A 72,089-nucleotide genomic window follows, 5' to 3' on the forward strand; every position below is an offset into this window, starting at 1 on the left:
ATGATAATGTTTTCTTCCCAAATTGACTAAATCAATTCTATACATTGTGAAAAGGACATTGATTTTATTCCTACAGTGATTCTTTGTATTGAGCAATTATGGAACTACAAAGAGGAAAAAACATAAAGCTCTGAAAATGCTTGTCCTTTCTTGTATTTTGCCCACAATAAGTGCATTGTTCACCATTAAAGATGATGTTGGAACCACTCTTCAAACAATCATCTAATATAAATAGTTCACATCCACTTATTATTACATCTGAATATTTTAGATCAAAGGCAGAGTATTAGGTTGAGTCCCAGGTATTTAATTCAAGGAATCTACAAGATGAGGTATGAAGAAGATCATCCCCCCCCCCCCCTCCGATGAGGAGCACTGTCAGCAGTCTCAGATTTCAGCACACTAATGTGTTGTGTCTTATATGAGACCCCAAATAATTGTTATTCTTCATTGACTGTTTCTTTTACAAAATACACTGGTTCCTGTTGACCTAGAGCGTACATTAAATAATAAATGTGATTCAAAATCCTATATTTGCCCCATATTAACGTGTCCTCCTTTCTTTAGCTTTGTTACCCCGCTTATTTAAGTTAGTATTGTTTCTAATGCAAGAGAATCTCCCTCTGGAGACCTTTAAATTAAAACTTAATGTTGCAAAGCATATCCACACCGGAAGATTTGAGCCAGAATTATACTATAAATTACATTGTTTATATGAAAAGTACTTTGTTGATTCTGATTTTAGACATTTATTAAAATTTAGTATATTTTTATATGATATGAACATTTTCATATGTGTGCACCAACTTCACTTTCTGTTCATCTGTATGTTTGGTAGGTCTTTTTTGTACATCTCATAATATTATAATAAGGCCTGTAACCACACAAACATGGTTTTCAATTAAATATCTGTAGTTTCTTTTACCTCTTCTAATATTCACCTTTTTTATTCAACTTTCATTTAGCTTGAATTTAGGCTCGGTATTTTTTAAACCCCTTTACAATACTTTGAATATATACTTCTGTCAATGAAATGTGCTTCATGAATTAAACTGCCTTGCTTTTCTTTTTCTTTGTCCAAAATGGTTTTATGTTCCAATTCGGTAGCTTATATAGATTATGTCTTTATATTGTGTTTATTCATGTGTCTATTTCTTTGTTTATTGCTTCTTTTGTTCAGGTTTAGTCATTTCATTCGCTTTGTGAAGAGATTAGTGGCTGGAAGCTTATCACAAAGTGAAAGCATTGTAACGTTGTGTCTGTAATGTGCATGTGTTTGGTTGAGTATCAAATAAATATTTACCCAAAATAATTAAATATAAATTTTAACTGAACTGAAGGGAATATTCCCGAGCAATTCGAGACCTACTTTGAACCAAATTCACAGCCCCACTTTAATTTAACTTGTCAATCTTCAGATCAATTTTCAATAAGATTTAGAGGAGCCAGATTATGGATCATTATTTTTCTGATAGGATTTGAACTATTGATTTATATTGCTCAGGATGTGTATTGTGGCTTTGGGTCACATCGTTGTGGCTCCTTTTAGGACTATTTGATCCACGCCCTGGAGGACAGTCTCCAATGCTTCCTTTTGAGAAGGTTAAGTTCCTTTCAGACATGCACCGAACTCCAGATAATCTCCGGACATTCTCCGGAGGGGCTGTATGTGAGAACGCTAATGTCCAAGTGAGAGTTTCCGGAGTTTCTCCAGCCAGCCAGAGTAAGAACTGGGAAGACTGAATGAGGTGATGTAAAATTGATGAAGTTGTTGCCTTAATTTGTACGTGTTTTTTGTTTATTTGCGTGTGTTGAGCTCTTATGTCCACAGCAGTTTCTTATCTCTACAGAAATTCGAATCTAGGTATACGTTAATTGATAGCACAACGCGCATGCGCAGTGCGACCTGCTCACCGTGTTTCCATGTCTACCTGTAGTTCCTGTATTTGAGCAGCAGGTGAAGATGAGCGCTGCGCCAGGGAGCTCGGTTAATGAGGATCGGTTGTAGTGAGCTTCACCTGAAGTTTTATAGCAGCGACGCAGACAGCGCTTTATTTACTACGTTTCCACAGCCACAGTTTTAATTGTCAGCATGTTCCCGACCTCCAGCAGAGTGAAACTCAACCGAGTCGCGTTAACAGACGTCGCCGGCCTCCAGCCGCACTTTCCGCGGCGGAGACGAGTCTCAAGGTCGCCGAGTAAAGTTTCTGCCGAGTCCGAAAAACCAGAAGCTTCTGAGGGAACTTGTGCGAAAGACACCGGCGAGGAACCCGCCGAGAGCTGCTCAACACGGCGAGGGGACCCGGGCAATGCGCGTGGAGGAACCGCGAAAGAGACGAGACGAAGGAAACTGATGGAGTCATGCAGAGAGAGTGATGGAGCAGAGTTCAAACCAGAGGGACGCGACACTAGAGGCGAGTATCACCGCAGCTTGTCACACACTGGGAGACCCAGGTGCTAACGGGAACATGGTGGACTCCCACACTGTCAACCACGACGCCGATTAGCGTTGTTGTTGCTAAAGGTTTGTTTAGTAACTGCTGGTGAGTTAGCAGGTGAATTTACGTGGGCTCTGCTCTAGTTTAACAAAAAACGGTAAAACGCTAAGCTAACTTTCGGCTAACTTTTGTTGCCACCACTTTTGGAACGTGACAGAATGCTAAGCTAACTGCGCGGCTAAATCTTGTGTTTACTGACCTAACCCCTTGAGGAGCCGCACTTTGGTGGCTAACGCGCGGCGGAATGTAGCGCAGAGAGCCACGTTGAGAAGCAGCTACCGTCCTCTGATACAATTTGATGTCAGGCTTAAACAAGATGAGAACTGGCTCTAATACCAGTGAAGGAAACACCCACAAGTCAGCTCACATGAACTGCCATGTTGAGCCCTGACCCTTTTCACTTAATTTCCCTTGGGAAGTCACGAGGCTTCACACCAGTTTTGTCGTGGCTCTGTCAGAGGAAGCTAGATCTGCCAATTGGATGAATTTGGTTGCATGATAATACTAATGAGAATGTATTGCCAGAAAAAAAATAGAAACCCTAACATTTATATTCCTTCAAATATTTGCTTTTTATCAGGATGAAAAGTAAAAATGAAGCATACAAGTTGGGTGTCAAGAGATTGGTGCTGGGCAACCTCTGAAAACTGCTTTGGTTAAACAACTGGTCTTAACTGGAAGTGGGAGAATTGAGCCAGATTTACTTTTGTCCAATCAAATGATCAGTCCCCATCATTGAAACTTTCCCTCTTGTAAAACATTCTTTGGAAACACTGTCTATTATGTAGAAATGGCACCTTTATTTTGCTGTTTTGATTTCAAGTGGAAATGGATCCATTGTGGTTAATGATGGGGGGAAGAAATCATTCTCTACACCTGCAGTTCTTTCAAAAAATTGTTAAAGTGGGTATTTTCTGCCGTATAACATCCAGTAATGGACAGTAATGGGCCATTTTAGCTTTTTGCAACAAAGCGAGGTGAAGAAGGTTTCACTTTTGAAAACTAGTTTGGAGCAAGACAAATTAAAGTGAAATTAATGCTTTATTGGAAGTGTTTTCAAACTATATCTTTGGGGATCCATTGTGCTTAATGAAACAAGTTAACATCTGGTTGAAAATTTGTGAAAATTTTTTAATTTTCCAAATGGAAAGTATTTCATTTTTATTTTTCCACTGTTTGACTCCTTTTTGTTTCCACTTACAGACAATAACAGGAATACACATCCAAGCCCCACTGGTTCACAGGGGTGTTCGAAAATAACTGTCTCAGCCTCCCGCTGTGGTCTAAATGGGGACTGTAAATACATGTACCCTCACAAGAAGACACTGGTTAAGAAGGAGCAGAAAAGCTGTAGCCCAGGACCAGAGCAGTCTGCAGATGAGTTTAAGATTAATAAAGGAAACCCAGTCACTGATGCCTCTAAGGAGACTGTCATATTGGTAGACCAGTACGCAAAGGTAATACTTTGTGACATAGCCCAAAAATGTGATCCATGCAGTCACAATTGTGGCTATGTGTTACCGGATGTTCTCAAGAGCAAGGTTGTGCATTGCTTCAAACATGACGTGACCGATGTTCAGGAAGACCCGGGACCACGTTATGACCTCGTTGGAGCAGAGATTTCCAGAAAGAAAAGAAAAAAGCTTGGGTATAGCTTTACAAAAGGAAGCATGCCTTCCACCCCTGACTCAGAAAACATTAGTTGCAATAACACATCAAGAACTCTCTTTATAGACGAAGAGAAAACATGTTCTGGGATGTCTGGTAACAGTCATTCAGGTCCTGAACTCATATTTGGGAGCTGCAACACTTACACTTCAACTATGAAAGAAAACTGCGTCCATGAAAAACATTGGGTTCAGATAGACAAACCCAGAGAAACTGACACAGCACAAATGTCATCAGAACTGTTCTGTCCGATTAACGAGGTGGATGCAGATGAACCAGACTCATCCACCTGCCAGAGAGTGAGGGTCTATAGCAGAAAAAAACAATTTTCTTGTGCACGGACATACATGTCTTGGCCCTTCTCTAACACAAGCCGTTCCCTTACTGCAAATACTGGCACTGCAGCCTGTCAAGCAGAGCCCATCCATCTATCAGCTAGAAACAACAGTGACTCTCCAATCAATCAAAATCAGTCAGGTTTGCTGAGCAGCCAAACTAATGATGTGCTCCCGAATGCAGCCACAGGGACCTCTTCAGACACAACCCACAAGGTTTCCCATCAGAATGAAGAAAGAGAGGATGTAAGGTGCATTACAGCCAAGAGAAATGGGAAAAGACACAGTCATATGTCTTCATACTCTTCAGACAGCAATAACATGGAGTTTGAACCTCAATTTACGGATGCTGAAGAATCTTTTGCCAGTCTGCTCTTAGATTCGGCCCCACCTTCCACCTCAAGTCAGCGTGAGAGAGCGCCTGGCACTCTCACAGCTTTAGGCTTAAGCATGCCAGCTAATGGACCAGAAACCACCAGCTCCACGTCTACCCCACCCCCCTCAATGTTGGGCCTGAGTGACTGGGAAACAACCACTACTGCATCTCCCACATCATTTCAGTTCACATACGTTGGTCTGAGCAGCCCCTTGGCCACGCGGTCCTCTGGCCCACCTTCATTATTCTCACTGGAGAAAGTCAAAGGTGTTGAGTTGGCAGAAGCACGTTCTGCACAAACATCACCGTTGTCCCCAGCCAAACCAGTGAACAGCGCTGTAAAAAAAACATTGTTCCACTGCGAAGAAACTCAAATGACTTCATGTTGTTCTTCACCTACATCTTTTTCTTTGCACATCTGTGACTCATGTCTGTCATGTGAATCCTTCCTCCTCCTACCTCAAGATAGGCAAGAGGGTGATAAAGAGAAAGACATTCTCACAGACAGGAGCCCACCAAAACTGGAGCAATATTACAACCAAAGCCCTGTGAACCAGAACCACCATGTTGATTTTGGAAGAGGCAGCTCATCATCACAAATCCTTGCCATGGAACAGTATGAAGAAACTTACTCAAACGAATTCCTGCTTCCACCACTTCTCTCTCCTATCACTTCACCTCGAGGATACTTGTATACAAGCGCTCTCCCCCAGGGGCAATGTTGTTCAGATGAAGAGGAAGAGATGAACAATGACACCAGTAAACACATAAAACTACCCGGACATCACTTGCCACAGATTGGTGAAGGTGATCATCAAAACGGCAGGGACCAACATGAAGGAGACGTAAATGAAGAAATGGAGGGAGTCTCATCAAAATGTCTTACTCTGAATGGCGATTTCAGAGATGGAAGCCAGGATAACACTGATTACGAAGATGATGTGGAACAGGGTGACAGATCTTCGTCAGAACCCTGCTCTTCTCCCAGCAGCGACGATGAATCCCCTCTGTCTGAAAGAGAAGAAAGATTAAGTCCATCTGAAATGGTGGGCAGTGAGAGTCATAAAACGGAAGCGGAAGCAGCTGGTGGTACTGACAGCAGCCTTCTTGATGAGTTAACCGCTTATGAACGTGATATCTTGCTTGTCAATGTGATCCCCGACCCAGAGCTGTTTGAAAATCTCCCTGAGGAAAGACTGCAAAAGCTGGGCCCTCCAAGAGGCAGTGACGCCCCTAAAACCAGACCTACTGGAGCAGTGAAAACTCTATCACAGAGGTAAGAATTGTATTGATGTAATAGTCAAAGATAACATGCATTGTCTATTATCAGTGAAGTTACTATTACTATTCTGTGTTTCAGATGGACCCCAGTTATTGTAGATTTTCACAGTTACAGTCCCGAAATCCCAGGTACGACCAGTGCACCAGTCAAAATCTATTATTTACATATCAGTTTTTTTGTGGCATAATTTGTGGCTAATTGCTAAAAGGTACTAGCAGCAAAGGGGAAATACCCATCAACCGATGGCTTGTCAAACACTAATGTAGAGCAGGCAGGGATATAATGAGTCATGTGAAGCCATAACAAAACAAGCAGTAGTTCAAAATAAATTAACATTTTGTGTAAATTTATTAAATTCAGACATGCACTGAACTCTAGATAATCTCCTGAAATTATCCAGAGGGGCTGTATGTGAGATCGCAAATGTCTGATCTGGAGGCCCAGGACTATATCTGGACTTTCTCCCACCAGCCCCCATAGTAATAATATCTGATTGACCCCATTCAAGAGCACAGGAGGATATTATCAGTAGGATTCACTGCAAGCGAGTGGTCATGTTTATGACATTTCTAGTACACAACGGACGCAAAAATAAAAGAAAGCAAATATCTCATTATGAATGCTCCAGAGATTGCTATTATGAACGTGTTTTATCAGATTATCTCCTACGGTTTTCAGTGGGGTCTGGATATTGTGTTTACATCTGAAAACGGCTAAATGAAGTGCACCGACCATTGAATGTGCTTGAATTACATTCAAGCACCCTAACCCTAACCCTATTTTAAGTAATGATCGTACTAAGGTTTAATTTGTGTGTAATTTACAGTGGAAAGTAACAGCAGACCCTGGAGACCTCAATGTAACGGCAACCTTTCCAGAACCATGGTAACGTAGTGGGTCTCCAACGTGCTTAGTCAGCGCTAGACAATGGTTTGGTTGCACCAAACATCAGTCTGCTATTGAGGGGGGAAATTGCGTACATGTTTGTATTTCTTTGACCAATCACATTCATCTTTGTGGTACGAAAACCCAAAATAACATTTTCACATGATGAGACGATCACTGTCATTATAATCCAATTCGATACTCGCAGAGGGAATGCAGCAAAAAAACAAACAGTAAAAGACATATGTTGTGATAACTGATAAAAAACCTAACTTGATCATTCATGCCCTAGAGGTGAAACCTGCCTCTGGAGGAGCTCACTGAGCTCATCAAAAACAGATGTTGCTTTAAATGCATTATACCAGTATTGCAGAAGCTCCTGTGAAGCGGAACAGACCAGTACATTTGTCATGTCACTGGCACTTGCACTTGCTGCTGCTGCCTTAGTAAAGAGATGAGACAAACTGTAGGTGTGTACAATTTGAAACCAGTGCCAGGTTTATACCCACTGAACTGCATCCGCTGGGTCAGACTAGGTCTGTTTTAAAAGAGTGGAATAGATTGCTTGTCCTGGACACTGGCGCAATGTTACATCATTTTAATTTTAAAGAATCAAGCTATGGACATGTTTGTCTTGCATGCTTTCCCTGCTATTCAAAACAAAAATGTATAACGACAAACAACAGGTGAAGCAAAAGTTTGCTGTTTATAATTTAGTGCAACAACACAGATACTACAGTGACATTGGTCTACTAATAAATCTTTTTGTGTTCTCGGACAGGGTCGGTTTGATGCCAACAATAATGTAAACCCGAGCCTGGAAAGGTACAGGTTTGCACGCATCACATGAAATGTTTCTTGCACCCTGTATCTTTCATTATTTTGAAAAAAAGTTTGTCCTGTAATAGGAGCCAGCCCTTGCAGACAGTGAACCCCCCACATAACATCCCCGCACATATGTCCCTAAGAAATGGCGAGGGGAAAATACAAATGGCGAACAGTTTTTGTCAAGGTAACGCTTCTCGCCACCATAAATGTTCCATACAGTTTTACAGGGGTAGAGTTAAAAATTGAACTGTTGTGCACGGCGGTTCTTACACTCTGCTCTCTGCAGGGCCATTGATCCCAAACCCGGCAAACACGACAGATTCTAGGCTCAAGAGATCTGCTGCTGTAAGTATTAAAATAAAATAAAAAAATAGACTTATTTATGTATTTTGCAGTTAATCTGAAATTCTTGACATGCTTTCATGTTTAAGAAAGAAAAAGCAATTGTTTCTTTGTAATCAGCAGTCTTTTAAATAGTTTTACTTTTTCAAAGATGAAAGCAGGACATGCAATTTTATATCATAAATAAGAGCACAGTATGATTTATTAAAATGGATATATGTAGTCTGTGTTTGGAATTTTTTTTTGATTGTGAGAGTTATTACTGATTGTTGGTCTGGAGGATGAATTATGGAAGTATTTAGGTTTAAAAGCATGTTTGACTTATTTACATATTCATATCTTGGAATCTTTAGAGTAAGGTTTCCATTACATACTTCATCCATTTTTCTGAAATCCTAATAGTGACGTGTGCACAGTTAGAGGTAGGTTAGTGTGTTAATGTGTTCTAAAGATGTGAAGTATACACTGCAATGTCTCCTCTAAACCCTCAGTACTGCAGACATTACTTCAGTGAGTCTCTGTCTTGTGGATTCAAGATGTGTCGATTCCAGCATGTGCCTGTGGACGGGGATGAGAAGGTACACTGAGAGCATTATTCATATTTTCATCGCTTGATGGCAGCACATCAAACTGAATACACTGAAGCACTGTATAAAAGTAGACGATGAACCTTTGAATTGTAAGCAGGTGATTAAGCAGTTGCATTAAGTTTGCAAACTTGTGCTAAAGCTTTCTGATTTGTGTTGAATCAACATCACTCTGTGGAGCCTTAGCTGGAGTAAATCCAGAATTTGGGTAATTTATTTCCTCTCTTCCAGTTCTGTGTTGAAACTGTGATGCGGTTCATCAACAATCCAATGTGTCTCCAGAAAGCAGGCAAGTTTATATTTTCTCCAGTTATTTGAACTCCAAATGGGCACTGCTAACACGGTGTTTATGGGTTGGGTTTGTTCCTCACAAGGCAAGTACTTAGTGAATCACAATGCAGATTTTGGCAGCTCATCTCGGTGTTTAAGCCATGTACTGAAAAAGTTGCCATGCTTACAGGCAGACTAGACATCTCCATACACTTAACTCTGGTGGCAACATACTCTCTACATGTCTCTGACAGCACATAACATCAGCCATAACATCAACTGGTGACAGCCGGCAGTGTGGTCGTCCCTGTCCATGGAGAGACAATTGACATGTTTTTAGCGGGAGTATTTTGCGCTATCAAGCTAACTGTTGTTTAGTATTAATTTATTGTTATCTCAGGATTTATTTTTATATGTGATTTTGTTATGTAAATCTGGTAAGTGTTATATTTTCATATTAAAGTTAAATACACATTTAAAAAGGATAGTTAATGTGTTAAATTTCACCTTCTTCAAGTCAGCATAAAAAAGCTGTTCTTAGTGTTGACTGTTTTCTCGGGAAAAAGTATTAGGTTCTGGCACCGTTATGCTATCGGCTTTGATTTATTACCGGGATCAGAAAAGAAAAAAAACGATACCCAACCCTGTTTATTGGTTGCTGTACAGTTATGTACACATATAATTGTGTTCTATGTAAATGTCCTCACCTCTCTTACCTTCAACTCCATTCCTTCATTTACCCTTTTAAAACTTTCTGACCATTCCTGTCTGCAGGAGCAGTATTTACAGGCTACTACCAGAACAACCCACCAGGAGCGTTCTTCTCCATGCCAGTGTTTCTGTCTCTCCTCTGGTGTATGCTCAAAGCTTGCATGGTGTCTGATATCCTCTCAGTCCTTAGTGTCAGCTTGGCTCATAAGATAGCGGTCAGTCTGGTTTTCATCCATCTCCCCACAATAATGTCACACTGCAGTACACTCTTTTGTCCAGTAGAGGGCAGAACATCCTAAACATAGACGTCCTCTTCTCTTGCTAGCCTGGCCATGAGTTCCTTCTGGCCCTGTTTGACTTGGTGAGAGGGAAGGGTCTCAAGGGCTATCTACCTCAACTCATGCAGCTCACATTCAAGGTATCTCAGTTTCAAAACACTCTGCTTACTGCATGGCGGTAGGATCTGTACTTTTAATTGGTATGATTGAGAATTATTTTTGTACATGTGTTGATAGATGGCCAGTAGAGGTCTCGTGCTAAGTTTGGATTGGCTTGAAAGTGTAAAAAATACTCCTGAGTTCCAGCAAGCGATCCGTTCGAACGCTCCTGTTTCAGTGACAGCCAACCTCAAGTAAGTGGAACTTCCTCCGCTCCCACATACAAATGTCATGACTTTCACTCTTATAAAAATCTGTACCAATCAGTATGATGATTCTTAATTCTGAAATTAAAAAGGAAAGTCCTATCAGCAGCTCACTGACCCTTGATGTTTGTATTTTAATATATATATATATATATATATATATAAATGGTTATCCCCTAGTGTTCCCTTTCCAGAGTACCTGAATCTGGCCCAGTGCATTGTGGAAATAGAGGTTAGTTCTTAACACAGTAGTAGTGGTGCAACGGATCACAAAACACACGGTTTAAGCAATTAGTTTAGAAGGTGACAGCGAAAATAGAACTGTATTTTATGCTAAAGTTTTCAATTATTTTCTGCGATTTCACTTGCGTTTCAAACAACTGTGGTCCGTTACACCACTACTCGTTAGATACATTTAGTCCATTTTTCCACACGGATGAAATGGTTGTTTGTTCAATCTGTCCTTGTACCATTGCATTTTGTGGCTGTCAGCTTTGTACGAAGCAGCAGGACTGGAGGCGGATGGGAAAGGTGTTCAGGTCCATCTGCCAATCCAGCCACCATCCAAACCAAGTGGAGCAAATCAGTCGCCGCGTCGCCAAAGCTCTCCTGTCAGAGAGCAAAGACAAGATGTCACTGCCCTTCGCTGCCTTTGCAGAGACAGGTAAAAGAAACTCCTTGCTGTCCATCTTTTTTATTTATTTGTGATTACTGAAGAATCAGCCATTTTAATTCTTATTTTTCAGTGTGTCTGAGTGAAGGTGCCCTGATCCGCAATTTTTTAGGCAGAATTGGAGTCTCGCTCGTGTTAAGATATCACAAAACACATCAATGGGCCAAGGTAAATAACCAATCTGAAAATAATGAATGAAATGACCTGTAAACCTACATTTGAACAAAGTGGTTTCTATATTATAAAAAACAATGAATGGACTTATGGAACCTTTTTGGTAACGTTTGCACAGATTATTGCAAATATCCAAAGATGTGATTGTGTTTGTACAGATGTAAAGTTGAAAATGTAGTTATGTTTGCACGATGGTATTGCCTTGTAGTGTGATTTGTGTTTATGTGTCTACGACCGTAGGGTCGGCGGGTGGTGGAGGTGCTGTCCATGTCAAAGGTCAGCTACTCAATGCTGAAGGGTTTGTTTGGGAATGAAGACGTAGCTTCACGCTGCTGCTTGGTCACTGTGGCAACCGAGCTTTTCCTCCTGAGTGGCAGTGTGGAGGGAGCTCTGAACACGCTCCGAGGTAATGGGGACACTCTCGGGTAAATGGAAAGTTATGTATTGGTTTCTGATTTCATAATGCATTAGAAATGTGTATAATCTTATTAAATATGTTATTTAATATTGATGTGGTTGTAAGAGACAAACCCCTGATAGGTTCTACATTAGTTACGTGACTGGGATTACTACAAATGAAGCACATTATGAATTACCATTTGAATCTGTTAGTGCGATCTATCATTTGATTATGCTGATTCCAAAATTACATGTAAAGTAACCGGAAAGCATTGGTAATTAATATATATATTATATCTTTTATATTATATATCTTGCATATATTTAGCTGCAGACTGAAAATCCAGTGCTAGAAAAGTGTGTCCAAACATAGTGCAAAGTGTATTTGTCTTTGTTCATGTATCTGACAATGCAGAAAACAAATGGTTCCTGAGTTCGCAGTCATGGCCATGTGAGCCTGCAGATCTGGACAGTAGGAGGCATGTGTTGACACGGCTGGCTGAGAAAACTTCTCATCGAGACACACTGGAGGTTCTCTGTAATCTCCCTGGAATTAAAATGCCAAATGGTGAGAGAACACAACCGTTGGATAATGCATTTTAAACCTGAGGCAGAGGAGTTACTTGCTATTATTGTCACATCAACTTAGGCAACATCCATACTAATATTTTTTCAATTGAAAAAGAAACCTATTTAGTTTTAACAGTGTATAAGAGATAATCTACCTATTAACCTGAAACGCATTTCATATGTGGAAAGCACGTGCACTGATCATCTGTTTGCCGGTGTAAAAAGGAAGCAGATTGTCTCCTCTGCAGTTGGATGCCGTTTTGCCCAAAATACTATAAATGAGGAAGAGCAGTGGAAAGTAAGGGCAGGCATTCTTTTCTTTCTTTTTTTCAGGAAAAGGGTCACATTATAAAACCCTCTGGTTTCTGTCATCGTTTCCAAAAGTCAGTGTCCGCCTTGACTAAGACCCAGAGTTTTCAAACTAAAACAGGCCTGACAGCCTTGGCAGGCCTCGGGTAGTGTGTAGTTTAAAACCTAAAACATGTGTGGATGTTGCCTTAACCCATCATGCCACAACATATTTTGAGATTCAAATAAATGTGTAAAAAAACACAGCTCTTGACCCCAACATGTCTTTTCCTCTATTCTAAATTTTGTCCGGTTTTCTCTCCATTGAAGGTGGGTACACGAAGGTTGGATTGGGTTTTCTTCTTTTTTTTTAAAATGTAAGACTTTTGGGCTACAGACTGCAAAATGATTGTAAGTATTTGTGATTATGTTTTTCCCCAGACTTGGTTGATATCTCCAGAAATGGTCCTCTGTTTGACTCTCATCTACAAGTGTGCATGGACAGACAAGTCCTTCCTGTAGCCTCAGATACAGTGGACTTCATGCTCTCTCACAACCTGCCAGTTGACCAAGCGATGCTGCAGATTCTTTTTCACAAACTCGGCAAACAAAACCTGTGGCTCCGTGCACGGGAAGTCTTCAGGCGTGAGTATGGCTGTTCCACTCGGATCGATGTTGATCCTGAAAAATTTGCTGGTCTTAAGTTTCATTTAGTTTATGATCAGATCAGACAATTAATTGATGTTGACAGTTGTCATGGATCTTATTTCAATTGCACCAACGTGTGTGTTCATCAGACTCTCTGAGTGTGGGGTACTACCCTGGTGTATCTGCTCCCCCTGGTTTCATGGCATTGATCGTCTCCTGTGGTCTGGGGGAAGTGGAGCTGGCTCTCACTCTTGAGATGTTCATCGCTGTCAATGCAACGGCCGTCCTCCAACCTTCTGAAACCACCACATCCTGCCTCAGCATCACCCTCAAACGGTAACGTGGGTTAGAGTAATTCATCTTTAATTTATGTGAGCTGTGTCCCAATTCAGGAGGCACATGCTTAAGATGCTGCATTTGAAAACCGATTGCCTCAGTGGCGCGACTAGGTTGTTGGTTGTCCTAATTGGAATGCTCCTTCAAATGTGCCTGACTAACTCATGGTTCCATTTCCAAACAAACACAGGATCCAACGGCTTGATTCTTCTTGAGTCAACCTATCCCAGGATTCATTGCCGCGTATGACAAAGCTACGGTGGCCCTGAGAGCTCAACGAACAGCAAGTTAAGAAAACACATGCAAGTTGACAAAACACAAGCAAAGTAAGAAAACATCTTCATCAAGTTCACAACACATTAGAGAAACGCGCAGCAAATAGACAAACGCGCTGCAAATAGAGAAACGCGTTGCAAATGGAGAAGAAACGACAACGGAAGTGTTTCCAGAGGACAGCTAAAAGTGATGGACACTGCTGCCACAGCAGACACAAAAACGTCCAATACAACATACCAATTCGGTTCCACACAGGGGTCGGCCACCCGGGGCTCTGGAGCCGAAGGCGGCTCTTCAGCCCCTCTGCAGTGGCTGTACAATACAGTGTTGTGCATATTAATCAGTTTTCATTTTATTAACGTGAACGTAACGATGAACGTGAGTGAACGTCATGTTCATTTTTTAAATCATCATCGTATCGTATTTATTGTCCATAGTGTGCAGGGGTAGGAAACCTTTACTATCAAAAGAGACACTCTTCTAAGCGAGTGGGCGGGGTCGGAGCCCAGGTGCCGGTGCGCTCGCACACACACACACACACACACACACACAGAGGGGCTGAAGAGCCGCATTCGGCTCCAGAGCCGCCGGTGGCAGACCCCTGTGTGGAACCGAATTTGTATGGTGTATTGGACGTTTTTGTGTCTGCTGTGGTAGCAGTGTCCATCACTTTTAGCTGTCCTCTGGAAACACTTCCGTTGTCGTTTCTTCTCTATTTGCAACGCGTTTCACTATTTGAAGCGCGTGTGTCTATTTGCTGCGCGTTTCTGTAATGTGTTGTGTTGTGAACTTGAAGATGTTTTCTTACTTTGCTTGTGTTTTGTAAACTTGCATGTGTTTTCTTAACTTGCATGTGTTTTCTTAAGTTGCTGTTCGTTGAGCTCTCGGGGCCACCGTACAAAGCTAATAAGCTAGCGCTGCAAAAGTAAAGTATTTAGTCTGACATAATGTTAATAACTGTTAATTTGCATACAAAGCAGGGAAATGAGAACTGATCTGGATCTCCTAAGTGTTGACAGTGCACACATTCAGAATGCATTACTTAGTCAGGTGTGAACAAACCAACTTGAAGCTTATCACTTGGGATCCGATCTCTCAGGTGTGGACAGGGCCACGGATGCAGTCCTCGAATTGGGACACGTCTGTTTGAATGGTATCATTCTGATTCTTCTTCCTCTTCCAGGACTCAAAGCAGTGAGAGCATGTACCTCTCAGCTGGCAGCCGCCTCCTCTCTGCAGCTTTTATCCCTCAGCCCAAGCTGATTGTTGACTACACAGGAGTGAACCCTTCACAGGAGCAAGTTTTCAAACTTGACATCTCCTCTGCTCGACGCTGGCTCCGCCAAAATCATTTGTGGGCCAATGATGTGTGGACACATTGACCCGAACACGTTGTTTTCCTGCACTCCCTGGAAGCACTTGATTGATATTCTTTGTATGAAGTTTTAATAAGAAGTTGTTCTAGTCCAAAAAGTTTGCTTCTGTGGTTTTTCTTAACACAATTACGTCACAGACTGAAACAGCTGTGTTGTTCAACTCCCTGAATGAAACTGTCTGTTTGTATGGAGGATATGCTTGTGATGTCACTCTTTTTTGCAGTTGCCATAGTTACACTCACCAGGAGTCATCAGCGTTGCTGTCCCTGGTGTCAAGGGCCATGCATCTACGTGTCAGCAAACTTGATTTCTGGCCACATTAGAGTCGACCCATATCATCAGTCACCTCCTGCGGCCTTTTCCTGTTTTGTTAAAGACATTGATTTCCCTCTTCATGCTCTTGCACCTGCTTGTTGGTGTGTTGGGTGGGGGGTTTGGAGAAGCTTGATTACTGCCATATTAATGCGAGTTGAAGGGGTTAGGCTTTTCTTAAGAGCGTCCTGCGTTGTCACTGATTGGCCTAATGGCCTGATAACGCATGACTTTGAAACCCAAGTCTAACTTGACGCAGCACATTGACTTGCACATATCTGATGATCTTTGTATTTAGTTGCTTGAATTAATAATGGTAGAAAAATAAATGATGATGGCTGAATATTCAGGGAGACATTTTTTTTCTACTCCACAGAAGAATAAAAAAAATGCAGCAAGTATTTTACTAATTTTCACAGCTATTAGATATTTTCTGTTACTCACACAAACCGTGTTCAGGGCACAGCTAATAGCTGAGCTACATGGCTGCCAGTGACCCACATTGTCATTAATCACTTGTAATTTCCTGGTATTTAACCAGCACATTATTGTGTTTAAGTTCTATAGTATTCGGGCTAATGACCCCTCAGTGTCTTAGGTTCAATGGGAAAATGTTCTACGCAGCAGCATGAAAATCCATTTTAATAAACACGTTTTCACACTGAAAATTAAATCTGCCTTTTATTGTCTTAAATGCTTAATTTCATTTAGTCACAGACTGCAATGAATGAAAATGAATTCTTCTTTTACAGCTCGACTTTCAATCAATGAATATTTTATTTATACAGTGATTTCTAACCTAAAAGTGCACAGAGCTTCTCAACCACCAGGGGGAAGTGCTGGACTGATGACAGTCCAGTGAAGCATTCTTGGATGCTGTTATACAGATGTAAGGCATATTAATTAAATGTCTAAATAAAAGGTTTTCTCGTAATTGGGCTGGAGAATACCTGTTTACTCTTTCTCCTTGTGAAATGTCAAGAACGACCAAGAGAGGCATAATACTGCCCTACTGTGGTGTCAAACCCATGTCTACCTGCAACCTGCTCTCTCACCTGATGGTGAACGAAATCAATTTATAGTTATAGTTAGAGATTGATTTCTAAAATGGAAAGTGAAATAAGAGTCCTGCAGGACATAGGGGTTGATGATGTTGATCTGCAGGTCTTGAAACGCTTAAGGTTTACTTATAAAGCACATTTCATGTGAGAGACATGTTTAAAGAAATCAAATTAAAATAAATAAAAAAACAATGATTGTATGACCTTGTATAATAGTTAATTTAAAGGCATTGGTGAATTAAACGTAAAAACTGCAATGGATGGAATGTACCATTACAATTTTAAGGAAGTCTACACCATTACTAATTTACATTGCCTGTAAGTACATGCATTTAATGATATTAATATTATGTGATTTTGAAGGCGATAAAAATGCAGACAAATAGAAATTTAATAGAGAAGGGGAATAAAGGAGAGGTTTGTATCGATGTATTTAAAATGTCTTAATTGTAATTTTTGTAGCATATCGAATTTTCACAACGGTACGATGATACGTCCCATGAAGTGATTAAAAGTTGGAGGAATTCTTTGATTAAATTGTCTAATCTACACCAATCTGCTGCTTATCTTTGTTCTGGTCACTTTAACTGGCTACATTAGGAATTATTGTTCTAAACAACTGGGACATACAGACAATAATGTGACACCGATGTAAATGAACTAATGCCTAATACTTGAGAGCCTTTTTTCTCAGGGAACGTTCTGAGACGAGAGCTCATTGGCAAGTCTAAGTAAAAATTGTCCTGGAAGACCCTCACATGGTCTGGACACAGATACCTCTAGTGAGATGTTATTTCATGTTAACGTTGTCAAGAGGCCAACATCAGATGATATATGCTGTAAATAATGGAAAATTACCCTAGTGTGTGTGTGTGTGTGTCATTCAAAGAAGTACACAGAAGTGATTGTGCGTCTTCTGTGTAAGTCCCTCAGTAACCTCACGTGGCCCTCAGACCTCAGCTTGTCATCCTGGAGAGATGTTGCATTAGTGACATGAAAGAATAAACTCTATTATTCGATTTACCAAAATCTCAATTCTTTAGGTTTCTCCAATTTAGACATTTTGTCCAGAAAAGCATTATTGCCTATCTAGACTTTCCAGCCAACAACACAGTGGATCATATCCTCACATTATCCACAAATCGCAAAGGTCTAATTTCAGTTCTCTAGAAAAAGATATATGCAAAGCCATCTCTCACTCCCTGCAAGACGTTAGAAGACTATGGAAAAACGACCTTGGTGAGGTAATGCCAGATGATCAATGGAAAGCAGTGCTCGACTTAATACTCACCTCCTCCCTTTGTGCTAGGCACAGCTTGATACAACTCTAAATTATTATGAGAATACAATGGACCAATGCAAGATTGCTAAAAATGTTCCCTAACGTAGACCCTTCGTGCCCTCGCTGCCAAGGTCAGCCAGTGCATCATATACACATGTTCTGGTTTTGTCCCTCACTTAGCACATTTTGGACAAACACTTTCAGTGCCTATACTAAAATCTAATCTAAAATTTAAAAATCCAAAAACTTCTAAAACATATCCTACTTGAATGATGCAGCTGATGCTTGTATACATTTGTATATAAATTTCATCTCTAGTAGATGCTGCAAAAATATGGTGGGTTTAGTGTAAAAAATCTATAAAAGTGTGAAAACAAAGAATAATTATGATGTAAACATCCACTACAGTTGTTGAGCTGTAATGATTCTGTAGTAGGCATCATGGGGATTCCCCAAATGTATGTGAGACCTGTGTGAACTATATCATGCTTGATGGATGATTCTGTCTGGGGGAGAAATGTTTTCTTTCTTTGATGTGTCATCATAACCTCTGGCATGCTTTCCAGCCATCCATCCTTTTTTAAAATGTTTTTACTGCCCGTGCTTTCTCTAATCACCTCGTGAGGTTGCTGTAAATCAACTCACCATCTCTTTAGTCTGAGTTGCTGTTGTTCTTTCATTTCACCCCAGGATAAATGGCATAACATTTATGACCTGTGTCAAGTGATGTGTCCTCATATGATGTAGCCCTTCAGTTAGTTCTGACCTTTCTGTAGGAAAAGAAAATCTGCTCCACTAATTGCCTGCATATATGCCTACGCTTGTGTAGGATGGGTTTCTGTTACTGACCTAGACATTTAGCATCATTAATATAACATTTATTTCTGTTATTATTTACCTGTGAAAACTTGATTTTAATGTTCAATGTTCTTTTTCCCCTTTTCATCTATTAAAGGTGGTTATTTAAATTGTATCTCTAAGATGACCAACTATTTTGATAAAGGACTAACCTTTGCTGCCTAGCTTCAAATTACACTTAAATGTCAGCGTCAAATTCTGACATTATATTGGCCATTGTTTCGCAAGTGAGGGTCTCTGGGGACTGTGAGCACTGCCTGGGGGCTCTCTAAAAGGTTTCAAGATTTATCCATAAAAATTATCATGATATAATAGGTATTCTGTGTTGATTTATTTTATTCTACATATTGCATCTTTCTGACATTTGTCTCTTGTTCCCTTGCATAACTAAATAGAAGCGTAAAAAAAGGGCTAATTAATTATAACACATGTAGTATTTACGTTCGATTTCTCCCTAACCCTCTAACCCCCAGTTTGAATGTTTTTTCACCATAGCCAACACTATAGTCAAGGATTAAAGGCAGAGCATGTCACATTTAATTAAACCATACGAGGTAAAGTGGGATTTTTGAATGTGAGTTATACAAATAATGCCAGATTGATTGATTGACATACATGAGGGTGGTTCCTAGAATATGTTCTATGTTGTAGGTGGTCCTTGGCTGAGATTTGAGAACCTTTGATTTAGACTTTATAGATTCAGTAAAATATAAATGGTAAAATCTGTAAAACTCCAATTCTCCATAGTTTCCCCAGACAGGCAAACTCCTCTAATGGCAAATAAAGAGGGGTCATTTGCCTTTTTCAACCGATTTCTACCAAGGTTTATAAAACATGCATAGACTTACTAATTTGTGCAAATATATTATCACGATTTATTTAAAAAATGGAATTCCAAGCTTTTTAAAATGTGCTTGAACAAGGAAACATTTTCAAAGCATATTCAATGATATCTGGCTTCGAGCTAACGGATAACGAGGAACAACTTAAATGTGCACCGGACTGAATAAGGGGAAGGTTTATTGGCGGGATATAGTGGATGGCAGCGGTGTTGAAGATGGAGTTTGGGGAATCGACCTAGCATTAGAGTACCTCCAGAAACGGTGCACAAACACAGTAGATGGTGTTAATGCACCTTGACGTTGGTTGCCCCTGAACAGTAAGCCAAACAAAGAAGATAGGATTGGACAAATGGACAAAAAGAAGAAGTTAATCCAGTAGAGGGCGGTAATGCGCCTTCAGGTAGGTTGCCACCTGCCAATCAATCGAATAAAGAAGAAGAAGAGAGGTTCAGCGTGGAGGTTGGACATGTAATGGGGCCCTTCTGTGAAACTTGTGGCCCCTGTTTTAGAAAAACCATAGATCCACCCCTGCTTTTCCTGTCACCTTGACTATCGGAGCTGACTGATGCTCGTGAGCGTTGCGCGCACAAGACCACGCCCCCTACCCCCTCCCTCGCTCTCGTTCACGAGCGCCCGGCGCACACACCTCCCGCGGCCTTTGGGCGGAAGTGTGTCCATTTTTCCTCTCAGTCGGATAAGAGCGGCTCGAGGAGCTGCAGCCCGCGCAGCGTACACCGCACGTTCATGTTGACGATTCACCCGAGAGTAAACAACGGCCCCAACCACCAGTAAGGGACGCGGCTGGGCTCCGTACGGTCGCCGGACCGAGTTTTCCGCGCTAGTAGGGCACATTTTTCCTCTCCCTACGCCGCCGGAGGAGAAAAAAAAATCCCTGCGCATTCCTCCACGCAAAGAGCCCGAGAGGGAGAGCAGCCAACGGTGCGGACGGGCGAGAAGGAACGCTGGAAGCGGCCTCTTCACAGGTTGGAACCGCCGGGGCTGGTGGCGGATGTTTGGGCTCCATCCATGTTTGTCTCTGGCGCCTTAACGAGCCGAGGCGCGCGGTCCCACCGTCGCTTGGATGAATAATTCACGGTCCCTCGGTCCGAGGCTCGCGCTGCGAACACCTACCGACAGCCGGCTGCGCCCGACGCCGCCGGAGCTCCCGGCCCCGATGGTGGACTAGAACCGAAAACAACACGAGAACACCGAGTCAACACGGGCCTGAGGTGGAGGGTAGAACAACCTATATTTGAAAATACTTTGGTGGTGGTGTGGGAGCTGTTCTGTGGCGCAGAGCCCCGTCAGTCATGACGCCGATCCAGTGTCACGCCACTTTCGGGTTTATTTTATGATCCTACCCACGAAGCACAATTGGACACTTTTGTCTCCGCAGCATCGCCAACATCGTCCATTGTTGGTGTTCTTTGACGGGATGATGCTTCAGCCTTACACACGCGCATCCAGCTCAGCAGCCTGACTTACTGTTTCTCTATTTGTTACCTCAATAACTCTCTGTGGAGAAGTGGCTGCCTCCCTGCTTTGCATCAGGTCAGAGTTATATAATACAGACGGGGATCTGTATGTCGTTTAGCACCGTTTTCACTTTCTGACTTTAATACCTCATGAACCTACCTCAATCTGCACAGTGTTTACTACACGACGGGCCGCTGTGTCCTCACATGAATACCTCATTCTCTTCGCTGCGCATGTTTTAAACTGAGCCCGTGTTTCGGTAACGCTGCTGCAGATGGCTTCGTTTCCAGAATCGGACCTGCAGACGTGCCCGCTCTGCAAGGAGCTGTGCGGCTCCTCTGCTCCCATCTCCTCCAGCTCTTCTACCTCCTCCTCCTCCTCGCACACCTCGTCCTCCTCCAGCCAGACCACCAGGAGACTCCACGTCCTGCCCTGCCTCCACGCCTTCTGCAGGCAGTGCCTCGAGGGCCAGCGCAGTCCCGGGGACCCGCTGAAGCTGCGGTGCCCCACCTGCGACCAGAAGGTGTCCATCTCCGAGGCCGGCGTGGACTCCCTGCCTTCCTCCAACTTCCTCTTCAGCAACCTGCTGGACGTGGTGGTGAACTCCGAGGAGCAGATCCAGAACAAGAATGGCCACCACCACCACAACAATCACCACCACCGAGGAGGCCTAGGTGTGGGCTCCTCTGGCTTCCATCTTCCCCAACGAGGCCTGCTGCCTTCACACCTCCTGGGTGAGCCTCAGTGTAGCTCCTGTGATGAGGAGAACCCAGCCACCTCCCACTGCCTTGACTGCCAGGAATATCTGTGTGACAACTGTGTGCGGGCACACCAGCGGGTGAGGCTGACCAAGGACCACTTCATTGAGCGCCTGGGAGAGAGCCTCCTTCTGGGCCGGGTCAACGCCAACAGCAACCCGGGCCAGCCAGGGGTGTCCCTCGCCCAGTCCCTGCAGAACAACTTTGCCCTGCTGTCCCTTTTCCAGGACCGCATGAGCTTCTGTCAACACCACGACAATGAGGTGAGTAGAGCAAATCAAATAAAATCTCTCCCTGTAGAAAGTCAGAAGCAGGACTGTGTGGTTTCACTCAGTTAAAAGCAAAGTGTGTGTAAATGCACATTTACATCCGATATGTTTCACAAATGTTGGTGTTTGGCATCTAAGCCCGCTCTCCTGGTTGAGTAGCTAAATCACATTTTATTTAATGTGCACCCTCACACACACATTCACACACACTCCTATAGTGTAATAGCATTATGTGTGTAGTATAGAACCATACTGGGGGCCATATGGCCTTAGGTTCAAAGGGAGCTGAGTGGCTCTTCACCTAGTTCCCCAGAGACAAATAGGCACGTGTGCTGAGCTGGATTTACACATACACTGACCCTGCATGCATGCGCGCACACACACACACACACTTATAGGCATGCAGTCTGGTTAATCTGTACCACACCATCCATTCAGGGCAGGGAGAGGCCCATGTAGTAACTGCACACATGTTTCTATGACCGTTAGAAGTTCTATCCAAGGACACATTATGGAGATCTAGCTTTTCTCGGATAATGGGAGAGACGAGTTGGAAGTTGGGCCCAACGCTTGCTCCAAGTGAAACTACAAAGCCCTATAAAACAGGAAACCAACCTATTCTTGGTTTAGTAATATGGCCATGAGCCGGAGGGGGTTCGTGAAACGTTACTTTTGTACCACTTCTGGTTTCGGTTGAGGAGCTATAGGAAGTTCTTCCTGAGGCAGGAGAATCCACTTTTTGTTCCCTGATCCTGAAAAAGATTGTGTCTAAAAAGAGATCTGCCAGTGTCAGTGATTTAAGCAAGAGCTGAATCCAGAAAACTTTATGTATATTCCCCGACTGTAAATACATGTGAGTTGAGTTCCTATTTGAAAATTAAGAGCTTTGTTACTTTTTTCACATAACAGATGAACAGATCTGGGTGTGTGTGTGTGTGCGTACTTAATCACCTGTTGTCACATACACAGTCAAACACATGTGACACTGCAGGATGCCATTAATTGTTAACTGAACCTTAAAAAGCATGCTGGTGCGCGGCGTCATGGGGAAGCAGGCCAGTTGCCATTGTTTTGATTCCCCTTGTAAAACAGAAGCAAGCATTTCTACTCCCCTTGTGGATCATCTGGGCTCTGGCTTGCCAGTTCTGTAACTTGAAGCGAAAGAAGTTGCCCAGTAAGAGCAAGTAGTGCAAGGAAACGCAAACAAGCTACTTCGGGCTGTAAACATGATCACGTGATCTACGCAGCGGAGTCATTAAGTCACTTCCTGCCTTTGCCTGCTGCACCCGGCTGCTCCGTTTCTCACCTGAATAACGCAGCAGCCTTGTTGCTATTGTAAACGCGTCTGTGCAGAAACCCTCCCGCTACATTGTGCCTGTGCGAAACGCACAGGCACAATGTAGCTCCGCAGCCAATCCCCCAGAAAATGTACCCAGAGGTTATGTCTGAAAAGGGCTTATGTTAACAATGACGTGTGGAGTTCACCTGTTAACTGACAAAAGTTCTGTTTATATAACATGTTACCAAAATGCATTGTGGGTATCCTTGAGGGCCATTAGCCATGTCTCTCAAAGCCATTTTTTCCTATAATAACAGGAACTTAAGCCGTGTTCACTCAAACTCTGGAAAATGTCAGACAAATTTGGTCCGGCAATTTCCCAAGTTTGTCTTTCACATATATAGAATGGAGCCGGAGATTGTCTGGGTCAGATGTGAGGTGTGGCACATGCAGGAGCCAGGAAGTGACGGTACACTCCAGAAATCGTGTTTTTGTTTGTTTGACATTGGCGTCGGCCTTTATCAACGAAGGCTCTCGAATCTTGTTGTCTTTCCAAGTTGACTTGTTTGGAACCTTTTTTCTTCACAAAATATTTGTGTCAAATTTTTTCCCCTGCTATTTTTCATTGCGCACACTCATTTTTACATAGTCTTTTTTACCAGGGGTTCTCACATGTAGCCCCTCTGTCATAAAAGCATATTGCTTCATTGTAGAGCTGCTAACAAACACATCTACCTCATGCTTAGACTGGTCATCAGGAGCACCGGGAGATAGCCGGCCGTGTTGGTCTGACGGACCATCCTCGGCAGGCCAGCAGAACTTGAAATAACATCAGACAGACCTTGGCATTTACACCCCTTTGTGCAATTGTCATTTAGGTGCGCATGAGAATGCACCGTGTTAGTGTTTGTGTCCACTGGGCAATCACAATGATCAGCCCGCATTGACCCGACCCTAGTGTCCCCACCCCCCAGCCGCTACTGCCACGGACAGAAAAGAATCTGATTCTGTGGGGAACAGCTAAACGGCGTTTAGCCCTAAAGCAGACCAGGCAAGAGGAAGCACGCTAACTGGAACATTGCATGTTCAATTAAGATTTGTTTTCTCAGCATTATCAATTAGCTGACTCTTCATTATAAGATATTAACTGTGCTGAAATATTTATTAGAATGAATTGATACATCTAAATAATCTGTCCTTAGTTTGAATATACACACACACACACACACACACACACACACACATGCACAGCCCCCATCCAGTGCCAGTAAATAGGTGGGCTGTTTTCCAGTAACTGCTTAATTTCCCAGTATAGCCTCACTCACTGTGCTTCAGCCCCGGGGGAGGGAATGACACAAGGGAGGACTACTCGTTCTTCCTTTTTTTTATGAGCTCTGAGCATCTCCACGTCTATCATGTGTTTACATTCTCACTACGCCCATTGGGTCTGCTAGAAAGACCAGTTTTAGCCTGTTGACATGTTTTTAGAATGTTAATATTTGTTCATGCGGTGTCTTTATGTGGTTGCTTTTGTTCTACTAATCCCCAGTTTGTCAGTTTGTCTAGTGCAATTGTACCCAAGTTTCCTTACTTAGTTTGTTTGTTAGATGGTGTCTTAGAGGCATGTTATTTTCATATTGTCTTTAACAGTTGAGCTGTTAGATGTGGTACTATGTTGACAACTATTGACTATTCCCATTGCAACTGTCATTGAATGTTGACTGCTATTTTTGTCATCTATGTATTTATTTAATTTAATTTTAGTCATTGGCTTCATAGTTTCCCTTACTTTTCAAAGCGACCATGGGTACCGTGAAAGGCTTTACATAAATCTAAGTTGTTGTTGTAGTCATTATCATCATACGTGATCGTTATATATGATAATAACAACAATGATCTCTTGATACTGGTCTGGAATACAAAGACTCTCGAAGAAATGGTTAACTCCATTCTGTGAGAGATCTTTATCAAAATTAGTTCCCTTCCATGTGTTGTTGCAGTACAATATGTCATTTCTAATTTTAGCCATAGTTGTTTTCCATCACATCACAGTTGTTAATCAGATTTGCCGGGGCGATAGGGATTAGCGCGGTGCTTTGGCGTCGCCTTCACGTTCTGTGTTCCTCTTTCAAAATGAATGCGCTGTCGATGTCTTCTAAAACAGACTCAATGGCAGCATCTACACATCTCAGCTCGCCAGCGGCAGGCATGTTTGTTGAAAACGAATTCAACCCGAGGGCACTTTGATGACGTGGTTGATTACGTTACCGTTGATCATCTGTCAATCATCGTATAAAGCCCGCCCTGACAATCTGATTGGCCCGGTCGGGCATAATTTTTTCCCAACGGAGCGTCTCCAGACCCGACCTAAAATGTTGTGGGCGGGGTTAAGTTCGTCTGGCATCCAGGCTAATAGGACTGATAGGTGTTCAGCTAAATCTGCCCCAATGTGCATGGAAGACACACTAAATGCATATTATGATTGCATGATGATGCATATATAAGCAAAATGCTAACAGTCATGACAAAATTTACACAAAATAGTCGTATTTGCATGCTGAGTGTGTGAAATCACTTTCCCCTAATTTCAGGACAGTTTATGTCGATGTTGCAGCAGTGAGGCTGTGGGTTTTCTCTCATGTAGCCATGTAATGTTACATGTATCTAATTTTAAACAATATATAATAACCATATCTTGTTCTTTGATACTCTTCTTATTCTTTTGATAGGAATAACATGTTGAACAGGATGAGCAATAATCGTCTTTAAAGCAGCAACATCACTACACTGTATAAACTCTTAAAAATAAGATATTTCTCTTGAAACATATGTAGAATAGCTATGCCATGAACTTATATTCCTGACCTGAAAACATCAAATGGCATTGTTCGTCCTCTCTGTCTTCACCTTTCCGCTGCACAGGTGGATTCATTACTTGTAGTTGAAAGGTGAGCAGTTGTTTTTTCAGCCTGCAGCGATAGGTTTGCAAATATTTTACACCTTTGAAAACTTAATACTGTCGACTTCTTTATCTCACGAGCAGTAAATAAGTCATTTCGGCTTCAGATGGTCAAAAGGATAAGTGCAATTTGCATTTGTCCGACAAGAAGCAGAGTAGCTTCTCTGTTTCTTGTCGGACTATAAATTGCTAAAATATCTCCACACTACCAAATTCCTCCGACCACTCTTTTCAACACTGTCCTCGTCTTTTGTGCCCTAGGCTGTGGTCCGTTGGGATGTGTTCTTCGGTAACTCTGTCGCTTGAGTTTTCGTTGGTGACATTTTCTGTCACCATTTTCTCTTTGGTCTCCCCTCCACTGCTGATGTTCTGCTGTGTACAAAACTGTAGCATGTGTGCTGCTGGTGGCTGCTACTCCTACGCTCTGTGCTGTGGGCATCAACCTAACCTGAACTGGCTGTTGCTCTATTCCAGCCACACATTTGGTTCGGCGTGGCGCTATTCTCATTATCATTGGCTGTTTGTTTAACATGGACGAAATGAGTTGTATCAACGTTGTATCGACCATGTCTTATATTTCTGTTACGGATCACCGAGCCCTACTCACGAGTCAAACGTTTCTCATCATAAAACCCAAACAGTGATGAAATTAAAATGCTAATAGCAGATGCATTGTGGTTGATGTGTTCTGCCTCTCTTGCCCTCCACACAGACTCCTTACCTACGGGAAACCAAGCCCTACTCAAACGTGACTGGTCCAACTAGAAACCAGAAGGCGTCTGGCCGAAAATCTTGTCCCTCGCCTACAGATTCTGCATATTCAAATGCAGAATCTGTTTATAGAGATAAACATACATTATGTTTTTCCGGCTCGTTTGTAACAATTCACTTAAGAAGTGGGCCGTGTAAAATATCACTTTTGTACGTTTATAATTCTTATAAAAGGTGGTGTGATAAATACTCTTATTGGATTTTTACACATAAAGTTGATTAAATAGGATGTTTGCACCATAACATAATTAAGTCGTCAGAAATAGATTTTGTGTATTCTAGCTTTATTGGAAAAAGAGGGACAGGACGCTCTTAACAAAAAAAAAAATCCTTTGTGTCATGTTTACCTTTACCTGGTTTTATCTGTGGTTTGAATATCATGTTTATTTGCTTTGGCTTGAATTTCTGTGCACACAGTGACAACAAGTAATTCTGGAGTGAATTCATTCTTACATATATTGAACAAAGCTGCACTAATTGTAGAGCGTGGTTTATTCCCAAGTGATGTTGGTCGTGTGAGTCCCAGGCAGGCGGAGAGGATTCAACACTGTGTCTGAGGTTGAAATGGAAAATTGGATTACATCAATGGATGTGCCCTCTGCTTGTTGGGATGTCCCTCTCCAACAAACACATACCCTGCAGCTCCATCAGAGGGGCGGCTAATGATATGATAATCCCACAAAATGTCACTCTGTTGTGTAGATTAAATTGTTGTCACCATGGCTTCATGCCTGGCTGTGCACGTGCAAGGCTTTCCAGCAACACACACACACACACACAATCTGTTCTTTATATAGTAGGGCTGGGCGTGAGGGTGGGGGTTACTGGAGCAGATTGAGAGTAGACAGAAAGTGGTTGCTGGGCAATGAGCCCCTAAAATGCGTTGTGCTATAAGAAAGAGGTGAAGTTGAACTAATCACGTTGACGGCCCACCAGTGTGCCCGCATCTCCACAGGGAGCACTTCTGTCGAGCAGTGAGGAAGACAGTGACGTGTTCAGTTGCAGTTGGGGTCCGAGGGGCTGTATTGTACTTTATCCCACATTTCCCCAATTCTCTCCTCCTTTGTAAAAGTTTACTGCTCTATTTTGTTGTTGTGCTGAGGAGCACTATCACTTCAGACCCACGCTGGGTTGGCTTTGTGCCCCCCCCCCACACACACACCCCCCACCATATGGAGTTTGCGAGCAGAGAATGTTTGTAAGGAAACCTAACCCAACACTGACGCTGATACAAGGCCAGAGGAATTCCTGTAACTTGAGTTTATACCTCCTGGGTTCTCCGTTCCCCTTCTCCCTCTCTCACACACACACACCCTGGGTATTTCCTCTGTTAACTGCTGCCTTTCTCATCAACGCGCTCTGGCTGCTCTGTGTCAAGAGATGTTGGACATTATAGATGCAGAAAGTCACCTCAACATGATTTAGCAGCTGCTGCTGTTGAGGGGCAAGTGATTACATTTCATCACTCCTGGAAGTATCCGTGTGAGTGTGCGGCAGCAACATTTTCCTTTCCATGAGTATCTCCCATCTGTAGGTAGTTATCCTCTGAAGAGGATTTTAGTGTGTGTGTGTGTTTCCACACGGCCAGCAGAGTTGGATTATATGAAGTTGGACTTCCAGAGTTTCAATGCGCAGCATGTGCCAGTAATTAGAGAGCATTTTCTGTTTCCTGTGTGTTGTGAATGTGTTTCATGTAGCTGAAGGAAGAGCGTGCATGTGCGTCCTAGCTTTGATGTCCATTTGAGGACTTTGGGCCGTATAAATTTAATGGATAGAAAAGAGGGCATCTATCACATTCTCCTTGACAACAGGATTTAAAACCCATTCAAAAGCTGGAACCTGCCACTTTCTACTTGGTGGTAGGGCACAAGTAGCATTTTAATTGGCCATTATTTGACCTCACTCAGGGAGATTGGGTTGTTAACACTTTTATCGTTAAAGCTCTAAACCCTTTTTGCCCTTCCAGCCATGATTGTGGTTTTCTAGTATTTGACCAGGGTTATGCTAATAATCAATTGGTAAGATTGCTGCAGTTTGGGCATATTTGTCATAATTCATCAGATTACAACTTATGATTGCAAGTTTAAGTTATACCTTTTATATGAACATCTTTCGAATGCATGCTACCTTTTTCTTACTGCTGCAGACCTGTAATCTGCACGTTCATTGGCCTATTTATATAATACCTCACACTAAAGCAGTGTTCTGTCACACAACAGCACTGGGTGGAAAAGTTGACCTTTTATTAACATGAATCAAACAGCCATATTTGAAAATAGCCTTCAGCTGAAAAATACAGTGATCTAAAGCCAAACATTCTTCAATCAAATTGGTGTAAGGCAGCGATCAGTACTAATAGATTTTCTTTGTGCCTTGAACGTTTTCTACTGGTTACTTCATGATTGTTGGTTGATTCATGATGGAGGATAATGCCTTGATAGTTTTCTGGAGTTATAAAATCATATCTCTCAGTATTATAAACCTCACACTTGTGGATGTTGTATCTGTTTTTGAGCCAAGAACAAAGATCACTACTTCTCTTACATCTACGGATGGCATTAATTCAACCTATGCATGTCCACCTTTACACAACATCTTTGTTTGTCCCACAGTGCCACCGCTCTCTTTCACACCGTCTATAAAAAAACAGCATAAAATCACACCCAGTAAACATCAATTCTGTATCAAATAATTGAATGATGCTCTGTAAGTTTAAAAGCAGAATAACCCAATATTCATTAATTAATTTGGTCTGTAAATATTGTGTTGTTGTTTCGGCTGTTCCGTCCTTGTTTTTTCTTATCTGCACAGTTTCAGGCATTTGTATGATTTATTAGATGCTTTCCTTCACATCATGGGTTGTGCTACAGTTGGGCTTGCTTGTGTAACCAGTTCCTGTTAATGTAAATATTTGTGTAAAAATATTTGTACAAGACAATGAGTGTTTGTAATCCGTCCAACGTATAGCGTGTTAACGTCCTGTGTTTGGATCAAACCGTTTTCTATGAGCAAAGAAAACATTGAGATCTTGTTGTGAGACTGTGTTAGAGAGGGAGAAAGAGGAGCAGCGTTATTATAGATTGAGGGTTATTAAGCATGTGGACTGTTGCTTGTTCTCTAATGTTAAACTAACTAGGAAAAGCTTGTGACTGTACAGATACATGCACATTTGTTACGTCTCAGCTGCTCCTGTTTTCCCTCACACAGCTTTTCAGCTCCAGCCTGTTTACTCCAGGCTCTCAATCATTTTTAAAAATGTTCTCCCTTTTTCTCCCCTCCTCTTCCTGCTGTTGTTGTACTTCTTCTACATATTCCTTTCATCATTATCTACCCCTTTCTCTTCCACACCTCCGCCCCTTTTTTTTTTTTACGGCTCAAGTGTTTAGCACACGACATTCATTCACACGCTCGCTGGGTAAGGAGGCCAGCTGACTGGGGTTTGTTTTTCTTCTCTGCCGTGGGGCCGTCCAATCAGATGGTCGCTTTGCAGCCACCGCCTCCCCTTGTTGTATCTGGCTGAGTTTCAAAACATCGGCAGGCATGTCCGTGTGCGTGATGTGTCCGTGGCACTCAGCCAACGGGGGTTGCCACGAGAGGGCGGGGCTTCAGCGGCGGAGGAAGGAAATAGCAGTGAGAGAGTGATGGAGGGAAAATCTATGTGAACAAGATACGGAGGGTGTTTGGAAAAGATGAGAGTATATTTCTGTGAGTCCCATAAAAGGAGCTTTGTCTGGCAGATGGTACTCCTGGGATTGTTGGGAATGTTGGGATTGGGTATTTGACAGATTATCCAGCCTTGACATACCAGACTGGCTTAGGGCTGGTGCGAGGGCTTGTGCCGTCTATTTTACGTTTCGTAAGAGGAGTACCTTTGTTAATCGCTCCCTCTGCTCCTAGTTCTCAAACATAACTATAACAGATGTAGAATGATGAGGTGAGTTTCCTTACTTACCTTTCATTCAGAGACCACTGATCCATTTTGCTTTGCAACGCTCTGCTTAAGTCCACAATATGGTCTCTGTAACACTTCCGTCATAGTGGAAGAATTTTTATTGCATCTCTATGTGTAAACTAAACGTTTTGACTCCTGTTATGCCTGATGTGTTGAAATAGTAATAGTTGGAGCTTTATGTTCTTATTATCCAATGTAACAGTTTTCTCTACTCTCCCACTTGGCCAATAGATCCGAGCTTCCTGCCCCACTATATATTTCATCAGCCTGGCAACAATAATATATCTGGGCAAAATGTAATTGGACTAAACAAGTTTGTTTGCAAAAGGCTTTTGGCTTGACCTGTGGTAAAGCTCCTTTGACAGGCCATTTTTTTGTTTGTGTGCTGGAGGTTTAGTGCAGAGCTTTTTATATACAGTTTATGGTGCAGAGTGAGGTTTGTGTTCATCCTACCTGGTTTATCTGCAATGAAGATGAATGAAGCATTGCTGCAACAAAGCAACATTTTTGGTTTTGCTTTGTGGACAAATTGCTGACTAAGAATTGATTTTGTAAATGTTGTCTAGCTCGCCACAAGCCTTTCCTCTAGGTGTCTCATTAAAAGGGTTAATGTTAAGGCTCATTAATGGCTGCCTACCTTTTGAGATGCGTCTGTTTCAAACAATGTGTATTTTACTTGAGCATAAATGAGCCTTTAGACTGCTGTATGAGATGAGACCCTCACTAACAGTTATGCTTTGGGTCTTAACACTATAATGAGCAGACTTACAGTAATTGGGGGAGCTTAATGAAAATGAGCCAACACCGTGATACAACATCCCGTCTTTTGGAGGTTTGCAATACAGAACTGCACCCGCTGCCATTGTTGAACTCTCAATACTGTGAATGAATGATTGTTTGTGTGGATCTGGCCTACTCTGGATAGATCAATGTTCTAACCAACAGAACACAAAGGTAAACAAATGTGTCAGTTTCTCAACAGGAATTTATTTTCTTTATCTGTTGGAATCAGGCTGCAAAACTCTCTGACTTCATCTTGTTTTAATATCCCTTCAGTGTGAAGTTATCTGTGTCTATACCTTTCTAACCTTTGTTGTTTCTGACAGATAGCAATTACGTCAGACCCTAAGGCAGAGAAGGTGTGGTCATACAAGTCACATTTTCTCCCACTTCATCCTCCATGCCCTAATTGTTTTTTTTTAATCCATTTTGTAAATCACTTTTTGAAGTTGCGAAGACCTTATTTCATTACAAGATCTAGGATTTTAAAATCAGGTTTCTAAATTAATTTAGTGGATAATGCGCTATTGACATTTGTATATATTAATGCATACAGTATAGTAATGATTAATTATGTAATTACAATACAGATTTTTGTCGTTACTGTTTCATTGTAGAAGCTTTAAAGCATTTGCGTCAGCCCATATTATAATTAAAGCAAAATTCATTGGAAGATGTTCTGCGGCTGTTGACTATAAAGATAAACACAGTTTTTATCTGCTGTAAGCATGTCAGCAGTGTAATTTAATTTAATCAGGAGCTTGTTCCCAGACAAATGCCTGATCGAAGTAGGTATAAAGTGCTTGAGATAAAGAGCAGGACGTTTAATGTCAATTTGATAAAGGTTGTACAACATAAACATTGTAAAATGGCCTTTTCATGTCAATTGAAAAATACATGAAAAGGCAGTGTTGGTATTAGGTTTTTATCTAAAACTACTTTCACTTCCTACAAAAAAATTCCATTCATTTTTAGTCGGATCAAGTTTCACCACATGTTTTTTCAAAATGCACTATTGTATTTGCCTAGAACAGTGTCACAGACAAGAGAATAGTGCATATACTCTACTATTCTAAACTATAGAGTCCACTGGAGACTGCTGAGAAATTGCATTTGACCATTACCACTGCAGATGTCCGAGCATCTCACTGTCAGGTGAAAGAGGTTTTGTTCTTTCGAAGAACGGGATTACTCAATTCCCAGAGCAGCCCTGGTTTTTCTGGCACCACAATGTGACATTACATGGCTCTTGTCCCTTCCCCCGCTCTACTGTGCATGCAGGCAGCGAATGCTGCGCAGAGTGATTTTACTGGCTAGTTGAGCTCGTGCCCTCTCCCCCAGTTCCCCAGTATCTAAGAGGGGAGGGTGGGACTAACTGCAGTGTGCTGCTCTGTGAGCACAAAGCCATTATGCATTCACTTCAGCATTATTTCCTACAGGATTTCAGTATTTTGCTCAAGTTTAAGTTTGTCAAGTTGAATTAAATTAAAGTGGGAATGTGTATAAACATGTAACTATTTGAAATCACTGCATTGGTTGTGTAGTGTTCCTGACCTTTTTGCTACTTGTTTGTCTCTATTAGATGAAATTCTGTTTAATTACTTGCATTGCTCCACATAAAAATCATGACTAGTACTTTTCCATTCTTGGCTGTCTCGTGCATTGGTATTGTTACACTATATTTAAATGAAGGGCTGCATCTAACCATTACTTAAACATATAACCAATATAGCCAAGCAATAATATAATACATTTTTTTAAGACAATACAATGTCACAAATTGTGAAAATGCTAATGTTTTCCAAGTACCTCAAGTTTAGACTCTTATCTTAATTTTACTTTGGACAAGCTCTACAAAGCTCTAAAAAATAATTGAAAGAGATCTGAAACAAATCCTCCAATGGCTCATTAGAATAGTTGCTGATTTCTCTCATTTCCATTCTAATTGATTAAACAACTAATTGATTATCAGCTCTATTTGAAGGTTTTTCAAATCAAGTAGGAGCAAAAACAATAACAAACATAGTCATTATGTTAAATGAAGATATCCATTTGATTTAAAGTTTTTCAAGCAGCCAACATAGGGGTTGAGTCTGTGTGAATGGATAATGAAGTAGCGTAATGGGCAGAGAAGGAGAATGAGAAACATCCGGTGCACTAATGAAATACAATAACTTGCCTCCCCCTCGCAGCTGAGCCCTGCTGCCCAGAGCTTTATAGTTGCTGGTTGGATATTGGTCCCAGCTAAAACTCACTGCTCAAACCGACCTATTATACTTTGTGTCTGTGTTTTGATGTTATTTTTTTGGACAGTACGTCATATGCCCTGGTTGTATATTTTTCCAGCGTGCGACATGTTGACATGAAATAAATCAATTCTGTAGGCAAGTAGACTCTGCCTGAAAGCCTCCCTCCCGGGTGTTCCCTGTGGAATTTACAACTTTCTTAGCGTGACACCACGCCTATTTCACATCTTTTAAAGTTGTTTTTCACATTGCTGCATCACGTGCTCTCTGGAAGTGTTGGGTGTGTATACTCTTGCATGTGTGAGGGTGTCCAGCGTATCCGTTGCATGGCATGGCTGTGAAATGCCTGGTCTCTTCTAGTAGCACATGTGTGACATAGCTACTTTACTCCTGGCTTTTTTAAGAATTTGGTTCATGCGTGATGCGTTCTTTTGCCTTTCTCTGGCCTCAGACTTAAAAGTTCTGATACAAGACTTGCTTTTTAATAACTGGTTTGGAGGAGGGAAACGGATAAATACAGAGGGAACAGGATCCTTCCATGAAGACAGCAGATGCTGTTGTTACAGATCATGCATCTGAATCCAGGACGCTGACAATGTATCTGAAATCTCCCACTTGGTGTGTGTCAGTGTTAATTTTGGCAGCTATTTTTGATTTAGTCTTAGTCTTAGTCTTTTGACGAAAATGCATATTAGTTTTAGTCACCTTTTAGTCATTTTAATCCTTCTTAGTTTTAGTCTAGTTTTAGTCGACGAAAACAAATTCCATTTTAGTCTAGTTTTAGTCGACGAAAACTAATTCCATTTTAGTCTAGTTTTAGTCACATTTAATAGCCACATTAAACTCCTTTTCTATAAAAACATATAGCTGCAGCCTAATAGCTTAAAAATATATATTTAATTTTAAATGTGAAAACAAAAAGGGAGAGCAGGTCAGACTGGAGCCGGACACAGAAACTGAACATCGGTACAAACCAACTGCAGCTTCTGCTCTGATGAAGAAGATGCGGCGCTGATCTCTGACCAGCTGAGACCAGAGAAACTCTGTGTTTTCACTGTTTCCATAGTTAAGAAGCAGTCGGTCACTGAGAGGCTGCTCCACGAGAACGCGCTCTGCTTTCACTGTGTCTCTCTGAGCGAGTGCGCGAGGCGGGGGGCGGAGCTACGGACCGGAGCGCTATCTGGGAGCGCACAGGCACACACACACACACACACACACACACACACACACACAGATTCACTCGCCCGCTACTGATACTTCATGACGGCCTGATACGATGATGTTTTAAAAATTATTGTGACTTAGTCAACCACCAACATTTTCGTCTCGTCTCGTCTCGTCAACGAAAATTAAAATAGATTTCGTCATAGTTTTTATTTTCAAAGATTCGTTTTCGTTACGTCTTCGTCTCGTCTTCGTCATGGAAAAAAGGTCGTTAACGAATATATTTCGTCATCGTCTTCGTCAACGAAATTAACACTGGTGTGTGTATGTATGTGTGGTATTGTTGAGTTGTTGCACAGAGTCATGCAGCTATTTGTCATAGGATCTAGTTCCATGAAACATGACTCCAGTGTTTTCAGTAGCAGGCTTCTGATCATCCTGTTGTTTTTCCTTTAATCTTGTTTCCACTTGTGAATGGAAAAATGAAATCACACAATCATGTTATATTATTGATTTCGGAGTAGCATATAAAATCTTGTCGATATTATGGGTGTATAAATGAATTGCGATTAATTTGTTCATTAATCGTAATAGAATCAACTTACCTGAGGCTCTTGAACTAGTTCCCCTCAAGGATCATTCTGTATGATATCCCGTGAACCAGCCCACATTTCCACCAGTTTTGATTGGAACATTGTAATAAAGGGTTGTCTTTAATTGTTGCACAATAAAAAGTAAGAACAGTAGCGAGATGGTGGATCACACACTATTATAAGAGATGCTGTATTTCTTAACAGACCAGAGGCTCTTTTCGCAACAAATCCTACAAATTCTCATGTGCATTCTCTATTGTTGCCTTCCTCATTGTTTTTTTCCAACAGGTAAAATATGCACTTTAAAACCTGATCCACTTTGGTCCCTGCTGGGAGCCAATTTCTCAGGTTCAGAAAATCCGTTGTCGATAGAAATGTTGCAAACAGTTAAAAATTGTGTTTTGAGGATCAGAATGGTACCAGTTCCATCAGTGGTTGTGAACGATATATATGCTTTGCATTGGTGGAAGATCCTTTATTAGAGGGAAAGGGATTTATTTAACTGTTCATAAATACTAGCTGTCAATAGGGGCAATTAAACTGCATTGAATGGCTGACTTTGTCTGAGTTGGTCCGTAAGGGCCACTGTTACAAGCTCTGAGTAAATTAGCACATTTTATTAGAGCTCACTAGCCACACTATTCATTGTGGCAGTTTGTGTGTAATAAACCAAATTTGCATTTTCCATTAGCTCTAGCTGAGGCTCGTCGCCTCTTAGCTAAGCAAAGCTCAGGAGCAAGCAAGTCAGCTTTTTTCTGTCCAGAGCCCTTTTTCCCCCTGTCGTTGCTTTATATAATTAACAGTATAGCAAACCACCTGCCATATAATCGTCAATATTAGAGCAGCGTCATTTGATCTAAACACTGCTAATCTTAGTCCATCCTACCCTCGCACCATTAACCGCCTGTTCCTCATCCCTGTCTGCTTCAGCCCCGTGTCCATCTCAGGCAATCTGCACTAGTGATGCACCATTTTATTTTGTCCTGATACTTATCTTCGGCTTCGGATCCTCTCCTTACTTTGTAGATCAAAATGTAACAAATAACCTTTACAAATTGTTCTTTATTGGTAAAACAATACATTTGTAATGATTAACACTCAAATGTTAACCACAACAAATTGATCCAATATTTAAATTCCAGTGAAAGCAATGCAACTGCATCAACTAAAACTAAATGTAAATAAAAACCTAATTAAGTCAGAAAATAATGAAAACAACCTTATGAAGCACAGTTAAGTAGTACTTTTTAAGAAAATCACTGTTTGGTGCATGGTTCATGCTATATTATTCCTTAATGGGTCCCCTGGCACACAGCTGATGCATGACGTAGTATGTATGTGGAAACACAATAACATAGAATTTAGTCAGATTGATTGGCGCTATTGTAACCAATACCTGATCCATCTACTGGAGTCGGTGTTGGACCGATAACCTCCACACTAAGCCAGCTGCATTCCTCACTTTTGTGCGTCCCGTCCCCTTGGAATTCAGGGGATGTCGACGGGGGTGGGATAGGACAGGAGGGGAGAAAAGAGGAGCTGGGTATGGAGTGACAGAGCTGTTCAGAGACTGCAGCGGGCGACAGGGCTCAGCAGAAGGAGAGAGGGCCAGAAATGGGCAAGAAGAAAAGCATCGAAGAGGAGCTTAAGGAGAGGGTAGAAAGGAGGAAATCAGATAAAGGGGGAGGTGTGTGTGTATGTGTGTGTCCGTCATTAGATTATGCAGCTCCCCAGGGGAACAGCCCTTATTGATGGATTGATTGCAGGCACCTCCCCATCCACTCAGGTCTCCTGTGATTGGAGGAAATTGATCTGGTGTCTCTTTGGGATATGATGGCCAGTGCATATTTAATTAGCCTTCCATTACAACCAATCAGCATTCATACAGGGGCTTGAAAGCGAAGCTCTTTTTTTTTTTCAACAGAGGCTAAATTACTTTTACACTTCTTCTCCCAAGGGATGGGGGCACTTTTGTCAACCAGTGTTGCTTTGTACTTCATCATCTGTCACACACACCTTCTAACCCTGCGCTTTAATCCCAGAAAAGAAGCACATTTTAAGTTAAGTAAAGGTAAGATATTAAGTAGAAATCACAACAGATATGAAACTAATGCAGACATTGGGAGCAATAGTTAACATTTTTTAACATTTTATAAAATCCCTTTACAGCCCTTATTCTCAGAGTCTAGTGATGGTCCAGAATGGGTATTGATCTAGTCCCTCCTTGTGTCTTCTGGTCCTGTGGTTTGGAAGAGAGGAGCTCTCTGGGGTGTTGATGCCTTTTATGATCCTCCCTGGCAACGCATGCATATGGATGACCTGTGTACCATTCATTGTCTTTTCTCATGAATTAGCTGTGTGTGTGTTTGCATGCGTGCGAGAGTGCGAGAGAGAGAGGGACATGTAACTTTGTGATTAATGTATTTACCATGCCAGATTTATTTATCAACCTCCTTTGATTCGCAGCAGTAAAACATGAGCTATATAAAATACATGTTATCATGTATTCATCTCATAAAATGTAACATGTTAAGCTGCAAAACGCAAAAAAACAATTTCCCGAAGGGGCTGCATGTGAGAATACAAACGTCCGAGTGAGCCCACGTGAGAACAAAGCAGGATGTCATCTGGAGGATTCACTGCGCGTTGATGATGTATAACAGGGGATGAACGCAGAAAGAACAAATGAAAATAATGCAAATTTCTCCAAATACAAAAGAGAAGCCATAAATGAAGAACCTTAATCAATATGTCAACTTAGAAATATTCGGTAGCTTTTGGTGATAAGGGCCGACCAAAGTGTCAATTTTCCACAAACAAGTACATGTAATCTCTGCAGCTAAACTTATGCTTTACGTCCGTCCTCCTGCATGCTGCGCCACCCCTCGCCCGACCACTCAGGATATTTTTGTGGTTGTGAATGTGCCCATCGGCGAATCTCCTGCTGCATTCTTCCTATTCACAATGGTTGTTCATATGTCTAAAAAACCTATGAGCAGTGAGTCGTATATGCACCACACATCTCAATTGATTAAGTTTGTTAATTTCTAGAGCATATGAAGTCCAATGGGCTTTGTGTTCTGCACCCTTTTTCCTTTTTGGTCACAACAGCAAGAGCAGCTTCATCTTGTACAGTGTGAAAACAAAATTTAATTGCTATCTCCATCTCTCTGTTTTCTCCAGGTGTTCCTGTTCTTCTGCGAAACCTGCTCGGTGCCTATCTGCAGGGAGTGCAGTGTGGGCCGTCACATGGGCCACACCTTTGTTTACCTGCAAGACGCCGTGCAGGACTGCAGAGCCATCACCATCCAGCTGCTGGCAGATGCAGAACAAGGACGACAGGCTGTGCAGGTGAGGCAGGAACGCAGATACACAGAGATTCATTCACAGTGGAAACATTGGGGAAATTATCATTTATTCATTTAGATTTTAGTTTTTTCTAAACTTAAAGTCTGGGCCCGAGAACATAAGATACATCAGGATGTAGGTTTATTAGTATTGGTAGCAAATCTACCAATGAAAAAAAACATGGAAACTAGACCAAATGTTCTTAATCATTGCCTTGAGTCAAATAGGTCTAACTGATTTAAGTTGTAGCTCAACATAGCCAAGTTCTCTCCTGCACAATTCTCTGAGGTCTAATATAAAGACCATACAACACAGATCCCCACTCATCTGTCTCCTGCAAACGGTCACAAGATGCTGGAGAGAGCAGCTGTGTCTCTCCATCCTCCCTCGATCTGCTATTAGAGATGATCAGCTTTACTATGTTTGAGAGTGACCAGTCCTGGGCTGCTGGGAAGCCTGGGGTTAGAGGTGTCCAGCTGGCCCTTAAAGGGGGTGGGTCACATGGGGTGAGGTCTGGCGGGGGTAGGGCTAAAGGTCAAAGGGGAGGAGGAGGACTGTAGTGGAGGATGGGGGAGGTTAGATGAGGCATTTAAAGGTTTTTAGAGAATGGAAAATTCCCCTCCTCTTTTTTAAGATGAGGAACACTTTGTCCTCCCCTTATTCACTCCCTCACCAATTCACTCACTCCCTCACTCCCTCACAACACCCCTCCGCCTCTTACTCTCACCCCCCACACCCACACACACCCACACCCTCTCTTCATTTACGTAATTATAGATGGGATGGTAGCAGCTTCCTTCGCCCCTCCCCTAAGATCCAGGCTCATATAGTGACAAATGTAGGAGTGAAGAGCAGATGAGGTTTCACAAACACTTTAATCACAGGCTTGTTGTGCCTGTAAGCTCATTAAGCAGCAAGTGAGATGCATTTTACCGGCACTGATATTTTGGAAACAATTGACAATAAGAATTTGTCATTAGACTGTAAAGTTAATTGCATTCATTTTGTGATGATCATTACAGTGGCTTTATGAATGTCATGAGTTTCAGATTTTCTCTGCCTTGTCACTGTCTTTTTAACATTTAAAAAATTGAACTAGAGTAAAAACAGAATAAGTTAATAATGAGGTGTTGATGTTTGGAATCATAGGGGAAACTAGCTGTGACTTGTACTAGATTGAGGGGTGTTGTCCTATCAATCAAAGTGATAGCTTTTATTAAAGCAGAATTGTACTGCAATTTGCTGACTTTGTAAGAAGCAACAACTCCTACAACTGTTAGCCTGTTACTCCGGTGAGGTAAAGGACAAATAACACAGTGGGAATCCTACACTATAGTAAGGCCTGAAACTAATTTGATCAAATTATGTGTTGGTTCTGTGATGACAAGTTCACTTTAAGAACCAAACAATAAAAACATTTAAATACTCTTTGGCTGTAGCCTTATGTTTGAAACATGGTGTTAAAAAGAGATGCATGTGCTGAGGGACAGGGGTAGATCACTCACACCAGGGTTGCCTCCTTTGCCTGGAAGGTTATGCAGTGTCATGACCTTGGTAAAGACTTGACTGAAACATGAAACACTAGTTATTGTCATGTGACATGATGAAATGTACTATCTCCTCAGCAGATGTCCAGCCTCACCCTTCCCTGGCTTCTCAATGAGTGACCCACACTTTGTTCCATAATGGGTGGATAATTATGTCATGGCCCCGAATTCAAAAATACATCAGACATCAGGAACTAGAGCCCGACCAATATGATATATTGTCACTTTTAAATTTTTTAGGGTTGGAGGATATTAATATCTAAACACAAGTTTTCTTCTGGCTCTAGCTCAAATGCCAGACGTCAACATATTTGAATGTATGAAAAGCACTAGGATACATGCAGCAGGGTCAAAGGAAACACTGCCTACCATCTGGCAAGACCTTGTGGTGTTAGGTGAATGTTTGTCCATTTTTGTCCCAGGTCACCACCGTAGTTAAGTGCTGACGCCAGATAATATGTAAACACACACACCCACACCCACACACACACACACAAACACACAAACACACAACCCTGTCCCCTGAGGTTGGAATATTTGCCCACTCCACACCCATTATCTTTCCTGACCTCTGACCCTGGACTGACCTGCTGGTTGGCTGGAGCTCTTTTTCTCTGCATCCCGATTGGTCAGTTTGACCCTCTTTGTGTTCCAAGCTGTACTTTCCTGGAAATGCTGGGGGAAAGCCAGAAGCAGAGAAGATGCCAACAATAGGGGGGAGAGGGAGATCACAGGCCCAACAAGCAGACAGAAGAGGACAGGAAACAAGTGTGAAAATCAACGTCTGAGCTGGAGCAAGTGATAGGAAGTTAAAAGATAATTTAAGACAAAGATACAGGGAGGAAGAAAAACCTATAATAAATACATTTTGAAACAAGAGGTTTTTTTTTATAAAAATAAACAAAAACAACTTGAGAAAGGTGGTGGCCTTTACATTTCACACAATATACTTCCTCATCCAATTTTGAAACATTTCCCCCCGCTTCCTCAAGGATTCCCTCCCTGCTATTCCCTCTCTGGGGGCTTGATTTAGTTGACCCTTTAGCTGCCAGCCTGAAAGGGCCCGGTGTAAGAAAAAAGAACCCTGCTGCCAGGCTTTGTTCTTGCCAGGTTGCAGTGGGGGTGGGCAGTATGTGTCTTAAGACATCAGTTGCAGATCATGACCTGTGGAGGTTTAGCCGACCTTTGATCCCTGCGGCCGATATCACAAAGGAAGCCTTATCCTACCTCCCCTACGTCCCTGTGAGGTCCAGTTCACCCTGTGACCTCCCAGAAAACGCCAGAGGAAAAGCCAGATAAAACACTGGGGGAGGAGGGAAGGGCAGACAAAGAGAAAAATGTGCATTTAGCTTAAATTGTTGGTTGTGAAAAACTAAAGCTTTCTAAAGTATAATGTTTAGGTTCAAATCATACTGTGGCTTTTCAGTTCCTATAATTACAAAGTCTCCTCTTTTCATTGTAAACCAAGTTTAATTATCCAATACCATCCTGTCATTGAATACAAAAAGAGACCCCTGTTCAGCACATAGTCTCAACTTTAAGTACAAGACCAAAGATAACTGGATATGGTTGATAATACGTCGCCTTATTGAAAGTTTAAATTGATTGATTTAAGTAGTAAATATCTAGTTATAATAAAGACTAGGAATCTATGCCATGATATTCAAATTTGCAACTCTTGACATTTTTCAATCCATAATTCTAGTGACGTTTGAAATTTGAAACTAAAATGATAGTAGAATAGCACTTGCATACCTCTGCCACGGCCCAATGGTCCCGTAATGAAACCACATTTATATTCACTAGATCCAGATTTTATTTGCTCAATATTGTTAATGGTAATTCAAATTAATTAACATTTCAAAAACACCCTTATTCCCAATGTTAAAGAAAGTGGGGGGAAAAAACCTGGATCCACCCCCTGATCCAGATCCGAACCAAACTTTAGTGGGTTCAACTCATTCCACATCCCTCCATCAAATTTCATGGTAATCAATCCAGGAGTTTTGCAGTGTAATCCTGCTAATGACAGACAAATAAACGCAGATAAAAACTTGACCTTCTTAGTGGAGGTTACTAAGGTTTATAACATTTCAATTTTAAATACGAGAGTGATGACTCAATTCAGTAGGAAGCCGTACCATTTTGTGCACTTTGAATTGACTTCCTATTCCTGGCCCACATTTCCTTTTCCCTTGTCTGAGGAGCTGCCAAATGTGAGAATTGAATAGATGACAAAACCCAAGCAAATGTTGTTGCATTCACTTGCCAGGAAGATGACAAATATAGTGTTGTTTCTTTGAATGTTTCCTGATGGTCTGGATCCTGTTTCTGGAGGTCAACTGTTATCCCACCTGAGCCATAACACAGACCAGGCAGTTTCTTGTTTGAGCATTTAGATATTCCTAGGTGGCCCTCTGTCCCACTGCAGAGTGAGAGTCCATCATGTGTCTTGGTTCATCACCACATGTTACTGTTTCTTTTATTACCTTTTCGCTGTCTTGCCTCAACTGATTTTGTACCTCATCATTGAGCTATAAGCCTTGTGTTTTTTGTTTTTCCAGCTGAGCATGGAGAAGGTCCAGGCCATGGCAGAGCAAGTGGAGATAAAGGCAAAGGTTGTTCAGACTGAGGTGAAGGCACTCGTCCTGAGACACAAGAAAGCGCTGGAGGAGAGGGAGTGTGAACTACTGTGGAAGGTGAGATTTACAGTTTCTGTCTTGTTCTGGTCTGGTCCCTGTGGCCCAATTGGCCATAATGAACAGTTAGTGTTTTTTTTCTACTCGTCACTCAGTTTTTCATGAACCATCCTGTGAAAAGAGTACTGTTGTTGTAGCACTCTCATTCGTTGAAAGTCTTACTGCCCGCGAAAGACACATTAATGGAGTAAATTTATATTTTCTGAATAAGAAAAACTCTACTTTTTTTATTTTGTATTTATATTTTTGTGATACTAAAATTTGTATTCCTAGTTATCCACACATAGCTATTTGCATCGATACCTTCACATTCAAGCAACCTATACCAGAAACTTTACCTCTGTAATGTGAATTTACTGTAGACATGTGGTATGGTAAGCTTATATTACTTTTACACCAAATTTTAGCAGGTCTACGCATGTTTTGTAATACTAGATCTATGAACATCATAGTGACAGGAAGATAAAGTGCATCTTCAGTGTCTAGACTGCCAAAATAAAGATGTAGTAATTGGTGTGCTCACCTGGGTGTGATGTTACCATGCTGGAGCCGATAAAATCCTGTGTTATTGGCAGAGAGCGACCCGAAAGGGAATGTTGATTGTATCTATTCCCATTTCCCGACAAAGGCCAGGGGGCTTTAGTGGTGTTCTTTACCAATGGAAAAGGGCCTTTAAAGTGTACTTGTTCAGATTGGTTAATTGTACTTAGTTAAACAAAACCCTGGATCTAGCTCATAAACTTAGTTTATTCTGCAGCTTGCACTTCAGAAACCCTCTGCAAGGGCCTCTCAGGTTTAAAGTTACCCTGAGAGGGAGAGGGGTTCCCGTGTGAAAGAAAGAGCCTTCATCCCTGAGGCCCTTCTAGTGCCTCCAAATCCCTCACCCTCAGGTAATAAATGTATGACATAAAATGTCATAAAAAGGACACCATACTACATGAATACCATTGTACCAGTCAGATCTGTAACAGAAAGACAGGCATATGAGTACAAAATCTCCCTCTTATGATAAGTAGCTGAAACCAGATATTAAGGCCCAATCCCATTTCACCCATTCTCCCTTAGCCCTACCTCTCCGTTTTGCGCATTCCAGTGTGTAGGGGTAGGGTGTCCCGATACTTGCTGTGATGGCGCGGCAAGTGTTCGGGCTATACAGCACTCGAAACTGATATATTTCAGACCCACACTTCAAACCGAGGGCTATGGAAATTTCCCAGAATGCCTAGAGAATTACAGAAAGATGGGAGAGAGACCCACACATTTATCTCCATCAATAAGCATTTAAAAATTAATATAATAATTGTAGTATTTTAGTTTAATATCGTATAGCAGTGAGGTGACTGAACTTAACTGCTCCTCTCATAACATTGCATCCTGGCAGGGTTGCACTCAGTCCACTGCTAGCAGCCTGAAGCTGTGTGCTTTTGATGTGTACGTGAAACGATGCCGAGCATCCACGCTTTTAAATTTCCAAGGGATGAAGGCAAGTCATTGTGCTGTATGGTTTTTGTCATAGTACGGAGGGAAAGCAGTAAAACCATGATTTGAGCATTTACCTGGTAATTTGGTTCACGTGCATTAGCATAGATGTTATCTGGATATTACAGGTTGGTCACCTTAGTACCTGCAAGAAAGAGCATTGTTTTATTTAAGATCTCAACAATGTTATTACAATGACTTCCCTGGCAAAACATTTTGTCGTCTCTGATAACATCGACGATTACTGATGACATGTTGGGTTGCTGTGACGACTACTGATGATGTAAAGGCTTCTTGAAGTGCTGATCCAAGACTGATTTCAACCACTACACTTCTGACTCAAAGGGGCAAGATAACCCTCGAAAACCAGGGGTAGGGTGAAGGGGTGAAAAGGGATTGGGCTTATATCGTCCATTTGCACGTTTATGTACATGTGCAAATTTGTTGCTGGGGTTCGGGTGGATCATAAACATACATTTAAACGAACACCCACCAGCCCACCATGCTCTTATTTCCCCGCTTCCCCTCAGAGCAGGTTTGGTAACGTTGTAAAAGGTGACCTGCGTCTCAGATCTTAGCACTGCTCGGTGTGTGTGCACATGTGCAGGTCAAAGTGTCACATAGAAGGTTTTCACTTACCCATGTTCCCTCTTTAATCCTTTTTACACCACTACAGGACTCTTTATCCCTGATATATAAACTCACACTCAGACTCACACTCTCCCTGTCTTTTTCTTTTTTCTTTCCTGCAACATGACCCACTGACTCAAAGAACCATTTTACACGTTTAATGAATTAAGATGCTTTGCTCTGGTATGTAAGATGCAAGTCAATTGAGGTGTAGGAAGTGAGTTTGTGAGTCTGTTTTTTTTTCTGATTACAGTCTAAGGGTATTCGTACGACACTTGATTAACGATTTTTAGTGTCAGAAACACCAGTTGTTGCTGATGAAAGCTGCATGTGAAATGGAGATGTGCTTTTCTATGGTGTGTGATTATCATGCAGTATTTATAGAGCTGTTGCAAGTCTGTCTAGCTGTTGTTCAAAGTCAGAGACCATTGGCTATCGCCTGATGATATTTTAACTTGAGTGCAATGGCCAATATTCTGGGGCTTCTGGTGTAGACAGCGACTCTGAACACTCTTCTGTTCGATGTACACATTTTACAGACTCAATTTTCTTTTATCACACAGGTCGAGCTATATTTTTATATATATATATATATATATATATATATATATATATATATATATATATATATATATATATATATATATATATATATATATGTTTTGAGTTTTGCCTAATCTTAACAGCTATCTGATTGCAGATAGAATAAAAAGCAGATGTATTTCAGCCAATGCCTCCACATGGACTGTTTACCTGTGAACCGTAAAAGAAACCCGAAGGCTCCAAAATTGTATCCCTCAGCCACAGATTCTGTATATTCACATGCAGAATATGTTTATAGGTTATTTTTGAAGTATTTATCAAAGAGTTAGACTATAAAAGAGTTGGACTCAAAATGGGGATCTGCATTCAGCACTGTTTTAGGGGATAAATAAGCTTAATGGTGAGTGAAAATAATTTGTTAAACCCCATAACCTCAATTTAATAATAAAAATTGACAATATGTTGAAAGTTAACTGTGAGGTAATTTTTCCAGTATAAAGGAGTTTGGTTGTTTTGGCATTGTGGTACACTTTATCAATGCACTTTTCATCACTTTGCTTACTCACTACCTCCTGTGAGCTGCTTTGCTCCCCTGTTTACCTTGCCTCAAATTCATATTAAGCCACTAGTGTTTCCTCTGCGTTGGTCACCTGCACTGACGGGAAGACAGAAACAGAATCCAGGAAGGTTCCCCGCAGTGACTCAGCGCTGAGTCAACCAGCTAGAGAGAGAGTCATGACTCTGAGACGATGGTAAAGGCACCAAATATGACTCACTGGTAAAACATGAGACAAAAAAACAGTGAGTGGGAGTCTAGGTGTGCCTTGCGTATGTTATTGTGTGAATGAGTAGGACAGGAGTTGTGCTTGCATGAATTATTGTTACCTGCAAGTAGGGCTGCTTTCAGGAACACACAGAACTCTGTATAAACTGTGGAAATCTTGCGGAAGGGAGGTGTATGTTTACAAAACCTGGGGGCTCCACAGCGGAATTTATACGGCATGTCTGCCTCCTGCATGCTCTACCCAGAGGCTAACCCTCACTCGAACCTCCAGAGGTGTCTGTGCTGGACACTGAAGAATCTCCTGCTGCATTCTCCATATGTGAAAGACAAACTCCCAAGAAAGTTCGGACCCCATTGTCCAGACATTTCCCCAGTTGTTCCTCCCTCTTTCTCTGTCTGGTTGCTGAGCTGAAATACACACCAACTCTACCAATGGGTGTTTCAATAGAGGAGCTAACACTAGTCGTGTCTATCAAAAGCCTAACTCGAGTCTTTGTCTTCACTGACTATAAAGTGTAACTCTAGTCTCACAGATGCAAATTGCACTTCCACTCATCCCAGGGATTAACAATAGACCCCTCTCTTTGAGGCTCTTTGTCTCTTTCAACGTTAGAAAATAAAGCCAGTCAGCCTATTGTGTCCAACTCTTTTGTTAGGTGACGCTAAGTAAGAGCACAATCTCTGCCCCTCAGGTTCTGCCACCCTCTTTAATGCTTTATTCTCACTGCCTCTACTGTAACTTTATCTGTCTTCTCACCATAACACAGACATGTCGTGGTTAAGTGACGCTTGGCCCTCTGTTATTTTATGATATTCAGGCGATGGGACATACTTGTAACATTTTATAACTCAATCTCTGGTTCTTTAGGCACTCATAGAAATAAATAACCCTAACCCTAAAGATTACATGTAATATGTGATGCAGAGTTGACAAAAGACCAACCCATAAATCTTGGCAAAAACTGACAGTTGCAATTAATTTAACTAAGAGATATATAAGATAGAATTTCCCATTTGTGCTTTGTGTCAGTTACCTATTCTTCTGTCCCAATTATCCTCAACAATATTTACCAGTTACTGGATTGGTTAAGTAAGTTACTTTGCATCAACTACATGCGTGTCAGGCACTTTTCTTTTTCATCCTCCTGAATATCCTGCAGACGTGGTATGGTCAGCACATTGCTGCCATCCTGTGGACAGACTTGCTGTGACTAATCTGCACTAGCAGGCTCCAGGAGACTTAATATCTGTGTAACTCCAAATTATATTTTAAGTAAATAAAATGAGTATAATCAATGCAGTGGTTTCAAATGAGGTCCGCCACACCCCAACAAAGTTTTTGACAGTATTAATCTGAACATTTTCCAATTTGAAGCTCTTCAAATGTGAATATTTCCCGTTTCTTTGGTTTTTGGACAAAACAAGACATTTTAGGAGGTCATCTTGGAGTTTGGTAAGCACAGATTTCACCATTTTGAACCAAACGACTAATCGATTAATCAAGAAAGTAAGTGATAGATTAATAGATGATTAAAATAATCAAAAATTGCAGCCTGAGAATAGATGGATCAAATCTAGTTGTGTCTCTGTTTTGGGTGAAAAACTTCATACTTAACAATCACAGATCAATAAAGCACCTTTGTTATGTGCTTTTTCCTGCTATTCGGTGAACTAAATCATCTTCGTGATGTGCCCTGTCTCTCTGCAGGTAGAGAAGATCCGTCAGGTGAAGGCCAAGTCTCTGTACCTGCAAGTGGAGAAGCTGCACCAGAGTCTGACCAAGTTGGACAGCACCATCGCCGCCGTCAGCCAGGTGCTGGATGAGGGCCACCACCTGGACGTGCTGCTGGCTAGGGAGCGAATGCTCACCCAGATCCATGAGCTCAAGGCCCTCAGGGGCCTGCTTCAGCCGCAAGAAGACGACCGCTTCATGTTTACTCCTCCAGACCAGGTAAGCACTCAAGCTAAATCAGTGTGGCCTTAGATGGATTTCACTACATATTATATTTACTTTCCCGGTTTTAATACATTATTGACAAATGATAATTTAACACCCTGTCCATACTAATTGCAGATATTTTGTAAAACTTACTTTTCCTCTACATTTGAGCCTCATGTTTTTGTTCTGTGTATTCTTGTGTACTTGATGTCACATCTTACTTCATGCATGCTCATTGTTGTTTTGTGTCGAGCATGCACCAAAACAACACAAACAACAAATGACGACTATATAATGTAGCTTGTGTTCTTGTCGAGTTATTTTCTAAAACGAAAGTCATCTGGAGATTTTTTTTAAACCGCAGTAATGTAGACAAGGCATTCATCTGCTCTGAGTTTATCAGGATATTATTTAAGAAAAAGAAAACTGAACTTATTCCATCATGGTTCCCACAGGCTCTGCACATAGCCACCCAGTCCATGGGTCTGATCAGTAGTGGAGCCTTTGCCCCGGTCACCAAAGCCCAAGGGGAGGGTCTGAAGAGTGCGCTTCGTGGCAAGCCAGCCTCCTTTACTGTGATTGGATATGACCATGATGGCGAGCCACGTCTCTCTGGTGGTGACACGGTGTCTTCAATAGTCATGTCAGTTGGCGATGGTAACCTGTCTGCAGCAGAGGTAACAGACCACCAGAATGGCTCATACACCGTCGGCTACGTGCCCAAGTGTGAAGGGGAGCTCCTCGTTTCAGTGCTGGTGTGTAACCAGCACATCCAGGGCAGCCCCTTTAAGGTGATGGTGAAGTCGGGGCGCAGCTATGGGTCCCTTGGTTCACAAGTCGCAGCCTTCGGGTGTGAGGGGGAAGGAGACGGTCAGCTCTGTCGTCCCTGGGGCATCAGCGTGGACAAGGAGGGCTACGTGGTGGTGGCTGATCGCAGCAACAACCGAGTTCAGGTATGGCTTGATCAGTTGTCTTATTAATCAAATATGGAAATTAGGATAGTGGTTTCTCTTAAAGAAGTGTTTACGTTTCAGTGGTCAACGGTCACAGTGACCTTATATTAATCTGTAATGAAAAAGGTATGTAGAGACATATCTACACGGAAACTGCACTGGCTGGCGGACACATACAACCTCAGTACGCTAATTCTAGTTTCCCCAAAACACAAGTTAGGGCTGCAATGTAACATCCTGAGAAAATCTAAGTTTTTCTTCTTCCCTCTCCAGATATACAAGCCTTGTGGTGCCTTCCACCATAAGTTTGGCTCTCTGGGTTCTCGGCCTGGTCAGTTTGATCGTCCAGCTGGGGTTGCATGTGACAGTCAGAGACGAATCATTGTGGCTGATAAGGACAATCACCGTGTACAGGTATGAAAACCCCTAAAAAACATGCATCAACACAAATCATGTATGTGTCTTACGGTCAACAGGAAAGTTGCATAAAAAAAAAAAAGACTAGATTTGTGTTAGTTCAAGAAACATGTTGGCCTCTGAACATGTTTAAACCCATGTTCTATACATGTGTAAACACACAGCTCCTCCTGCTTATTCTCTCTCCACTCGACATATAAACATGTTGGACTCTAAGACATTTGCTTTGTCTGACAGGTGTTTACTTTTGAGGGCCAGTTCCTGCTCAAGTTTGGGGAAAAGGGTACCAAGAATGGGCAGTTCAATTATCCCTGGGATGTGGCTGTCAACACTGAGGGTAAGATCCTGGTCTCTGACACTAGGAACCACCGCGTGCAGCTCTTTGCCCCCGACGGGTCCTTCCTCAACAAGTATGGCTTTGAAGGGGCCCTGTGGAAACACTTTGACTCTCCCAGAGGAGTGGCCTTTAACCACGAAGACCACCTGGTGGTGACCGACTTCAACAACCACCGGCTCCTGGTCATCCGGCCTGACTGCCAGTCGGCTCGCTTTCTGGGCTCCGAGGGCACAGGGAACGGGCAGTTCCTGCGGCCCCAGGGTGTCGCCGTGGACCAGGAGAACCGCATCATCGTAGCCGACTCCCGCAACCACAGAGTCCAAGTGTTCGAGCCCAATGGAAACTTCTTATGCAAATTTGGCACCCAGGGGAGCGGCTTTGGACAGATGGATCGCCCCTCCGGTGTGGCTGTGACGCCTGACGGAGTCATTGTGGTTGTTGACTTTGGAAATAATCGCATTCTCAAATTCTAAAAAAATAGTTTATTTTTACATTCTCTCCCCCCGTTTGTCCTTGCAGCTTTTTCAATGAAGGAAATGGAGGCGAGGGAATGAATCAACTGTCAGAACAGGAGGAGAGCTTACAGAGGACTGAGAGCATGTTGAAATGAAGGGGAAATAAAACAATAGATTTTTTTTTTCGTTTTTTCGTTTGCATTGATATTTTCCAAATCAGATATCTGTGGTTTGTATGACAAAGGGGACCTCTACAAATTGATAATCAGTAGACAAAGAGCCATATTTCCCTTCGTCACTCTCAACTGCTCTGAGTTCTTTCTGTTAGCTCTCCTTACGAATCCATCTCAGGGAATTTCTCACTTTTCTTGAAATCTTACACCCTCTGCTCCACACCTACCTCATTTAGCTCTTTATGAATGTACTCATAGTCACTGAGCAGAGGTTTTAGTCCGTGAAGTTTTACAAAGAAGAAAAGTCTAACTCTATAGTTTGTTATTTAAGAGAGACAAAAAAAAGAATAGACTCTTCAGTTGATATTTGCACAGGATTAATGGAATTCTTGCTGTGCATTTTGAAATATGAGTTAAAGTGAACCTCCTGAATGTTGTTGCTGAGACAATACTCAGACCACTGTAGAGGCTGCATGATTTATTGTCATTAGACGGCTTCGCTTGGAGGGGAAACTTAGGGTACAGTAGTGTCCTTTTCATGTTTTAGGCTTGTTCATTTTTCGCTTATGCATCAATCCTTGTCTCTCTGTGGCTCTGAGTTTTTTTGTGTCATGATAGCCGAAGAGTGTGAGAAGCGATGCCAAACTTGATGGAATCAAAATTAGCTCAGGTCATTGTAGGACTGATTAGAATGATCAGTACTTTTCAGGCTCTCTCTCTAGCTTTACTTGCTACTTTATTGATTCACCAGAATATAGAGTTTAGGGAGCCATCTTCAAAATGATCCCCGAAATAAGCCCTGTAATAAAATTACCTAAAATAGCTTTAGCATCCATACACCGCCCCACCCCAACCGTGTCTTGTAAGACTGGATGAATTCTGGTTTTGATAAAGTAAGACAAACTGTGCTCTCCCGACAATTGCGTGAACAACGATGATGCAAAGACTCGAATGCAAGGAGAGCAGCGTCTCCTCTGAAAACGAGGACCCACCATAGGATTTTGGAGGAAAAACCTTCCAAGATCTGGATCTATTAGTGATCTTAACATAGAGATTTAATCATATTATTGAATGACACCTTTTCGATGAGGCATGCTGTGTAACAAAAGCCTCAGATGAAGACATCTAATTTGGCCGTCCAGAGGACATTAATGACATCAAATCACAGGGCTAACATTACTATCCTCTGGATTCCGATGAAAGCCACCTCCCGTCGGCTCCTGGGGCCTGTAGTCCAGTCCAATGAGGAGGGCACCATGTGAAGCCATGCTCTATTTATTGATTTTGGAGCTGTGAAGACATCTCCAGATTCAACGCTAGTTGACGGATTCCTCTAAAGATGAAGGTCTAAAGACCAAATATTATAGTCAACCAAAGTTAGAATTTCTGCACATTGGCCAGCTCTAGATTTAGCTATTTAATAAACGAATCCTCCCCTTTAAAAACATTTTCTTGAATAATCATTGTTGCTGGGAAGTCTAAAGTTCACAAAACTCAGTTGTGAGTTCATAGCACTGTCCATGTTAGGCTTAGATGGATAAAGTGTACTTGGGGCAAAGTATATTGTGCATGAGTACTTGCACATCCTGCAGAGACCAAGACCCTTGCTGTTAGAGGCATGGTTTGAGAAGAAGACCCTTGTCGTCTGTCTGCAGAGATGTACGAGTACAGGACAGAGGAAAACTGCACCAAAGAGGACCCCTTTCTTCCCTCTCGCATTTATCGCATCAGCCATCAAATGATGCCCCCGGTTTTATTAGTTTTAGACGGACTGTGGGCTCAAAGTAGAATATTTCATTAGCCTTTATATCCCTCTCTAATTTCCATAGAAACAAATAGATTATAAGTCTTTTTTGTGAAAGCATTGTGGGTTTTTGAATCCCCTTACCCTCTGTGTCTCGCTGGAAGCACTAAGACAATTAAGGTTCTGTCAGCCACTTCCTTAGCCTGGCACAGAATCCTGGGACCCATGAAAAGAGTCACTGACCGGCTCTCGCCTCTGAGGAGAGGGCTTGTGTGCACATGTTCAGGATTTACATCCTCATATCTCAGATATCCTTTTCCCTCAACACTCGTTGAACCTCCTCTTGTATACCTCAACTCCTGAATACCTCAAATGTGTCACTCATAGCTACTGTGCATTTAAACATTCAAATACCTCAACTTGTTACTCTCATTCTGAATACCTCATTGCTCTTTATTTAAGCATACCTCGTCAGATATTAATGCATTACGAATATACCTCATTCTTTGAATCTTCTTGTGTTACAGTGCAGTACATGTCTCATAGCTCTAGGACCAAAGATCTTGGTACTGTTCCGAGTCCAAATTAAAACTTGTGTTATGTTCATCACTCCACCTGGCAGCCCTTAACAGCTTTTGGTTTGTCGAATCTACTGTAAAATGCCTGGTAAAACTCTGCCTTTTTATCACCAAATATTTCAGATGGAAGCATTGTGCCAAAATGATCCGGGAGACTTCTGTGCCAAACAGAGCTGGCATTTGGACCACACTGTTTGGAGAACGAGAAATGTCACTGGACCATTATATCATAGAAACAGATGTAAAATCAGAGCACCCCAGGACCAATCCTCGCTCTCCTGACTGGATGCGCTTAACAGGGCTGGGCCCCATTTATCTTTAGCTCATCATCATCATCATGATGATGAAGAACATGCAGATTACATTTGTATTTTGTTACTGTGTACAAGGGGTGAGGGGAAGAGGAAATTGCCTCTTTTAAAGAGTTAAGAACTTAAAATGCACAACCACGACCTCTAATATCAGCACAATTAACCAATATTTCAGCTCGGACTGTAAAATGCTTGGTGATGCATGTTGAGGACTTGGAGACAAGTCTGAACTCAGCCTCTGACTGTTTTTAACAAACACGTCAGAGGATTAACACAGGCTGGATTGTTATTTAAGTCGAGCTATTAGCACATTGATGGGGATCCAGTTCCAGTCGAGAGACCCTGCTGCTTTGAACTCAACACCTAGTTTCACCAGTAAGATTAGTTTTTTTGCTTTTCAGTGTTATTCAGTGAAGTGTTCATTCATGTTGCATCAGTTTTTAATTAAGATTGCAGAATTCTATCTTTGAGATCTTTAGATCTTCACTCTTAAAGAGAAAAAAAATATGTATTTTAAACCTTTATTTTGTTTTTCATTTTGTTGCATGCTTTAAAAAGTCCTTGTATTATACTGACGTCTCTCAGATAGGTGTTTGAAAAACTCAGATGGGGTGGGAAGCTGACTATTGGGATGATTTTACCAAAATATATACCCAAAGATGTATATGTGTGTATTGCTTTGGATGGAATTAACCTTTGACCTTGGCGATTGTATTTCCTGTTCTCAAGGGGGTCTGCAGAGCACAACCTGTTCAGCTAGCCACGCCTCAATTCCTGAGCAGCAGCAGAGGCCGAGTTTTGAGATGAATGCAGAAGGCTGGTCGGCCCCTCAAACGCTAGTGCTTCATTTCCTTTAACTCCCTTCTAAATGCGGAAAATGGATAAATGAACATACAGTCCTTTCACACTCGAGCTCTGTATTGTACGGAGGCACTGAAAGCTTCCTGCCGAAGTGTAAAGTACTGAGTGCAGCCATTTTGTGCGTGGATGTAGTTTTGGGAACTCTCGCTGTCATGTGAGAAGCAACTAGGACTCTCCAGTACAAACTATCAGCTCCCCTCCTCATCTTTATAAAAGTCCAGGATGTGTGGCGATGGCTGCTGAGCATGTGATTGGTTGACTGCAATCCACTCGTGCTTTTTTGGATCGGGCCCCTGTGGTTTATGTCCACCATTTTATATTATGCCTCTCACGGTTTAGAGAGCGAGGGAAAAAAAAGCAAAGGTGCACCAGGTGACGTGTTCAAGGTCGTAGCCCTCCTTTTAATGAGTGTATTGGAAAAGAGAGAGAGAGAGAGAGAAAGAAAGAAAGAAAGAAAGAAAGAAAGAAAGAAAAAAAAAAAAAAAGTTTGAAATTTTAGAAAGGAAAAAATTAAACTCAGGTAGTTCTCAGCAGCCCTGCTCTGCAGGTGTCTCATTGAAACATGTCCCGTAGTGATGAAGTAGTGACTTCTCCCCCCCCCCCCCCCCCCTTATAATGAACTCTCAGTACTAGTCTGATTCCTTTGTGTCCAGTTACCTATTATGAAAACAAATTACTTGTCAATCTGAGAAAAAAAAAATTTCAATTAGTTTCCCCTGATTAATCTTTTTGTTTTTGTTGCCAATTTTTCTTTTTCCTTTAACCAGAAAGTACAAATACTTCACACCACTTGATGCTCATTGGCCCTTTTAGAATGTATTTTGTGAAGAAAAGGGTCAAATGGGATCTTGTTGATGCTCACTCCCTACAACCAGCTGCTGGAAGCCTTATAAGACTGAACAGAGACCACATTCAGAAAATAAATACTCCGCTCTAAGATCTGTTGCAAATTTTACGCACCAGCAATACTATTATGAATAGATGTTGGAATCATGTTATTATAGAGGAACATGCCGCATCGTGTTCATTAATAAAAACCAGCCTGTCTGGGGGGACGTTTGGCTCGAGGGGATGACAGCAGCCTGTCCAGGCTCTCGTTGTTCCCACTATGTCCTGTTCTCCCAGCAGCCGGGTGTGTGCGGAGTGGTCGCTGTGTTTGTGCGCTGCATTTGTGTTGTCTGAGCAGAGATCCACTGAATGTATTCTCCTCACAGTCCAAGAGGCATGGCGGGCCAGTGTGGCCAGCTGAGTTTAGAAGGGTGCTGCTGGTGCTTCCTCTTCCATGCCGCCGTGTGTGTGTATGTGTGTGACTTTCCATATGTCTACCAGTCAAAACCATGTGTGTGTATTTTCCAGTCCACCTCCCCTCCCCACACACACACGCACACGCACACACACACACACGTTGTGCTGAGCGGAAGTGCACATGTCAGGTCTTCAGTCTAAATAAGGCAAAGGAGACAATAATATATTGGCCACCTGCTGCTCTCTCTGTACTCAATGGACTTTAAACATTTCCTATGCAGTTTTTTTTGTTTACACTTAAATAAAGTTGTATTTCTTTGACTTCAAATTGAGTGTTTCTTTCTTGACCCTGAAACTTCACGAATATGAAATAAAATGGATTTATTTGTGTTTCTTGCTGCCCTGACTTGTGGAATGTTTAGTAATACTGTGTGTGCACTCTTGTGTATGTTCCCCCTCAGTTACTTCTGGGAGAAGGAAGTGAGAAGTCATTGTGATTCAGGAAACAGCCATGTGGCTTAGGTAAATGGAAGAATACAGAGAAAGCTCCACTCAATGGGTTAAACGCCCAGATGTTAGGGGTGTATGTGTGATTGTGTAAAATCACTTGTCAGTGTAGGGTAATCCAGAGATGCTAGATGTATATGTTCTTAAACGTTATTAACTGCTCTTGGCGTACATCCGCCTATACTACTTAACCCTTTATTTGGGAAACATGTATTTTTTTTATTTTCTTGAATTTCATAAAAAATAATCTTGAGATGGTGATCTCCTGTTCAAGGACAGGGCTTTAACATAAGTTAGATGGTCGGCAGATAAAAATTACAAGGTAATTCAAATCCCATGGCTCTACTGCGCCCTCACGTGGTCAGGAACTGCTACAACACGTTTATTGATGGACCCTGATGGATGTCCCCCACATCCTGCTTAAGTTTATTCATTCATGAATTATCTATGCTTCAAAGAGCCTAACGCAAGCAACACAATATCAAAAGTGGATGCTGGCACAGTGATTCTCTCATGTATTCATGAAGGACTCACTTTGCTGCTTTTCCCACTTGGTAATCAAGCCTGACAGGCACGAGAAAACTGTACGTTGATGTGAATTCATAGATTTACCCTACAAGCTTGAAACAAACGCATTGTGGCCCCACTGTATCTTTCTAGTATCACCTAGAGTGATGTTTGAATTGGTCCAAACCAGCAGCTTCCACATAAAGCACACATCCTTTATATATGATCATTAAAACAAAACCTCTAACTCCCGAGAAAAGTTTCTTTCTCAAGTTTCTGTCAACGATTTCTTCAAAACTAAAGCATCGGCTGAGAATTCCTTTCATCACGATAAGGACTAAGGACTAAGGACACAAACTGACCCATGCAACAGTTTTGTCATGAACATATCAAGGGTCACGAGATGCAAGAAATAGGTTCAAGTAGAAATAAGAGAACAGAACATATTTTACATATATATGAAAAAATAATATATCACAAATGTAATATATTATTACCTCTGTCCCCAGCATAGTGTGTGAGGGACAGAGGTTAATAGGGGCCCAGCAGGTCATCTTTGCCTGGGGCCCGCTATAATGTCTGGACTAAAAACAAGAGAAGCAATCTCTTCCCATCATCGCCGAGTGATGGGACAAGTCTGGAGTCTACAGACAGTGTCTGTGCTGCAGAGACGAGCAGGTTAAACATTTTCTTCACATTTTTGGATGAACCCTTTATCCAGAGAATCAGTGCATTAGAAAGTGTTTTACAAAATGTCAGAAGGTCGCGGGTCAGTGTGTGCAGGTCGACTGATTCACAGCTTCACTTTCAATTTATAGTTCACCCATATTATCCCTTGAAATCTAACTTCTTGTTGCATCCAGGTGTAACCAATTACAGGTAGCTCTTAAATCTGGTTGGACAAAGGCAGGGTGTCTGATGTGGATATTTCTCATGTAAGATTATAGAAGTAAGAAGTTGCAGGCTGACCCTCAAGCTTTCACCCCCCACCGCACCACTGAAACATGATGGCCATCGGACAATTCACAACCAATCACTCAGTACGTATAACGGTTAGATTGAATAGATGGCCTCCTGACCACAGTCATGACACATTCAATGGAATGACCGCCTGTTCCATTCAAGATTTTATTATCAAATGCACGACAATAACATTAAGCAGTCGCTGTTCAGAGGAGTTTAAAAGTCTTATGGCCTGGGGGATGAAACTGTCTCTGAGCCTGGTGGTGCATTGAAGTGCACCAGTAAGGCAGGTCATAGCACTGTAACAGCTCCACTGAACACAACTATCAAAGCCAATATTAATCAGCCTGTGTTTTCCCTGCGGTGCTCAGAACGTGTGTGGCAGAAATGACCTGTGTGTATCCAGCATCTTTTACTAGCCAGTGAGCTGCAGCTGAATCATCCCGATGAAGCCCTGACTCAGGTGTAGTTCCCTGCCTCTACAACTTGATGTCAGCAGTGCTGCATTTCCCATCCACCCTGGGAGACACACTGTGGGCTGATTTGTGGTAGAGTACATTAATGCGTCTTAATCAGATCAAGAGGAGGACGGGACGGGACGAGAGTGCAAAGCTGAGTTGGGAAAACGTACACATGAGTCGTGACCTGCAGGTTTTTGCGAGATTACAGCGACAAGGCACGACGCAGCGTCTCTGATCAAACCCAGCAGCAGCCTGGTGGGGCGTCACACGTCTCCTGAGTGGGGAGAGCAGGAGCAAAGGGGCACCTGGAACTGTGAGGCCCCACCAGATGTCTGGGAGGTCCTCTGTTGGGGTGTGTGTGTGTGTGTCCGTATGTAGTGCATGTGTTGTGTTCCCTGCGTGGCTCTCAGAGGATCCAATTAGCTGCAGCAGGCTGAGAAGGCAGCACAGGGAACATCAGATCCGAATTGTTTCACAAACTCGCTGCCAGAATCACCTGAGAGCATCATTTAACCTCCGGGGCGCACACCTTCGTCAAGGCCCAACGGTCCCCACATGAAACCGCATGTTTTTAAGTGAATCTGCTCCAAATTCTAATGATGATAATTCCCCTAAACATTATGTGTGATTTTTTTCGTCAAGATCCATGAATTACTCTCAGAGAAAGTAATGAAAATGTTGGAAAAAACCCTGTTTCATAATGTTAAAGAGAGTGAAAGAAAGCCCCTGGACCTGAATTAAAAACTGAAAACATAAGCTCCTGAGCAGAGGAAATTAAATACTTCAGGTTTTAGTTTTGGTTGAGTCCACTGAGTACAGAGAACAGACTCACATGTAAGTGTTAAGTGAATTTACATTCTTGAAACATTATTATTGATTCCTTTCTAATAAATCGACTGTTAATGTTTATAACAAAGATGGACGACATGACAGCTCCAAAAAGTGAAGCCAAAGTGTGTTCGTCGCCCCCCGTGGCTGACTGTGGGATTGTTGGTATATGGAGAATTGACCAGACTAAAAGGTTTAAGAACACCTCAAATATATTTTTTCTGAAAGATGATTGTGTATGGTTCAATAAACAAATTTACTTAAATATAAACCTAAGTAAAACTGAAAATAAGAACCCTAAAAAAGTTTTAGAATTTCTTAATTCATTTAAACAGCTGTTTTCTCCGTTATAATTTAGTTTCACTGCATCTTGGAGAAAATTCCACTACAGTTATACTTTCAAGATACAAGCCGAGTTAACTACTTTTTTCAAAACTGAGAGTTTCTTCTGAGTGCGGCAGAGAGGCGAGAGAACATTCGTCGGTTGTTTCCAACGTTAACCTGAGCTACAGAGCCGTCGGCGGGTTCCACCGACCCCTCTCATACGGGGCAGGGCGGGCAGCTGATGTAGTCCTGACGTCGAGGTGACGGAGGGGCAGTGACGTAGACGAGACTCCAACCAGCACGCTGCCCCCTCGAGGCGTCTTCACATCCATTGCCTCTGTGGTCCTGAAGAGAACCAGTGGCCATTCAGAGTTGGGGGGGGGGGGGGTCAGAGAGAAGAGGAAAAGAGGAGGAGGAGGCCGATGTGGAGCAGCTGCAGCAGCAGAGCGAGGGAAACAGAGAGAGAGAGAGACATTGATTTTATCTTGTATTTCACACTCTTCAAAGAATTTTAAAGCGTATTGACTCCAACTCGCAGCCAAAAGATGTTTTCGCTCTGTCTCATCGTGGAGACGAGCAGAAAACAAGCTTGCACTTGAGATAATGAGGCTTTTTGGCCCAGAAAAATAACAAGATGCACAAAGTGAAGACACGGAAAGCAACTTTTTTGTTACTGGAGCAAAGACAATTCAAGCCTTGGCAGTTTTTTTGTGGTCATTTGACTTATTCTATCATCTGGTGCTCACTCTGTTTCGTATCATTGTTGCTTTCCCCTTCACGTCTGAATGTGGGTTGTGTCATTTTTTTTCTGATGCCTCTTTCATGCCTGTTGTCACGCCATGAACATGAGCTGTGGACAGACATGCACGGACAGATTCAGCTCGGCAGGGAGCTGGAGACAAGGTGTTGAATCGTCCTTATGTCTTGCAGCATAGCAGTTGTTTATTCTCCGTAGCTGCTACAAGCCGAAAAAAGACAACATACTGTTCATGTGCTCCGTCTTTACCACATCACCATTTTTTCTATGTATTCTGTTGTTTATTATGTTTTTATTATTTTACCTATAATCGCAATCTTGTCAGCTTAGAAAAACACGTAGACCTGCAGTAAAACTTCCTTCATATCAGATACAGACGAGATCACTTATTCTTAAAGCAGTTTACAAGTCTCACCCACATGCAGAAGTCACATCACCCCCCCCCCCCCCCCCTCCACGTCACCCAGCGTACACCCACAGCCAAGGAGGGTGATTGACTAAACTCTGAAGATGAGACCCACTTTTCTGCCGAGGATCAGATTGCAGATTGCACCTTGCAGATCAAGGTGACACGCTGAGTCATACCTTTTTTTTTTTTTTTTTTTTTTGGCGAACCCCCCCAGAAGAGAAGAGGACAGGTGAATTTGGATGACGAAGCAGCTGTGGTTACTTATAGCCATCGCATTACCTGACGTCCTCTGATTAATTTCTTCCGCAGGCGAATTGGATCATGACATCTCTATCTTCTCCCCTTCCTGTCAGGGAGTCATGGCAACCTCGGTGTAGCAGCATCGTCAGGCAGAATGTGATTCAATGTGAATAATGTGGGGGGGGGGAAATGTAATCCAGTGATAGGTTTATAGACCCGCTGTGGCCTCGTAACCTCGTGTTTGGTGAGGCTGACCACCAATCTACCTTGTCATCATGCATCGCAGGAGCTTCTTTAGAGACACACACACCTGACCAGGCCATTACAGCAGGCAGGGGACTGATGACATACAAAGTGACAGATGCAACATGGAGCCATGTGAGAGCTCACTGACCTCTGCTCTGCTCTGGGCGCCGTGTGCGCCGGTGAAAATGACCCGTCTGTCTCATGCGCCCTCCCAACAAAACAAGACCGACCGGATCGCCACATGTCCTGCACATGAGATGTATCCTGCTCCTGTCCAGGAATGTGTTCTTTCATGTGTATGTTCGAGAGAAATTCCCAGAGAGTACGTGAGGAAGACTCTAATTCTGAATTCTGGTAAAAGCAGGAGCTGCTCTAGAAAATGTAATTTCTTAAACTAACCTTAAACCTAACCCTTACCCTTACCTGGATTGATCTGTCCAAAAATCCAAGAGGATTCTCCCTACCCTGTCTAGTGCCCCTGAGCAAGGCACCTTACTCCCCCAAAATCGGCTCCCCGGGCGCCGTACATGGTCACTCACTGCTCTGTGTGTCCTGCACCAGATGGGTCAAAAGCAGAGGTTAAATTTCCCTACCTGCATGAGTGTGCCTGTGCATGTCTGTGCATGTGTTTGGGACCAATAAATGGATCTTAATCTTAATCTTAATCTTACCCTAACCTAAACCAAAATCAAACCCAAACCCAAACCCAAACCAAAACCTAAAGCTAGACCTAAACCTGACCCTTAAAACATGCATTTGCGGGGGATTTATTTTTTACCCCAAAAGAAAGACGTCTCCAATAATGTGAAAGATTGAGGTCCCCATGACATGAGTAATACCTGCAAAACACAAACACACACAAACACACACACACACACACACACACACACACACACACACACACACACACACACACATACACACACTCGTGCTAAAGCAGTATGTCATCCAATAGCTTGTTAATCAAATAACGATATTGCCTTTCCTTGTGCATGTAGATGTGTATTGACCTTTTTTTTGTTGTTGCTATTTTCCTTCCTTCAGCTAAACCTCTGACTCTCTCCAGAGACTGGTTTTATTTCTCTACGTGTCGGTGTCTCAGAGCTGAAGCAGCCAATTTGTTGTCTGCTAACTCCTCTTGTTTTTTACATCAACCTCCCCGAAGTTAGTCAAGCATAACCAGGTGCGCTGCTGTCAATACCATTATCCTATTATTTATTCATTCCCCCTCGTCTGTCTGTGGATCGCGCTCTTTCTTTTCCCTCAACTCGGCCCAAAATGGAAGCAGCCAGAGGGAGCTGAACTTCTCTTGACGTGCCAACTACAGACTTCCGATGACGACACAGTATGAGGTCAGTGCACACACACACACTAACACACACACACACACACACACACACACACACACACACACACACACAAACAGGGATCAAACATCTGAATCTGAAACGTACTCCACATCACCCACCATCTCTCCCCGCGGCAACCCCCCATTTCTTATCTGCGTGTCCGTCCTCCTTGTGTTCTCTTCTCTTTATCTCCCACTCATTCATAGATTTTTCTGTTTGAAGGAGAAAGCGTTTCCTCCTCTCTGACGACAGCAGAGGACCCAGTGGTGAGGCGCATCAAAGTTTGTTTCATGTTTGGGGCTGCCAATGCTTTGCTGAGGCTCTGATTGACTCAGACTGGCCCATTTAATTCAGCTCCAGTCAGAACACAGGCCTCAGTCCTCTTGTGCGATGACAGATCCGCTCGTCGAGGCTGAATCTTCAGCAACATCATTTTGAGCGATCGCGGGCAAGTTGAATTATCCAAAGTTCAAGTAACAGAAACTGGTAAAGCTGATTATTTCAGGGGAGCTGCAGCATTTTCTGACAAGAGACACTTTATAAAGTAATTAATAATTTAGTTATACTTTATTTAGCAGAAACAATAAGTTGCTTGAGGTTTATATTTGGTGGGTGTTTATTCCTGTGGAAGGACTCTTACTGTGTATTAACTACATATTAACATTTACAGGTACACATGTTGAGTAATAAACCTTTTACTCATCCCTCATTTACATTTATAACTGCAGACACGATGGCCCGATCTGTCACAAGCCGTAAATTCTAATGAGTGAATGAACAGATTTTCAGTTTCCATTAGGTCAGAGATAAAATAGTTCAGTGGAGCTGAAAAGAAGAAAAAACAGCCTCTCGAGGAGGATGAACAGCTGCCAAAGAGATTTGATCAAACCCGGCACGTTTGGCAGGTTTTCCTCTTCAATGCACATATAGACTTGAGTAAATTACTTAATTCAGGATTTTAAAAGTTGCATCAGTAGAATGAGGGAGCTGCTCTATTTTTCAGTGTCAGTGCATCCAGTTGGCGTGGAGCAGCGACCTGTCGGACACGTGGATAAGTTCGAGGTCCCGGTGCAGACGAACACCACGCTGAGCTGAATGATGTGTGCACAACATTTAAAAGTCATCTGATAGGGCGATAAGGAGCAGGGGTGGCTCCGTTGATTCTGCTGGGATATTGATTCGGTCAATATCAACAGTGTAAAGCAAACACGGGGCCATTGGCTCCGAGATCGCTGATCGATCGGGAGTCACACCAGCAGTGCCTCCTCTCAAGTCAAAGGACTATAGGACATTGTGTATTATTTCATAGCTGCTTTTATTTGACCAATTTAAATGAATGAAGCTGAATAAAACTTTTCTAATGTAATAAGGTGCCCCCCCACCAAAAAAAGGTTTAAAAACATGTGGTCCTCACCTGGATAAAAAACCAAGGCAGACTGATTTCAAGTCAAAACAAATCGATAAAAAAAACACCTGATTTATTCATTTTCTACAATCCTCTCAGCCTCTATCGCTTCCTCTTGCAGAAAGAGACAGAGAACCACAGGCCCTTTTCTGAAATTGACATGTAAACTTTAAAGCTCTGAGATTTTGCCCCAGACTTGTAAAACCGTTATCTGTCAGCTGTTGCCGCAATATCTGTGAAGCTTCTCGGCCCATCAAATATTGAAGCAATGTGCATTAAAAATGAACGAGGTTAACAATACTGTGTTGTTTCTCCGATCCCTCTCGCACCGATCATCTTTCAAGGACCCAGACAAGCAGTCACACACACACACATAAACACCCACACCCACACACACATGCAAACAAACATAAACACAAACACACACACACTTACACAAACATCCCTCTACTTCCAAATGGTTTCCAGTATATTCTCACTTATCGCATTACATTTTATGTCTCCGGGAAAACTTGTAAAAAAATGATAGCTTGTAATTTGTTTTTTTTATTAAAGTGAAGTTAATACTGGTCCATAGCAACAGCTTCTAATGTGTTTGGAACTTGCTCCTCTTCACTTTATGTCTTTGAAATAGCCGACTCTGTGGCCACTCTGTGATTATCAGTCAGAGCTGCGGCTATAATTACACACCACTGGCTTTATGCATATTTAGACATTGCACTTCATTACATGTGCCCATACTCAGCTCCAGTTTCTTCGTATTGAAGGGGCCTACAGTTTGATACAGTCGAACACTGTGTGGCTCTCCTGCTGAATGTGATAGTTGAGCGCGGTGACAGAAGTGCATTTGAAGTGCAAATCCACTCTCATTTCTAACGTGTCTCCCATCTCAACCTTCTTCCTGTGTCCCAGACTCTCTTTCTCTCTCTCCTGAGTTCATTTCCTTTTTCCTTTATTCCCTTTCTCTCTTCCTCTCTCCCTCTGTGGCAAAAGTTGCAGCGAACAAAAACTAATGAAGACCAGAGAGACTTCATAATGGCGTCACCATAAAGGTCTGCAGGCATACATAAATTAAGCCAGAGTGACAGGGAAAGACTTTCAGCTAAGAATAAACGTCATTATCCTGATGATTATTTGACTTAAAAAGCCCTTTTCAGAGCCGGGGATACTTTTGATGTTGGGGGGAAATAACTGGGGAAATGGTCCTCATTTTCCCACAATGCTAATGTGGCAGGGTGATAACCTCCTACTGAATGTGGAACCCTACATCGCAGCGAGCCCCCCTGCAGCAGCGGAGTCACGACCACTTGCTCCTGTGATTCTGCTGTATTTTGACGTGTGTTGATGGGAGATGCATCAATCAAGCCGAACAGGACGGGGATTGAGAGATTTGAAGCTCCAGCGCTGTCCTCGTTGCTGACAGCGAGGACAAGTGATGTGGCGCCAGGGGAACGGCAGTACATATTTAAACAGCCTGTTATGTATGGGTGTGTTATTTACATACACAAACACACACTGTGCCTTAAATCTTTGTGTGGCGCTCCCTGATGAGTTCGCTTAAACAGCAAAAACACTCATGATCAATGGCTGTGAGATAATAGTCCCCAAGGGTAAACGTTAGAATCTAAAATGTCGAGTTCCAAGTTATTCTAAATAGGATGCAAATACTGGGCGTCTGTTAAAAGTCAAAGCATCTGGTCATTTGTAAAGGAACATACCATATTTTCGGGAGATTGGCTTTCTCCAATATTGTGCCTATTCCTGCAAAGAGTATTTTCTGTTAAAATGACAAGTAATTTAAAACTGGTTATGGATTTTATTGTAGGGCCTGAAACCTCAAAGAGTAAGATCCTCTGAAAATATATTTTTAATGTCCAGTTTGATCCATCAGAACTAAAAAGTTGAACTGACATCATTGATACAACATTACCGCATACCCTACATTATAGGGTATGTAGGGCCTGCATTGGTTGTAATGGACTGAACTGGTAAAGGAGAAGAAAGACAACAGGGTGGGAGGGAGGGTATTGGCTGGGAGCCAGACAGAGAGATTGTTATCATCACCCCTTGATAATTAACAGCACCTCATCGCTTCAGACTGAGTTTAGTCTTAACAACTCAATTTCTGTCACTTGGTTTTTAAGTCAAGTACCAATAATCAATACTGTTGAACATGACTGCACAAGGTTCCAATGGAATAACAACTAATCTGTCTGGAGCGACACTTTACCACATAAGTAACACAAAACTCGTTACGATCTTTTAAAATTAAATGAACAGGCCACCAGCACTGTGTAGCAGTCAGTGGGAGGGCGGCAGTGAGCCTTAAGTCTGTGGACGCATTTGAACATGTTTTATGAACAATGTCTTCTTCTATGTGGTCAAACCACGGGTCAAAATCAAGGCAGGATCATTTTGATACTTTTACTTTGATACATCATCTGATCTTCATTCATAGAATCGCTTCCTCTTTATCAAATTGTCTTTTCTTAACTTTTACTGTCTTCAAAGAAAAAGTTGAATTGCTTTAATGCTTTGAACCGAGTAGAATAACATAAGTTTCATATTGAAAATTTGTGAACTTGGTTCTGAAGATTGTGCCGATTGTTCAACAGACCTCTGTTATAGCCAAAATGCACTGTATGAAAAAAGTAACCGAAGTTAAATAAATCATTCAAACGTATACACAAGTCACACATGTGAACAGTAAGGAAACAAATCCAGTTTCATTTTAAGTAAAAAACATTGACTGTAAAAAATGTATTGCACACAAACCAGGTGGGATGAACACAAAGTTTTCCTTCTGCACCATAGACTTATTAATTATAATAATTGTGAAGTAGCTCTGCAGCATTAACACAGGACAAGGGAACAGCCCATCCCAAACTGGGAGGTTTATGCTAAGCAGTAGTTAGCATAAATAAACAACATGGTCACTGTTGATACACATTTAATTTCAGACAGGCTATAACACAGTACAATACAGATTCATTACAGTTTGCTTTAACTACCTTACAAAGAAATAGTGCCCATTCCTGACCTACAGCTGCACATCTGGGACCCACTCACTGCTTTTTATGTTCCCACAAAAATGAATGATCCCATTTACACTGAAATACCCTTAACACAGAAACATTCAGCTGCTCACTGAAGCCATTAGGATTTGTAGAAAATGAACTTTATAAATTATTGAGGACAAAATTACATGTAATAACCACAGAGTTGAGTGTGCGCTACAACTCACTGTGAGTCATTTCAACCCTGATGTTCTGGGTCCCCGGCTGCAGTGTAAGTCAACTGAAGGGGTCAGAGCCGAGAGCACACTGCGGAAACTATTGTGTCTGAATTCACTGAGATGACATAATGATCTGCGGCTTTTACAGAAGCATTTGTAATAATAATAAATCCAAGTAGGATGCTACAATATAACTGGTACAGCGGCTGCATTTCAAAGTGTAGCCTGCTCTTGCTAGCTTCTCCATTATGACCAACATTAGTTTATAGGTGACATTATGCCCATTTTACCACAGTTGACATGGTTCGTTTCTTAATGAAATGTCTAACATATTTTGGTCAAAATACGACAAGGATAATTTAAAACAGCACCCTTTTACCCTGTCTAAAACAGCCCTCCTCAGATTGAACTGTTTTGAGTGCCCCGCCCCCCTCGACCCCGGTGAGTCTGGTTGCGAGAGCCCTAGCTCCCCAGCGCAGCCCCGCAGTGGGAGCAGTGGGAGCAGTGGGAGCTTGAGCTGGCGCAGCATCCTTCCACACTGTTGAGTCAACGTTTAGAGGTGTCCCGGGGGTCCCTTGTTTATGTGGCCACTTAAATGTCTGACGGGTAGCAGCAGAGAGCTAACGCTAGCCGGGCATCACCGACCCGGTTAGCTCGCAATAACGCTAGCCAGGGAGCCGGGCTCCCATAGCCGACGGGGCTAGGGGAGCGAGCTAACCGGGCCGGTGGAGCCCGGCTAGCGTTAGCTCGCTCGTCCAAGGCAATGTAGCGAGACTCCCTACATGGGCATGGTGTGACTATGACGTTTATTTCGGTCGTAATCTCATTCGACGCACTCTAGCGTATCGTTTCTGACATAGAGGAACCACAACAAATAGCGGGAGTTGATTTTGTCTAGAGTTTTTGGGACGGTAGACATGCCAGATACCCACATTAACGTGTAGAAGCACTACAAAAGTGGAATTTTCATAATATGTCCCCTTTAATAGAAAACTGAAGTAGGTGTGAATTTGACTGGTCGTTTGACTCTGTATGCCGGCCCTGAAGTACTGGTGACCAGTCCAGGGTGTACCCCGCCTCTCGCCCAATGTCAGCCTGGCTCCGGCCCCCCGCATCTCTAAAAAATAATAATAAACTGTATAGATGATCAATGGATGGAATCATGTGTTGGACCATTTGATTGGTCCATACTGAAACATCCCAACACATGTTGGATAGATTGTCATGAAATCGTGTACAGACATTCAAGTTCCAAAGAGGAAGAATCCTAATGATTTTGATGAAGCCCTGGTTTTGCGTCAAGCATCGCTTTCAGGTCAAAACCTTCTCATCAGCCTCAGCTGTACTCTGTTTTTAGTGCTTATATCGTCACATGCTAAACCAAGGTAGAGATCTTAGTGGTCTTCTACTACAGCTACTTCACATCACTGTGCTATCATTGTCTGAGCATGTTGATATCAACACTGCAGAACCACAGGGAAGACAAGCTAACAGCATGACTCAAAAGACTGATCAGTTTTTCACAAGTCACATTCTTTACGAGGAAGCTTGTCTGATTCCAGACCGACATCAGATCAAGGAAACAGTATCCAGAGCAGAGCAGGACAAAGACCAGGTCAGAGAAAGTGAGCGAAAGTCAAGAAACTAGGAACAATAAACATTTTACAGGAAAGAAACTGTCAGTGAGGACGGGAGCACAGAGACTAAATACACCAGGAGAGGAGAGACAATGTTGACATGGACACCAATATTCTGAAGTTAAACGGATTAAGACAGTATCTGAATTAGACACAAAATGCTTTTTTTCTGATCATCTTAATTTGAATAAAGTTATGCAAAAAATTGCAATAATTAAATTAAGACATGTGGACTATTCTGAAATTGGTCACAACATCTAAACACGTATAGGTCTTAAACACATTATAACCTCCACGTTTTCACAACATTTAGCAATTTCAACATACAGCAGTTATCAACTGCTTGACAACACATGGACTGTGCACAGGATTGCTGGCGCTGTGAAGAAGTCGCATTTCTGGGATGAGTCAGAAACCATAGTAATGCCACCCATTTTATGGGAACTAAATATTGTGTTTGAACGGGTGCAAAGATCACAATAGCAATATATTCAAAAAGGTCACAGGTGCATTTGACCTAGTGGCTGACGTGAGTCTGAATAGGACTATGGTTTGTATGAGGAATATAAATATAATATGTTATCAACAACTATTGTAAACCACATAATCTAGATAATTTCTTATTCAGAATAAGTTCAACAGTCTGAGTATTGGTGTCCATCTAAACATAGTTACTGAGGCATTTTACATCCTACATAGGATTGAATTGATTTATTGACAATATTCAAACCTGTTTTTTCAGTTCAGCTCATGTACACAAACAATCTCCTAACTGCAAATCCAGTCACGCAGTGTCACACAGAATCCAAACAACAAAGCAGTCCATCAAAATGTGATCACACGACAGCAGGTGGAAAACAACCGTAGAACGTGAAGAAAAGTCTTGAGATGATCGGACAGCTATGAATTCAATTTAAATTTCATAATGTAACTGCCTTACACTCACGGCATTACTTTAAAAGTGCTTTTCTTGCCGCGACAGAAGCTTTATTAGTTCTTCACGAGACTTGGAAGCGAACAGCCCCCCTCTCTCTGCTTGGAGATGGAGCCATCTGGGAGATGGGCGGCTTGGCTCCTCTGAGATCGTCTGTCAGGCTTTTGCGCTGCCTCTCATATTAAGTTCCATCTCTGTGGGATTCTCGGTAGATTCAGGTTGATTTTTCTTCTTCTTTTCTTTTCTTTTTTTTTTTACTTTGGCATCTTGTTGACCACATGGCTGACTAATGGGATGCCCGTGGAATGGATGATGGTGACTCTGCACAAGATGACGGTTAATCTCCATTAACAGCCACTGTGTGTCCACTGTGTATGGCCACACATATGGAGGCTTTATATTGACTTTCCTACTTTGGACCCTTGGTTCAGGTTAAATGGTGCATTTCACAAGCATGAAAATAAGCTTTTACTTCTTTTTACAACAGGGATGCTCAGTACTGTAGAGAATGCTACAGGTTAAAATTAACATGGTCTCTCCTGTAGTGAAAAGAATACAGGTCATTGCCAGCGTAATACAATATATCCTGAATATCCCAAGCTTAATAACAGCTCTGTCTGTTTGCCTTACTAAGCTCGTTTTTCTATCTTTTTTGTAATATTTCTAACAATTTCATACCACACACCAAGAAACCAATCCAAGTGAAAATAGTAATAATTTCTTCAAATATGATAATGGCTTGAGCTGGTGTTTACAAAGAGACAAAGTGTCAGACTGAGAGTTCAAATTTAAGCAAAATGTGCTGGAAATCAGGAGGCAGCTGAGAAGCTGATATTCTTTTGGCAAATGAACTAATCAGACATTTCCTGGAAAGTGAGTGAATGCCGCGGTTTGGTACGGAGACAGAGTAAGGAGGAGTGGAGTGGGAGAGATAGACAGCCATTGAGAAAGAGAAAATGGATGGAGCGAGGGACCAGACATTCCTCACTGCTAATACGTGAACGGGGTCCAGGTGCACAGGAGACAGGCATAAGAGGTACCATCTGTTTATCCAGACAAGGCATGCCAAATAAGAAATATTCATTATGATTCATAGAAGCATACAAGCATACCCTGCATACTGTATTTCAGCAGGGCCCCCAGGCTGTGTAGCATCCATATGCAATAAGCTGGGAGTGGGGAGTACCTGTCAGTGTGTGCGAGAGGAGAGGGTGGCAGCATGTGTGCCCACATAAATGACTACCTGGATTCCAGAGTGGCTGTTGTCATGGCTGTGTGACTAATTCCTACATGTCAGCTCTAATTATGACCATCAAGAGTGTCACTGGCAGACCTGCAGCATCTCAACAATGACACTGTTGATGCAGAGGACGAAAAATGTCCCTGTCATTCTGTTTTGCGTAAAAAAAAAAATATATAATGATCAATCAGAGTATTCCATGTTGAGCATGTATATCTGTGTAATTTTGTAATATCTGAATGATTTCCTATGATGTTTCATGAAAAGTAATATGTAATAATGTCGCTCAGGATGTTGAGTGAGACGTCCACTAACCAGAAGGTTGGCAGTTCGATTCCAGTCTCCCCCTTTTTGCATTTTGAAGATGCTGAACCCCCGTTACCCCCAACAAGGCAGTGTGTGAGTGAGGTGTGATAGAAGAAGGGCTGCACATAGATGAACTGCATGAGTGTGTGTCAATGGCTTAACTGTACGGTCAAGCTCTTTGAGTGGTCATCAAGACTAAAAAAGTACTAAATACAGATCATCCACATGCTAATATTTATAGAGTAGGTAAAATTATATATACACCATGTTCAGTTTTTTTAAATTATAATTATTTGATCCCAAGTAGAGAGGATTGTATTCAATGTTAACTCATCATAAAATGGCACGTTTATCTACCAACAGACAAAGCAAAGTTGATATTATAAACTTATAACACATAATATTTAAGTGGGAGTAAATGTAGGTTTTTCTTTTGTGGACATTCATGGACACAGAAAAAGACGAAGCCTGTGCATATCTGAGAACTGTGTCTCAGTTTCCCCTGTAGCTATGGTGCAAAATTACACAGTAATTCCCAGGAAAAATTAATAGGATATAATAGAGTAAATGTTTGACCCGGGAAACAAAGTGGGACCATTTGCTGTGCTGAGCTCATGATGTGCTCACTGAGCGGCGCTGGGAGAGAAACGTTATTAAAGGGAATTTACACTCAGCTAATTTCACGCTCCTCATAATAGGTTCGCAAAAATGTCACAAAGTTCATTTTGGAGAGGAATATTTCCAGATTTCCTCGCTGATATGAGAGTCTTGAAAACAGCAGCAGAGGCACAACAGAGGTCCACGTCTGGTCCTGTATCAATCACCCTTTGTTTCCATCTTTCGCATAAATATCTCTACATAGTAGTGACCTGAGCACTATGACACTATGCACTGATTTGCCATTATTCAAATCAAAATTCAAATAAACCAT

General features: G+C 42.0%; 1 protein-coding gene across 1 annotated transcript; it reads left to right on the plus strand.

Moving 5' to 3' along the window:
- Window positions 1-20,680: 20,680 nt before the first annotated feature.
- On the plus strand, window positions 20,681-56,138 carry trim71 (tripartite motif containing 71, E3 ubiquitin protein ligase). Its single transcript, XM_053447200.1, has 7 exons — window positions 20,681-22,017; window positions 38,951-39,118; window positions 43,227-43,361; window positions 48,506-48,748; window positions 49,192-49,689; window positions 49,963-50,103; window positions 50,344-56,138. Exons 1-7 carry the CDS (start codon window positions 21,271-21,273, stop codon window positions 50,914-50,916), a joined length of 2,505 nt encoding a protein of 834 aa, XP_053303175.1. The 5' UTR covers window positions 20,681-21,270; the 3' UTR covers window positions 50,917-56,138.
- The last annotated feature ends 15,951 nt before the right edge of the window (window positions 56,139-72,089 follow it).

The sequence above is a fragment of the Pleuronectes platessa genome, chromosome 18 (assembly GCF_947347685.1).
Source record: "Pleuronectes platessa chromosome 18, fPlePla1.1, whole genome shotgun sequence".
Taxonomy (NCBI): Eukaryota; Metazoa; Chordata; class Actinopteri; order Pleuronectiformes; family Pleuronectidae; genus Pleuronectes; species Pleuronectes platessa.

Bases quoted from the DNA above. Each gene is read 5' to 3' on its own strand.
- trim71 (XM_053447200.1), top strand. From the start codon at position 21,271: ATGGCTTCGTTTCCAGAATCGGACCTGCAGACGTGCCCGCTCTGCAAG. The intron at 39,119-43,226 runs GTGAGGCAGGAA...TTGTTTTTCCAG, and splicing joins AAGGACGACAGGCTGTGCAG to CTGAGCATGGAGAAGGTCCA. The intron at 49,690-49,962 runs GTATGGCTTGAT...TTCCCTCTCCAG, and splicing joins GCAGCAACAACCGAGTTCAG to ATATACAAGCCTTGTGGTGC.